A 71,912-nucleotide genomic window follows, 5' to 3' on the forward strand; every position below is an offset into this window, starting at 1 on the left:
AACACGTGTTCACAAACATTATAAATGTGTTCCTTAACAACACGTGTTCACATAAACATTATAAATGTGTTCCTTAACAACACGTGTTCACATAAACATTATAAATGTGTTCCTTAACAACACGTGTTCACAAACATTATAAATGTGTTCCATAACAACACGTGTTCACAAACATTATAAATGTGTTCCATAACAACACGTGTTCACAAACATTATAAATGTGTTCCATAACAACACGTGTTCACAAACATTATAAATGTGTTCCTTAACAACACGTGTTCACAAACATTATAAATGTGTTCCATAACAACACGTGTTCACAAACATTATAAATGTGTTCCTTAACAACACGTGTTCACATAAACATTATAAATGTGTTCCTTAACAACATGTGTTCACAAACATTATAAATGTGTTCCTTAACAACACGTGTTCACATAAACATTATAAATGTGTTCCTTAACAACACGTGTTCACATAAACATTATAAATGTGTTCCTTAACAACACGTGTTCACATAAACATTATAAATGTGTTCCATAACAACACGTGTTCACATAAACATTATAAATGTGTTCCATAACAACACGTGTTCACATAAACATTATAAATGTGTTCCATAACAACACGTGTTCACATAAACATTATAAATGTGTTCCATAACAACACGTGTTCACATAAACATTATAAATGTGTTCCATAACAACACGTGTTCACATAAACATTATAAATGTGTTCCTTAACAACACGTGTTCACATACCTTGTGTTGTCCTTTGTTCTTGGTTGCCATCTGTTCCCTCAGGGTCTTAAGACAGTATCTCACCTGAGCAACACGTGTTCACATACACTTTGTTCTTGGTTGCCACACACACACACACACACACACACACACACACACACACACACACACACACACACACACACGTGTTACTGACAGATTCACACACAGGGAGAGAAAGTGAGAGAGAGAGAATGTGTCTTACCTCCTGTATCTGGGAGACTTCATCTGACAACATCTTGAGGCTCTGCTGGTGTCTCTGCTGCTCCTGTCTACGATCCTCCAGATACACCTGCAACACATGGAACACAGACGTAATTACACACACATTACACACCCTGGTAACACACACACCCTCAAACATTAAGCTCCACCCACCTTGATGACCTCAACCTTTTCAGCCTTCTCCTCAGAGGGTTTGATTGGTTCAGGCCTATCACTGGTTGGCTGCACCAGAGCAACCGCTCGTCCGATTGGCTGAAAAATCAGGGAGGGAGGGGAGTTTAAACACTTGGAATAGTGTGAAAATATTTCCAAGCCTCCAGCATGTGTGAACATGAAGTGATTCTGAGTGTGGTGACATGAATGTGTGAGAGGAGTTACGTGCTGCAACACTAGATTAGGAAGAACACTCAGTGACGGACCAACAGGATATGACATCAAGATGTTCCATTCAGTCCCATATACAGTAGTAAGTATGATACTCAGAATAGCACTGAGAATGTCTGACACAAACTGACCGTCAGAAAATGTACTAACCAGAATGAAACAGGTTAGAAACTAATGGTGGTCCTCTAAAACAGAAGGGGAGTTGTAGAATGTATACAGCATTATAACACACATCTGTCATTTAGGTCCACCGCTTCAAGAACAAACTCTGGAAACTATTTATCTGTGTATACAGGATTTGTGTGTGTGTGTGTGTATGTGTCAACAGTGTTCCTGTGTGTGTGTGTGTATAAAGCCCCCATAATCAGTAGCCCTGATTGCTATGGTGATCACCACCATTCAATAAACTCTAAACTTCTGTGGGACTGGTCAAAGAAAGAAAGAAAGAAAGAAAGAGGGTTAGAGAGTGCGAGGGAGAAATAGAAAGCGCAAGAGAAAGCAAGAGAGAGAGACACTGTATAAGTTTAGTAAGCTTGGCAGTGGTCTGTCTCTCCTCTCCAACACTGCAGTCTTAAGAACAGTCTTAAGAACAGTCTTAAGAACAGTTGCATAAGACTCTGATGGAAACCGGATGGCAGCCATGACATTTTATGACCTGTTTGTGAGTCTGTGTGTGAACTAGCACCCTGTGTGTGTGTGTGTGCTACTCTTTTCTGATTCAACACACTATCAAAGTGTGTTAGGGACAGTGACCCCAGCCATCCCCTGGTCCACTAAAACACACTAAAACCCTCAGCCAGTTCAGAAGGGCTTAACACTATGTATGTATATTCATTTACAGTAACAGTGAAGGTTCAGAATTCTGTTCTGCCATGGACTTTTATCCACATATTACACATATGGATACAATTCCATCCATCCAGGGACAGAGTTCCATGACTTCCTTCCTGTCCCCTCTGTTGTAATTGTAGGAGTCGGCTAATGCAGACAGAATTCTAGGTTTGTGTTGAGGGTCTAGGTCTGGTTTAGAGGTTAGGGTTCTAGGTCATGGTTCTAGGTTCTTACCTTGCTCCTGGGTTGTTCTGTGATCCTCCCGACCTGGTTCTGCTGGTGGAGAGTCAGCCTCAGTCTCCTGCACCCATCCTGACGAACGAGACGAAGAAAACACGAAATGAGAAGCAGTTACAAAGAGCCCGTTATGGGATGGAGGGAGAGAGGGATGGGGGGGAAGGAGGGAACTACTGGAAATGGAGGAGGGGAAAAAGAGGGAGGAGAAACTGAGTAATACTGTGTAGGGCAGAGAGGAAGAGGGAAGGTGGGAGGGAGAGAGAGACTGACTGGAGGCCAGTACCCAGTCAACTAGTGTGTAGGGAGCCAGTGGTTAGAGAGAGAGAGAAAGAGAGGGAACAGAAGCATAAAGTTACTCAGAGACAGAATGTTCCACTTGAATGCCGTTCCATCTTGGAAAACCCAGAACTAGAGATCGATGCCAGCACCAATAGGAATCTCCATTAGAATTCTGGGAGGCAGTGGGCAGAAAAACTGTACTGAAGTGGGATGGAACATTTCCATGGTAACCAAGTCGCCCAGTAACCATAAACTAAATCTGGCTCCAAAACAATGCAACTCAGGAAGAGTGGGTGGGTCAGGGTGAAAACACACACACACACACACACACACACACACACACACACACACGAGTCACTATGAGGGCAGTGAGGTCTGGTAGTGTGTCTCGCTGGACAGGGAACCCCATATTACCAGCTGAGAGGGTTGTGTGTGTGTGTCTGGTTGTGTGTTTCGCTGGACAGGGAACCCCATATTACCAGCTGAGAGGGTTGTGTGTGTGTGTCTGGTTGTGTGTCTCGCTGGACAGGGAACCCCCATATTACCAGCTGAGAGGGTTGTGTGTGTGTGTCTAGTTGTGTGTCTCGCTGGACAGGGAACCCCCATATTACCAGCTGAGAGGGATGTGTGTGTGGTTGTGTGTCTGCATGAGGCTGAGGGAGCAGGGTTATAGAGATGATAAACCAGACTACCTGGAAACCAACAACACATCATGTTCTCTTTACTCTCCTCTGTGTACATTTCTGTGTCCTGAAGTCTAAACTCAAGTTAACTCTGAGACAAGACAGACACAGCAAATACTGTGGAGTTGTAAAGTGTTTGAACCCATGGAAACACACTGTGTGGTTAGCTACTGTTCCGTTGAATATTGACTGTGTTGTTTTGACCCATCCAGTCAGGCCAGTTAGGAGAGTTAGAGTATGTGAGGTATGTTGACGTTCTCTGTAGCTCTCTACACTGCCAGCTTTGTGTTGACGCACCAGAGTAGTGCATCACAAAGCCTCCTTTCATCAGCGCCCATTTTAAAACCATTACCCAGAAACCACCCACTAAATGTCTCATTCCTCACTACTGACTCACACTGACAGCCATCACAATGACTTAATGACACTTTGGCCAAAAACTCCTCCGGACAGATATAAGTAGCACTTCATTTCACTACACGTAGCATTCACCTGGTAATTACTCAGGAAGTATGTGTTAAGAATGGGTAGGTGGTTTTCAGTATACTTACATGAAAGTATTCAACACTTAACCAAATGGCATGTAGTAGTGCTTCTTTCAGTCAGTGAGGTAGCCATGGGCAGCGCCAGCGGACATATCTGGCACATACAGTACACACTACCTACCAGGCCTGTGTGTCTCAGTAGAAGTGAGGTAATAACAGGTATGTGTGTTGTGTAACGATGATGATTGTGTTAGAGAGAAGTGGTGTATGACAGACAGACACGGGTACCTGTTAGGACAGGACACACACTCAACAAATACACATGCAGGAAAAGGAGAGGGGATGGAGGGGATGGAGAGCGGGAGCAGGGGAGGAGAGGACAAGGGAGTGGGAAGGGAGGGAAGATAGTGTCAAAAAGGGAGAGGGTGAACCTAAATACAATATAAAGAAAGACAGAAAAAATGATGAGGGAGACAACGATCAGCAGAGAGACAGAGAGGGAGAGAAGCGAGAGAAAGAGAGCGAGAGCGAGATTGAAATTTAATTGAGAGAGAGACAGGGAGAGAGAGAAAAAGTAGAGAGAAATAAAGAGAGAGAGATCATGTTCTGTTAGATGAACAGTAATGTGTCCCTGCCAATGACTGGAACGAATTGCAAAAATCACTGAAGCCGGAGACCCATATCTCCCTAACTAACTTTAAGCACCAGCTGTCAGAGCAGCTCACAGATCACTGCACCTGTACATAGCCCATCTGTAAATAGGCCATCCAACTACCTCATCCCCATACTGTTATTTTTTTTTTTTTGCTCCTTTGCACCCCAGTATCTGTACTTGCACATTCATCTTCTGCACATCTATCACTCCAGTGTTTAATTGCTAAATTGTAATTATTTCACCACTACAGCCTATTTATTGCCTTATCTTACCTCATTTGCATACACTGTATATAGACTTTTTTTCTCTATTGTGTTATTGACTGTAAGTTTGTTTATTCCATGTGTTTGTTTATTCCATGTGTAACTCTGTGTTGTTGTTTGTGTCACACTGCTTTACTTTATCTTGGCCAGGTCGCAGTTGTAAATGAGAACTTACCTGGTTAAATAAAGGTGAAATAAATAAAATAAAATAGAGAAGACAAAGGTTCACCTAATCCACCACCACACAGACACACCTTGACCTACTACACTATCACAAACAACCAGGATCGGGTAATGGCAGCCATTCACAGGGAAAACAGCCTATGACAACACAGACCCAATCTACCGCCCAGAGACCCAGTCTACCGCCCAGAGACCAAGCCTACCGCCCAGAGGCCCAGCCTACCGCCCAGAGGCCCAGCCTACCGCCCAGAGACCCAGCCTACCGCCCAAGGGCCCAGCCTACCGCCCAGAGACCCAGCGCCCAGAGACCCAGCCTACCGCCCAGAGGCCCAGCCTACCGCCCAGAGACCCAGCCGTCCAGAGACCCAGCCTAGCGCCCAGAGACCCAGCCTAGCGCCCAGAGACCCAGCCTAAGAGACCCAGTCTAGCGCCCAGAGACCCAGCGCCCAGAGACCCAGCCTACCGCCCAGAGACCCAGCCTACCGCCCAGAGACCCAGCCTACCGCCCAGAGACCCAGCCTACCGCCCAGAGACCCAGTCTAGCGCCCAGAGACCCAGTCTAGCGCCCAGAGACCCAGTCTAGCACCCAGAGACCCAGTCTAGCGCCCAGAGACCCAGTCTAGCGCCCAGAGACCCAGTCTACCGCCCAGAGACCCAGTCTACCGCCCAGAGACCCAGCCTACCATTATAATAGAGCAGTAATGTAAAACCAGACTCAGCATGGTCTACAGCCACAAGGGATCATAGGACATTGACAAGGCAATTGTTTGTGACTGTGGCATCAGGAGAGAGGGAGAGACAGATAGAGAGTATAGAGAGAGAGTAGGGAGAGGGAGAGAGTAGAGAGAGAGAGAGTAGAGAGAGAGAGAGAGAGACAGGCAAAGCAGAACAGAGGAACAGAGGGAGAGTTGTGTGATAGAGGCTGAATGACTCTTTCCACCCCTACACTGGAAACAGCAGACTACCTGCTAACACAATTTGATAGGAGAGTGGAATAGAGACCCATATAAACAACATCAACACAGAGAAATGTCAGTAAGAGCTCAGCGTTCAGTACTGTCCCTCCTCTGTCGTAAACGGAACCTAAGAGAGCTGTAAACAGAGCTAGTGGAGCAGGTATCAGTACCACATCACCAAGTACCTATGTTCCAGTCAGTACCACATCACCTATCAGTACCACATCACCTAGCACCTATGTTCCAGTCATTACCTACGTTCCAGTCAGTACCACATCAAACATCAGTACCACATCACCTAACATCTACATTCCAGTCAGCGCCTACATTCCAGTCGGCACCACATCACCTAACATCTACGTTCCAGTCGGCACCACATCACCTAACATCTACGTTCCAGTCGGCACCACATCACCTAAGATCTACGTTCCAGTCGGCACCACATCACCTAACATCTACGTTCCAGTCGGCACCACATCACCTAACATCTACATTCCAGTCGGCACCACATCACCTAACATCTACGTTCCAGTCGGCACCACATCACCTAACATCTACGTTCCAGTCGGCACCACATCACCTAACATCTACGTTCCAGTCGGCACCATCACCTAGCACCTATGTTCCAGTCATTACCTACATTCCAGTCAGTACCACATCAAACATCAGTACCACATCACCTAACATCTACATTCCAGTCAGCGCCTACATTCCAGTCAGTACCACATCACCTAGCATCTACGTTCCAGTCAGCACCACATCACCTAACATCTACGTTCCAGTCGGCACCACATCACCTAACATCTACGTTCCAGTCGGCACCACATCACCTAACACCTATGTTCCAGTCGGCACCACATCACAGTAACATCAAACATCAGTACCACATCACCTAACATCTACGTTCCAGTCGGCACCACATCACCTAACATCTACGTTCCAGTCGGCACCACATCACCTAACATCTACATTCCAGTCGGCACCACATCACCTAACATCTACGTTCCAGTCGGCACCACATCACCTAACATCTACGTTCCAGTCGGCACCACATCACCTAACATCTACGTTCCAGTCGGCACCACATCACCTAAGATCTACGTTCCAGTCGGCACCACATCACCTAACATCTACGTTCCAGTCGGCACCACATCACCTAACATCTACGTTCCAGTCGGCACCACATCACCTAACATCTACGTTCCAGTCGGCACCACATCACCTAACATCTACGTTCCAGTCGGCACCACATCACCTAACATCTACGTTCCAGTCGGCACCACATCACCTAGCACCTATGTTCCAGTCATTACCTACGTTCCAGTCAGTACCACATCAAACATCAGTACCACATCACCTAACATCTACATTCCAGTCAGCGCCTACATTCCAGTCAGTACCACATCACCTAGCATCTACGTTCCAGTCGGCACCACATCACCTAACATCTACGTTCCAGTCGGCACCACATCACCTAACATCTACGTTCCAGTCGGCACCACATCACCTAACATCTACGTTCCAGTCGGCACCACATCACCTAACATCTACATTCCAGTCGGCACCACATCACCTAACATCTACATTCCAGTCGGCACCACATCACCTAACATCTACGTTCCAGTCGGCACCACATCACCTAACATCTACGTTCCAGTCGGCACCACATCACCTAACATCTACGTTCCAGTCGGCACCACATCACCAAACATCTACGTTCCAGTCGGCACCACATCACCTAACATCTACGTTCCAGTCGGCACCACATCACCTAACATCTACGTTCCAGTCGGCACCACATCACCTAACATCTACGTTCCAGTCGGCACCACATCACCTAACATCTACATTCCAGTCGGCACCACATCACCTAACATCTACGTTCCAGTCGGCACCACATCACCTAACATCTACGTTCCAGTCGGCACCACATCACCTAACATCTACGTTCCAGTCAGTACCACATCACCTAACATCTACGTTCCAGTCAGTACCACATCATCTAGTACCTACGTTCCAGTCAGTACCACATCATCTAGTACCTACGTTCCAGTCAGTACCACATCATCTAGTACCTATGTTCCAGTCAGTACCACATCACCTAGCACCTACGTTCCAGTCAGTACCCCATCACCTAGCACCTACGTTCCAGTCAGCACCTACGTTCCAGTCAGTACCACATCACCTAGCACCTACGTTCCAGTCAGCACCTACGTTCCAGTCAGTACCACATCATCTAGCACCTACGTTCCAGTCAGTACCACATCACCTATCAGTACCACATCACCTAGCATCTACGTTCCAGTCAGCACCTACGTTCCAGTCAGTACCACATCATCTAGCACCTACGCTCCAATTAGACTTGCACACGGGTAAATAAGACCGGCACACGGGTAAATAAGACATACACACGGGTAAATAAGATGTACACACGGGTAAATAAGACGTACACACGGGTAAATAAGACGTGCACACGGGTAAATAAGACGTGCACACGGGTAAATAAGACGTGCACACGGGTAAATAAGACGTGCACACGGGTAAATAAGACGTGCACACGGGTAAATAAGATGTGCACACGGGTAAATAAGACCTGCACACGGGTAAATAAGATGTGCACACGGGTAAATAAGACGTACACACGGGTAAATAAAAAGACGTGTTACACGGGTAAATAAGACTGTTCTTTCCTCTGGGGGTAAATAAGACGTGATAAACGGGTAAAATGATGACAGAGTAAATAAGGTCTCACTGTGGTAAATAAGATGTTCACACATGTAAATAAGACCTGCACACGGGTAAATAAGATGTGCACACGAGTAAATAAATACACACGGGTAAATAAAAAGAGTGTTATGAGCAATGTCTGTTCTTTCCTCTGGGGGTACTAGGTGATAAATCTGTACAAATGATGACAGAGTTATGGTCTCCTGTGGAATGAGTTCTAGGCATGTACCTATTCACCTTTACTGAGGGAATAGTACTTTGACCCTAGCAAAATACATACTTAGCAACAAGACCTGCATGAGTTACTGCTTCCTATAGTGTGGAAATGTAATGAGGTTGTCTTGTTTAGTGTGAGTTATTGGTTCCTAGTGTGTGGAAATGGAATGAGGTTGTCTTGTTAAGGGTGAGTTACTGGTTCGTAGTGTGTGGAAATGGAATGAGGTTGTCTTGGCTAGTGTCTGAGTTACTGGTTCCTAGTGTGGAAATGGAATGAGGTTGTCTTGGTTAGTGTCTGAGTTACTGGTTCCTAGTGTGGAAATGGAATGAGGTTGTCTTGGCTAGTGTCTGAGTTACTGGTTCCTAGTGTGGAAATGGAATGAGGTTGTCTTGGTTAGTGTCTGAGTTACTGGTTCCTAGTGTGGAAATGGAATGAGGTTGTCTTGGTTAGTGTGTGAGTTGATGCTTCTTCTACTAGTTCCTGGTGGTGGGAAGACTGTTTCTGGTTCCTCCTCATAGATGAGTCAGAAGGTCATGTCTTGCACAGTTCCAGACAGTGATGTCACATTCTCCATAGCGAGGTAATGGGGAGGGATGGCGGAGGGGTGAGTGAGCTCAGTAAACATGAGGAATCAGGGTGGATCATGAGGCATTATTTAAAAAGTAGGAATGCTGACAAAAGCCTAGTGACGGAAAAGAAGAGACTTATCAAAACTCTCTGGTGACTGGATGGATGTTATATTTGAGAATGAATGAGAGTGTGAATTAATAGATAGTCATGAAAAATGTACTGGCTGTTCTGTCAATGTTCTGCGTAATATCAATACTCACTCTCACACAAACAGAGTGTTCCTTCTATCCAGGCATAGTTCAACTACAGCTGGAGGGCGCACATACCTGCATACACACACAAACACACCCTTCACTGTTGCAACTTTGGGAACATTTATTTTCCTTATATTTCGCAGTCCTCCTCTTCTCATAACTTTTAGCCTAAATGGACTTTAAAAGGTCTTTCACAAGGCTATAGCACAGAATCAGCACATCCTCCTATATTTATTCCATGTTGCTGTATCTCCCTGGTCTTAATAACCATATTCCTCCTATATTTATCTCCCTGGTCTTAATAACCATATTCCTCCTATATTTATTCCATGTTGCTGTATCTCCCTGGTCTTAATAACCATATTCCTCCTATATTTATTCCATGTTGCTGTATCTCCCTGGTCTTAATAACCATATTCCTCCTATATTTATTCCATGTTGCTGTATCTCCTTGGTCTTAATAACCATATTCCTCCTATATTTATTCCATGTTGCTGTATCACCCTGGTCTTAATAACCATATTCCTCCTATATTTATTCCATGTTGCTGTATCTCCCTGGTCTTAATAACCATATTCCTCCTATATTTATCTCCCTGGTCTTAATAACCATATTCCTCCTATATTTATCTCCCTGGTCTTAATAACCATATTCCTCCTATATTTATCTCCCTGGTCTTAATAACCATATTCCTCCTATATTTATTCCATGTTGCTGTATCTCCCTGGTCTTAATAACCATATTCCTCCTATATTTATTCCATGTTGCTGTATCACCCTGGTCTTAATAACCATATTCCTCCTATATTTATTCCATGTTGCTGTATCTCCCTGGTCTTAATAACCTATATTTATATTCCTCCTATATTTATTCCATGTTGCTGTATCTCCCTGGTCTTAATAACCATATTCCTCCTATATTTATTCCATGTTGCTGTATCTCCCTGGTCTTAATAACCATATTCCTCCTATATTTATTCCATGCTGCTGTATCTCCCCTGGTCTTAATAACCATATTCCTCCTATATTTATTCCATGTTGCTGTATCTCCCTGGTCTTAATAACCATATTCCTCCTATATTTATTCCATGTTGCTGTATCTCCCTGGTCTTAATAACCATTTATTCCTCCTCCTATATTTATTCCATGCTGCTGTATCTCCCTGGTCTTAATAACCATATTCCTCCTATATTTATTCCATGTTGCTGTATCTCCCTGGTCTTAATAACCATATTCCTCCTATATTTATTCCATGTTGCTGTATCTCCCTGGTCTTAATAACCATATTCCTCCTATATTTATTCCATGTTGCTGTATCACCCTGGTCTTAATAACCATATTCCTCCTATATTTATTCCATGTTGCTGTATCTCCCTGGTCTTAATAACCATATTCCTCCTATATTTATTCCATGTTGCTGTATCTCCCTGGTCTTAATAACCATATTCCTCCTATATTTATCTCCCTGGTCTTAATAACCATATTCCTCCTATATTTATTATCTCCCTGGTCTTAATAACCATATTCCTCCTATATTTATTCCATGTTGCTGTATCACCCTGGTCTTAATATCACCCTGGTCATAACCATATTCCTCCTATATTTATTCCATGTTGCTGTATCTCCCTGGTCTTAATAACCATATTCCTCCATATTCCTCCTATATTTATTCCATGTTGCTGTATCTCCCTGGTCTTAATAACCATATTCCTCCTATATTTATCTCCCTGGTCTTAATAACCATATTCCTCCTATATTTATTCCATGTTGCTGTATCTCCCTGGTCTTAATAACCATATTCCTCCTATATTTATCTCCCTGGTCTTAATAACCATATTCCTCCTATATTTATTCCATGTTGCTGTATCACCCTGGTCTTAATAACCATATTCCTCCTATATTTATTCCATGTTGCTGTATCTCCCTGGTCTTAATAACCATATTCCTCCTATATTTATTCCATGTTGCTGTATCTCCCTGGTCTTAATAACCATATTCCTCCTATATTTATTCCATGTTGCTGTATCTCCCTGGTCTTAATAACCATATTCCTCCTATATTTATCTCCCTGGTCTTAATAACCATATTCCTCCTATATTTATTCCATGTTGCTGTATCTCCCTGGTCTTAATAACCATATTCCTCCTATATTTATTCCATGTTGCTGTATCACCCTGGTCTTAATAACCATATTCCTCCTATATTTATTCCATGTTGCTGTATCTCCCTGGTCTTAATAACCATATTCCTCCTATATTTATTCCATGTTGCTGTATCTCCCTGGTCTTAATAACCATATTCCTCCTATATTTATTCCATGTTGCTGTATCTCCCTGGTCTTAATAGCCATATTCCTCCTATATTTATTCCATGCTGCTGTATCACCCTGGTCTTAATAACCCTATTCCTCCTATATTTATTCCATGTTGCTGTATCTCCCTGGTCTTAATAACTATATTCCTCCTATATTTATTCCATGTTGCTGTATCACCCTGGTCTTAATAACCATATTCCTCCTATATTTATTCCATGTTGCTGTATCTCCCTGGTCTTAATAACCATATTCCTCCTATATTTATCTCCCTGGTCTTAATAACCATATTCCTCCTATATTTATCTCCCTGGTCTTAATAACCATATTCCTCCTATATTTATTCCATGTTGCTGTATCACCCTGGTCTTAATAACCATATTCCTCCTATATTTATTCCATGTTGCTGTATCACCCTGGTCTTAATAACCATATTCCTCCTATATGTATTCCATGTTGCTGTATCACCCTGGTCTTAATAACTATATTCCTCCTATATTTATTCCATGTTGCTGTATCACCCTGGTCTTAATAACCATATCAGATCAGATATGATAAGAATGTGGGTGTAGAATGTTTGTTGATCCATTGTATCTGATAAGGACAACATTGTATTAAGGGGTGATTCTAATTTGAGAGCTGCATCGTTCCCACACCCCTAGTTGTTTATGTTCAAATATAAAACAAGATAAACCTGACCAGCACGAACAAAGCATAGGTTATGTATCTAGCCGTGCGCTTCATCATTTGCCTGTGTACCTTGACCTTATAATCCAGTTTTATAGCCCTATACAATGCTGATAGGTAAGTTAAATTCTGATAGGCTGTTGCTCCTGGTAGAGGTTAGCTATAGGCACATATCTAGGATCAGTGTACCATACTTAAGTCCAAACCTTGACCAAAGGGGGTGAAAAGTTAAGGGCCAACATCATGCTAGTGCTGATAGCTGTTGTATGGCTCTGCAGGAGACATGTTGTGGGCCAATGGTCAGGCCCCAGATAGAACACAGACCATCATCAGAGACATTTGTCTAACTGGGTCAATGATTAACCTTCTCCAGCCAGACAGGAGATTAAGAGCTTCTATACCAGGGATAATGACTGGTGATGTAAACATCTAGGTGGAGCAGAGCTCAAAGGACCTTATAAGGGAACTCTAAATTGTATAAGCCTGGTTCTCAGTCTGGATGTAGTGTGCCTGCCCTGCAACCAAAGGATCACTGGTTCAATGCCCCTCACAGATGTGTTCCACCCTAAATCACTACAATTATGATACATGACGGGCATAGGGCAGGTGTGTCAAACATATGGCCTGGAGCCCGCCCACGATGGGGACCAATCCTGCCCGCTTCTGGTTTGAGGAAAAATATATATTTTTTTAATTTGGGGGGCAAACACAATATACTTAAAAATGACTAAAAGCAAATAATGGACCTACATTTATACAGTTTATTGACTGTGGACAGCTCACTAATAATCACAGAAGGAGGAGGAAGACTGAATGCGCCCCCTGGGACAGAATGAGTTCGACACACCACTGGCATAGAGAGAGGACACTGAGGAAGCTGTCTTACTGTAGTGTAGATAGGCTAGTCTTCTGGCTGACACTACTGTAAGCCCTACATGAAGATGCTCACTTGTGACAGCAGTCTGGTCCCTCTGGCCAGATCACAGATGTTATTTGGGCTAATATGGTGTGTGTGTGTGTGTGTGTGTGTGTGTGTGTGTGTGTGTGTGTGTGTGTGTGTGTGTGTGTGTGTGTGTGTGTGTGTAATACTATAATTACTAGAAAAAGCCCATTAACACCAGAGGAAGCCAGTAAGCCTGATAAGACTTCAGTCAGGAGGATCTAAGACCAATACTCAGAAGATAATTAATCTCTTCTTGTTTATTCTTACATTGGGGCACAAAATGATACCGCTAAAGTAAGGTAATGTGCTATCGGTTAAATTAAATATTGTAATTGATCTCAGATTATAATGCAAAATATATTTGCATATCCAACAGGTTGGCATGAATAATTAAAAAAAATATATTTTAAAAAGTGGGGGAAATAAAGCAGCCACATAGTGATAGCAGAACATTTGACACACGTCAGTGGCGCCCCTCGATCTGTCTGACTGCCAGACTGTCTAGCCATCCGGAACGCAGAGAGAAGGAAAGTAAAACATGTCCACTTAAATAGTTATTGTCTTACCGCTGTTCTCTCATCAGCTCTGAGGTCCTCAAATGTACACAGACTCCGCGTTACCCCGTTCATCTTCACACAGATAAGATAGATAAATAACTATATAGCTTAAATATGAAAGAGTTGTCCAACGTTGCTTATATAGTATTATTTTCTCTAAACAAACAGAGAACACGGATTTTCGTCCTCTTGTCTCACTCTCGCCCTCGCAGACTGAAGATCACGGTTTATTTTAACAAAAGTCGACGCTGCTCTTCACTACCAGTCGATAAGGTTTCATCAGGCAGTTCCCTCCACTCCCGCCCTCCCCCAGGAATGTATGCGCGTGACCTCAGTGCACAGGCAACTAAGATGTTGGATAACTAAAGATAGTTAACCATCGAACAAAAAAATGATCCGTTTCTGTCCACTTAAGGGGGTAGCTCTCTCATTGACTTCCATGAAACAGAAAAAAAATAGGGAGTGGGATGTCTCGCTGCCTCTTCTTTCTCTGTAGCCAGCTCACGCCCCCGCGCTGCGCGCTACAACTGAAAAAGTCAGAGGAGCGCGGACTACGCAGGTAAATACCTGTCAGATAGCAAAATAATAAAACTCAATTTCATACCATGCCGATCACATATTAGGAAAATTGTTAGGACAATTAAGATTTTATTTCAGTTAAGTATTGCATTCAGGTTTGAGGGACACAAATATAGTTGTTCCACAGACAAATAGGCACATGACCACAAAAACACGGAAACTGAACCAGACAAAGACAGACAGAGGACAGACCCAGACAGCTAGGGTCTCACTGACTACAGACCCAGACAGCTAGGGTCTCACTGACTACAGACCCAGACAGCCAGGGGCTCATAGTGGGGACAGACCCAGACAGCTAGGGTCTCACTGACTACAGACCCAGACAGCTAGGGTCTCACTGACTACAGACCCAGACAGCTAGGGGCTCATAGTGGGGACAGACCCAGACAGCTAGGGTCTCACTGACTACAGACCCAGACAGCCAGGGGCTCATAGTGGGGACAGACCCAGACAGCTATGGTCTCACTGACTACAGACCCAGATAGCTAGGGTCTCACTGACTACAGACCCAGACAGCTAGGGGCTCATAGTGGGGACAGACCCAGACAGCTAGGGTCTCACTGACTACAGACCCAGACAGCTAGGGGCTCATAGTGGGGACAGACCCAGACAGCTAGGGTCTCACTGACTACAGACCCAGGCAGCTAGGGGCTCATAGTGGGGACAGACCCAGACAGCTAGGGTCTCACTGACTACAGACCCAGACAGCTAGGGTCTCATAGTGGGGACAGACCCAGACAGCTAGGGTCTCAGAGTGAGGACAGACCCAGACAGCTAGGGTCTCACTGACTACAGACCCAGACAGCCAGGGGCTCATAGTGGGGACAGACCCAGACAGCTAGGGTCTCATAGTGAGGACAGACCCAGACAGCTAGGGTCTCACTGACTACAGACCCAGACAGCCAGGGGCACATAGTGGGGACAGACCCAGACAGCTAGGATCTCACTGACTACAGACCCAGACAGCCAGGGGCTCATAGTGGGGACAGACCCAGACAGCTAGGGTCTCAGAGTGAGGACAGACCCAGACAACTATGGTCTCAGAGTGAGTACCACAGAGACAAGGCAGCACAGATATGTACAGGAGTTTTAACAGTGAGACAGACTACCACTGAATATGTCACCCTGAGTCACTGTTCTCCATACATCCCCCTGTTCCTACCCAGTAGTCCTATACAGTACTGAGTCAGAGATCTCTCATCCAGACTGTCATTCAGTCCAACAGGAGACCTGCTGCTCTCAGGTATACATATTACATGATTTAGCAGAACACACTATCCATGCCATTTAACAGGGAGAAACTCAGTTAAACTTCAGTCAATTTAGAACAATAATTGACAAACCCAAATGAACCTAGAACAGTAGGATTGAAGGGCAAGTTTATGGCCCCAGATAGGGGGAAATGACAGAGAAATATAACAGGATGAATAGGCAAATCTTTCTTCTGGCAGGGTAGAATACATGCTGTGCTGAACACAGTGGGTTGACTGAGATAGGAAACAGATGATATCCACTCCTCTGCTCCTCTCTTTCACACCTACAGTAACATTATCTGATCCCAACCACTCACACATGACAGCTAGTTTACACTTCTCCCAGATTATCTGGTTATATCTTTCAAAATCCATTCCAATGTAGTGGTGGAAATATTTTCATTATGTCACATGAGAATATAGAAATGTGAATATCTGTAGTGATCTAGCAGGTACTGTACATATCACTCCCCTATGGAAAATGTTACGGCACAACATAGCCCACTTACACAACACTAACACACCCTGGGGATGATTTCTATACAAATATTGTTTGGGAAACATTGCATTCCATAACCACAGGTGGGGACAGCCCAGTGTTCCACTGTACTGTCAATATTGACTGGTTTGCCATCAGGAAAAACTGGAACACTGGCAGGACATAGCATACTGTACATACAGACTACTGGTATGGAAACACTATTGCAAAGTTCTTTGTACAAAATACTAGAGAACACAAACATATAAATTAATAATGAATTATTATTACAGAAAAAGTGTGGAAACATGAAAAATGTATCACAGATAGAACTGGGATGTAGTAGCTCAAGGTAAAGAGTTTGGAAAAGGAAATGTATTCCCAGGTACATGCAAAAACTAAACTTCCTTTCATAACGCTTGATATTCAGTCACACAAAAGATGTAGAACATCCGCGAAAACAACAAAAACATTCTTCACACAGAGAATGTCCTTGAGTCGTCTCACAATAACAGATAGTAATTGTAGCTCATTCTTGTCCTTGAAGAATACTGTGTACAGATATACAGGGAGTTCTTGTCTTATCTCTGGATATTCAATAGCAAAGTAATTATAACCATTTTTTTAATGTTTTATTGTCACATACACAGGATAGGTGCAGTGAAATGTGTTGTTTTACAGGGTCAGCCATAGTAGTACAGCACCCTTGGAGCAAATAAGGGTTAAGTGCCTTGCTCAAGGGCACATTGGCAACTTTTTCACCTTGTCGGCTTCAGTATTCTAACCCACAACCTTTCGGTTACTGGCCCAACGCTCTAACCTCTAGGTTATCTGCCACCCTACAAATCAATATGTTGTTGTGTCGTGGGATGATAAGCTATCTATGATTAAACAAGAAAACAATACCCCTCCATACTGACCCTATTTAGCTAACACTGATCAGTCTTTCCCACAACTCCAATGTAACACTGATCACTAAAACCAACTGCACGGCAGTCTTTCCCACAACTCCAATGTAACACTGATCACTAAAACCAACTGCACTGCAGTCTTTCCCACAACTCCAATGTAACACTGATCATTAAAACCAACTGCACGGCAGTCTTTCCCACAACTCCAATGTAACACTGATCATTAAAACCAACTGCACGGCAGTCTTTCCCACAACTCCAATGTAACACTGATCATTAAAACCAACTGCATGGCAGTCTTTCCCACAACTCCAGTGTAACAGGCTCTTTAAAACAAAGTTCGGCCAGCACACCACAGATACGTTTGTATCACAGCAGTAGCATAGTCCTGATCATTCTCACACAATCCAATCAGTCCTTTCTCAGTAGCTGTTGCTTCAGTAGTTGTTGGGAGTGATAGACAGAACAGAAGACATCCATCAAACCAACTAACTAACAGTAAATCCCTGTTTTCATTGCAAAGCTAGCTGAACAGAAAACAGTGGGAGTCGGGTATCTGCCCAGAAAACCACAAAAACTAAGTGTGGCAAGATTATTACAATGCTAATTCCAACTGAATACTATGAAAGGTAAAGAGAGTTGGGCGTCTGCAGTAATGCTGCCTCTATCTGCTCTATTTGCTTTTCACGCCTGTATGGCCTTATCTGCCAATCAGGGAACTGTGATGTTTTATGGAGTAAATGGAATGGTATCAAACACATGAAAACCCTGTGTTTTATACCATTCCATGCCGGCGATTATTCTGAGTCATCCTCCCCTCAGCAGCCTCCGCTGATGAACATCCTCAGGGTCTATGTATGTAACGTGTGTATGTGTATGGGCCAGTGAGCATCAGTGCTTTAGCAGAGGTGAGTGAGCGGTTCATTGTTAAAGGTTAATTGACCCGTTTCACCTCTATAAGACACGTGGATGCCACACACACGCACAAATCACATTTTATTTGTCAGATGCGCCGAATTCAACAGGTGTAGACCTTATCGTGAAATGCTTATTTACAAGCCCTTAACTTTATTTTTCTTAACTGCACTGTTGGTTAAGAAAATATTGACAAAATAAGCTAAAATAAATAGTCCAGGTGACCATATGATTAATTGTTCAGCAGGCTTATGTCTTGGGGGTAGAAGCTGTAAAAGAGCCCTTTGGACCACACACCTGATGGAAGGCCTAAATAACAGACAGCTGAGAGTACAGGTTTTAGGGAGACAGACCCACAGTCCCAGTCCCTCCCTCCCCAGACTATCTAACAGGATCAAAGCACCTCTCTGCCACAAGGGATACAAGTTCAGACATTGATAGAGAAACACACAGGACTGTACCGTGGGTTCTATAAATACATCAACAGGACTGGATCTACACGCTCTACTTCCCCACATGAAAGGCTGTTTGTAACACACAACAATAAGGGTGGCGGCTGTTTGTAACACACAACAATAAGGGTGGGGGTTGTTTGTAACACACAACAATAAGGGTGGGGGCTGTTTGTAACACACAACAATAAGGGTGGGGGCTGTTTGTAACACACAACAATAAGGGTGGGGGCTGTTTGTAACACACAACAATAAGGGTGGGGGCTGTTTGTAACACACAACAATAAGGGTGGGGGCTATTTGTAACACACAACAATAAGGGTGGGGGCTGTTTGTAACACACAACAATAAGGGTGGGGGCTGTTTGTAACACACAACAATAAGGGTGGGGGCTGTTTGTAACACACAACAATAAGGGTGGGGGCTGTTTGTAACACACAACAATAAGGGTGGGGGGGTAACACACAACAATAAGGGTGGGGGCTGTTTGTAACACACAACAATAAGGGTGGGGGCTGTTTGTAACACACAACAATAAGGGTGGGGGCTGTTTGTAACACACAACAATAAGGGTGGGGGCTGTTTGTAACACACAACAATAAGGGTGGGGGCTGTTTGTAACACACAACAATAAGGGTGGGGGCTGTTTGTAACACACAACAATAAGGGTGGGGGCTGTTTGTAATACACAACAATAAGGGTTGGGGCTGTATCTAAATAGAGAGGCAGTGAGGGGACTTGATATAGGTAGGCAGGGGTTATAGGTATCTAAATAGAGAGGCAGTGAGGGGACTTGATATAGGTAGGTGAGGGGGTATAGGTATCTAAATAGAGAGGCAGTGAGGGGACTTGATATAGGTAGGTGGGGTGAGGGGGGGGTAGAGGTATCTAAATAGAGAGGCAGTGAGGGGACTTGATATAGGTAGGTGGGGTGGGGGGGGAGGTATCTAAATAGAGAGGCAGTGAGGGGACTTGATATAGGTAGGTGGGGGGGGGGGTAGAGGTATCTAAATAGAGAGGCAGTGAGGGGCTTGATATAGGTGGGGGGTGTAGAGGTATCAAAATAGAGAGGCAGTGAGGGGACTTGAGGTGGGGGGGTAGAGGTATCAAAATAGAGAGGCAGTGAGGGGACTTGAGATAGGTGGGGGGTAGAGGTATCTAAATAGAGAGGCAGTGAGGGGACTAGAGGTAGGTGGGGGGTAGAGGTATCTAAATAGAGAGGCAGTGAGGGGACTAGAGGTAGGTGGGGGGTAGAGGTATCAAAATAGAGAGGCAGTGAGGGGACTAGAGATAGGTGGGGCGGGGGTAGAGGTATCAAAATAGAGAGGCAGTGAGGGGGCTTGAGATAGGTGGGGGGTAGAGGTATCAAAATAGAGAGGCAGTGAGGGGACTAGAGATAGGTGGGGGGTAGAGGTATCAAAATAGAGAGGCAGTGAGGGGACTAGAGATAGGTGGGGGGGGTAGAGGGGGGGTAGAGGTATCTAAATAGAGAGGCAGTGAGGGGACTAGAGATAGGTGGGGGGTAGAGGTATCAAAATAGAGAGGCAGTGAGGGGACTAGAGATAGGTGGGGGTAGGTAGAGGTATCAAAATAAAGAGGCAGTGAGGGGACTGAGAGGTAGGTGGGGGGTAGAGGTATCAAAATAGAGAGGCAGTGAGGGGGCTTGATATAGGTAGGTGGGGGGTAGAGGTATCAAAATAGAGGGCAGTGAGGGGACTGGAGATAGGTGGGGGGTAGAGGTATCAAAATAAAGAGGCAGTGGGGGCTTGATATAGGTAGGTGGGGGGGTAGAGGTATCAAAATAGAGAGGCAGTGAGGGGACTGGAGATAGGTGGAGGGGGTAGAGGTATCAAAATAAAGAGGCAGTGAGGGGGCTTGATATAGGTAGGTGGGGGGGTAGAGGTATCAAAATAGAGAGGCAGTGAGGGGACTGGAGATAGGTGGGGGGGGTAGAGGTATCAAAATAAAGAGGCAGTGGGGGCTTGAGGGGATAGGTAGGTGGGGGGTAGAGGTATCAAAATAAAGAGGCAGTGAGGGGGCTTGAGATAGGTAGGTGGGGGGGTAGAGGTATCAAAATAGAGAGGCAGTGAGGGGCTTGAGATAGGTAGGTGGGGGGGGTAGAGGTATCAAAATAAAGAGGCAGTGAGGGGGCTTAGAGATAGGTAGGTGGGGGGTAGAGGTATCAAAAGAGAGGCAGTGAGGCTTGAGATAGGTAGGTGGGGGGGTAGAGGTATCAAAATAGAGAGGCAGTGAGGGGGGAGATAGGATAGGAGGGGGTAGAGGTATCAAAATAGGAGGGTGAGGGGGGTAGAGGTATCAAAATAGAGAGGCAGTGAGGGGACTAGAGATAGGTAGGTGGGGGGGGTAGAGGTATCAAAATAGAGAGGCAGTGAGGGGCTTGAGATAGGTAGGTGGGGGGTAGAGGTATCAAAATAGAGAGGCAGTGAGGGGGCTTGAGATAGGTAGGTGGGGGGGGTAGAGGTATCAAAATAGAGAGGCAGTGAGGGGGCTTGATATAGGTGGGGGGGATCATTCAGTATCCAACCATGCCATCATTCTATTAAATATGACAGAATTGACATAGCAAACACAGGTGAATGACAAAGATAACCATAGAGAGAGGAGGAATCACTGTCAAATGTTCATTTTTTTTTACAGGATGTTGAAGACAAGAAGATTATAGACAGTCCACTAACAGAGACAGAGTAATGACCCATTGCAACAGAAGAGCCATAACAACAATGAAGTGCTTTATGAGAGTAGTAAGGTGGGGTACTTGAAAAATATATATATATATATTTGACCTTTATTTAACTAGGCAAGTCAGTTAAGAACAAATTCTTATTTTCAATGACGGCCTAGGAACAGTGGGTTAACTGCCTGTTCAGGGGCAGAACGACAGATTTGTACCTTGTCAGCTTGGGGGTTTGAACTTGCAACCTTCCGGTTACTAGTCCAACGCTCTAACCACTAGGCTACCCTGCCGTACCTAGCTAAACATAGACAGTGACGTTTTGTTTGCGAAGGCTAGACTTCCAGAGAAGGATCAACAAAAGGTGTGTGGCCAGAAAGGAATTACTGTAATTAATCAACCCCCCAATAGATACACTTTGGTTGGACACATCACTGACTAATGCTTTCCGTTTGAGCTGGCTGCTCTTCCACAGAAACAGTTTTGGAATGATTTCAGGATGAGGAAGAAAAACAGAACAGTTCTAAGTAAGGAAGATTAAAGGAGGTACTGTACATATATGGTTTATGAAGTAAATCCAGTAAAAAAAGAAATGTCCTCCCACTGTCAATTGCGTTTATTTTCAGCAAACTTAAAATGTGTAAATATTTGAACGAACATAACAAGATCAAATCAAATCAAATTTTATTTGTCACATACACATGGTTAGCAGATGTTAATGCGATAGCGAAATGCTTGTGCTTCTAGTTCCGACAATGCAGTAATAATGAGCAAGTAATCTAACTAACAATTCCAAAAAAAACTACTGTCATACACAGTGTAAGGGGATAAAGAATATGTACATAAGGATATATGAATGAGTGATGGTACAGAGCAGCATAGGCAAGATACAGTAGATGATATCGAGTACAGTATATACATATGAGATAAGTATGTAAACCAAGTGGCATAGTTAAAGTGGCTAGTGATACATGTATTACATAAGGATGCAGTCGATGATATAGAGTACAGTATCAACGTATGCATATGAGATGAACAATGTAGGGTAAGTAACATTATATAAGGTAGCATTGTTTAAAGTGGCTAGTGATATATTTACATCATTTCCCATCAATTCCCATGATTAAAGTGGCTGGAGTAGAGTCAGTGTCATTGACAGTGTGTTGGCAGTAGCCACTCAATGTTAGTGGTGGCTGTTTAACAGTCTGATGGCCTTGAGATAGAAGCTGTTTTTCAGTCTCTCGGTCCCAGCTTTGATGCACCTGTACTGACCTCGCCTTCTGGATGGCAGCGGGGTGAACAGGCAGTGGCTCGGGTGGTTGATGTCCTTGATGATCTTTATGGCCTTCCTGTAGCATCGGGTGGTGTAGGTGTCCTGGAGGGCAGGTAGTTTGCCCCCGGTGATGCGTTGTGCAGACCTCACTACCCTCTGGAGAGCCTTACGGTTGAGGGCGGTGCAGTTGCCATACCAGGCGGTGATACAGCCCGCCAGGATGCTCTCGATTGTGCATCTGTAGAAGTTTGTGAGTGCTTTTGGTGACAAGCCGAATTTCTTCAGCCTCCTGAGGTTGAAGAGGCGCTGCTGCGCCTTCCTCACGATGCTGTCTGTGTGAGTGGACCAATTCAGTTTGTCTGTGATGTGTATGCCGAGGAACTTAAAACTTGCTACCCTCTCCACTACTGTTCCATCGATGTGGATGGGGGTGTTCCCTCTGCTGTTTCCTGAAGTCCACAATCATCTCCTTAGTTTTGTTGACGTTGAGTGTGAGGTTATTTTCCTGACACCACACTGATTCAACAACTGATACATAAACTGAACACGTTCCACAGACATGTGACTAACAGAAATGGAATAATGTCTCCCTGAACAGGGGGGGGTTCAAAATCAAAAGTATCAGTCAGTATCTGGTGTGGCCACCAGCTGCATTAAGTACCAGGTTAGCCAGTTCATGCTGTGAGGTGTTACCCACTCTTCCTTCAAGGCACCTGCAAGTTCCCAGACATTTCTGGGGGGAATGGCCCTGGCTCTAGCCCTCACCTTCCGATCCAACAGGACCCAGATGTGCTCAATGGGATTGAGATCTGGTCTCTTCGCTGGCCATGGCAGAACACTGACATTCCTGTCCTGCAGGAAATCACTCACAGAACGAGCAGTGTGGCTGGTGGCATTGTCATGCTGGAGGGTCATGTCAGGATGAGCCTGCAGGAAGGGTACTACATGAGGATGTCTTCCCTGTAACACACAGCATTGAGATTGCCTGCAATGATCACAAGCTCAGTCCGATGATGCTGACACACCGCCACAGACCATGACGGACCCTCCACCTCCAAATCGATCCTGCTCGGGAGTACAGGCCTCAGTGCTATGCTCATTCCTTCGACGATAAACGTGAATCCGACCATCACCCCTGATGAGACAAAACTGCGATTCGTCAGTGAAGAGCACTTTTTGCCAGTCCTGTCTGGTCCAGCGACGGTGGGTTTGAACCCATATGCAATGTTGTTGCCGGTGATGTCTGGTGAGGACCTGCCTTACAACATGCCTACAAGCCCTCAGTCCAGCCTCTCTCAGCCTATTGAGGACAGTCTGAGCACTGATGGAGTGATTGTGCATTCCTTTGTATAACTCGGGGAGCTGCTGTTGCCATCCTGTACCTGTCCCGCAAGTGTGATGTTCGGATGTACCGATCCTGTACAGGTGTTGTTACACGTCGTCTGCCACTGTGAGGACGATCAGCTGTCTGTCCTGTCTCACCGTAGCGCTGTCTTAAATGTCTCACAGTACAGACATCGCAATTTATTGCCCTGGTCACATCTGCAGTCCTCATGCCTCCTTGCAGCATGCCTAAGGCATGTTCACGCAGATGAGCAGGGACTCTGGGCATCTTTCTTTTGTTGTTTTTCAGAGTCAGTAGAAAGGCCTCTTTAGTGTCCTAAGTTTTCATAACTGTGACCTTAATTGCCTACCGTCTGAAAGCTGTCTTAAGACTGTTCCACAGGTGCATGTTCATTAATTGTTTATGGTTCATTGAACAAGCATGGGAAACAGTGTTTAAACCCTTTACAATGAAGATCTGTGAAGTTATTTGGATTTTTACGAATTATCTCTGAAAGACAGGGTCCTGAAAAAGGCTGTTTCTTTTTTTGCTGAGTTTATTACTACGCCCATTTGCATTCCAGCTGAAGAGGACTCTCCTTCCAAAGAAAATAACACAGAGAAACAGAGTCCATTCCATTAAAGGCTGACGGTGGTGGGTTATTGGGTGTCGTTTCAACTTGTGCCAGAAAGATAAAACGACATATTGGACTTTGATTGCCACGCAATATTTAATTCAATAGAAAACAGATTGGTATTGTGAAGTACAAATTCACAGCGTAAAATGACTAATCAGTAATCATGTACCACCTTCTGTACTCAGTTACAACAAAGCCATACAGTATGGTAGTCTAGTGCTTCATATATACTAAACACTAAGTACTGTATGTGTAGGGTATAAGACACACTAGAGCACCATATTCTATACAAAATATTTCAAGCCAACTGAACAGTTGGAAGACATATGAACATTGCAGCAATTTCACTTACAGTGGTAACTACTGTATCACTGAATGAAAATACAAGCCCTCAGATCTCCCCCAAAACTAATTAAATAGAAACAAATCAATTAGAAAAATGTATCCAGAGTACACTTTTAAGGCATAGTGATTAAGATCTTCACAAGCTTCTCTGAGTATTAATTGTAAGGACTGCATAGAAGTTGTGCACAGATGCTACAAATACAATGTGTAAAGTGTGTGTGAAGAAATGGTGAGAGAGGATTGGTATCAGAGCAAACTCCATACATGCATCTGTAGTGGCAGGCAGTCAAGTAGTAGAACATACAGCAGAATAGGAATCAAACTGTCAGATATGGTTTCTAAAACAATGATAACTATGATATCACATTCAGCAGAATATTGTTGATTTCATGAATTAGAAAAACTATCATCTACATTTGTTCATCATTCTCATATCTGGCAGCATTTGGTCCAACCGTGTTTTAAAAAGTACACTTGCATATCAGATCTCCATGAAGGACTGGATGGAAGTGTTTGCTGTGCATCAGGTCTGTGTGACAGGGCACCAGTAGGATCAGATGAAACACTGTTCACCCTGTGAAAGCAGACATTAACCAGCTACAGTGTTAAATAGTCACAGTACATGTTGGTGTGGTTGCTTCTATCACTATTCAGTCAGTGTAATCATGTGACCAAACTCCTTTTCACTAAGAGTAATAGAGTATTGAAAAGAACCATAATAAGGACCGTATTAAACAGTACCACAGCGTAATTCTGTGTATTAAAGAGCACCATACTAATTACAGTATCATAGCATACCATAGAGTAATGATGAAATTGAAGACTGCAACAGTGTATTGCCGTTTAGTCCTGTAAGTGATTGTAAGTGCTTTAGACAGTGAGTCATCCTGCCTGTTCTTCTCAGAATGTGTTAGTGTTCTGTTACTGTATTCATGTTTATTGTCTTGTATTCCTCCTGGAATCCTCCTCTTCAGTACCACTAGGAGTCTACTGTCCAGCGTAGTGAGTCATCCTCCTCATCCTCTCCTTCTCCCTGAACCCGTGATCCCTCTCTCTCTACCTGAACCCGTGATCCCCCTCTCCCTCCTTTATACAGTGTTTTTATAGCAGGTCTATAGACCTGTCCCAGTGTACTGTACCTGTGTGTACAGTAGATGTCTATCTGTAGTGCTTAGAATAACTCTCTCCCTCTACTACCCTCCCTCCAACCCTGTAGTGCTTAAAATACTCCCTTTAATCCACCACCCTCCTTCCCTCCTCTATAGTGCTCAGAATAGCCCTTGTTCTCCTCCTCTTCCTACCACAACACTACCCCTCCCTCTAGCAGGAGCTGGTGTGAAGGTTGCCACTACCCCTCCCTCTAGCAGGAGCTGGTGTGAAGGTTGCTCCCAGTGAGGATGGACGTGATGCTGGAGGGGTTGTACAGGCCTTCATCATCTTCGTCAGAGCTCAGAGCCGACGAGTCCAGGGCCTGACGCTGCGCCTGCTGCACCTTCCTCCTGAAACACACCACCATCAGCTTCAGAAATGTTATCTTCATCATCTATTGTTCACTACAACAAAGGCCGTAGGTGGGTCTCAGCAAACGTGTGGGAGTAGACAGTTGACTTCTACAGTAGACAGTGTAGTTCCCTGTAGTATCTGTCAGGGAGAGAGCCCTCTGCTGGTCAGATATGGGAACTGACTGGTGTGACATACAGTACATACAGGGATGACTGCTCTGTCTGCTAGATCTGTCTCTGCCTCCCCATTCACAGCTGACCTGCACATACGTACGTACGTGTGTGTGTGTTCCCACAGCACTGTTGAGTGGGGTTTAATGAGACACCTTTACACAGCTGGGTGAGTGTGACTGTTGAAGAAGTGTGTTTGTGTGTGTTTGAATCCGACTGCTTTATTCTGTAATGACGTGTGTCTGATAGCAGCATCTCTGTTGAGGGATCAGAGAGGAGCTCAGTGATCCATAGGATGATACACAACACAAACACACATACCGCACGCTAGTTTGACTGTGGGGAGTGAACAGGCTGCCAGTAAATGTCAGCTCACTGAACTCATTACCAATGACAAGAGGAACAGAAAGAGGTCTGGAGGAGAACAGAAAGAGGTCTGGAGGAGAACAGAAAGAGGTCTGGAGGAGAACAGAGGAACAGAAAGAGGTCTGGAGGGAGTGGAAGAGAACAGAGAGAATTGGGCTGGTTCAGAAGAAGAGCCACATCTAGGAGAAAGGAGATACTTAGTAATCTAACATGTGAAACAGGTAGTGTGTCAGACTTGGAAACAACACACAGACTTACTTGAGCTCAGTCTCCAGCGCGGTGACTCTGCCCTGTAAGGCCTCCTTTAGTTCCATCTGTTCCTCCATCTCTCTCTGGGACTTCCTCCTCAATCCCTCCATCCTCTCTACCTCGGTCTCCCCCTCATCCACCTGTCTCTTCAGAGCCTTCACACGCAGAGACAGCTACAACACAGAGGAATTAGTCAGGGTGAGAGTGTGGGTGAGTGTGTGTGTGTGTGTGTGTGTGTGTGTGTGCGTACCTGGTCTCTCTGTTCTGTGTGTTGGTGTCTCTCTTCCTCCAGGGTAAAGTTGAGCTCCTTCAGTTTCTTCTCCAGGCGACGCTGAGACGACAACATGGAGTTCTTCTCCCTAAGACACACACACACGTTTAGCACAAACATGAACAAGGTGATTCTGGATACAGATGTATGACCAGTTCATAATATCATAAGCTTTACTTGTCATCAATAATGTGAATGTCAATTTAAGGTACACTTCTCTAACTAACAGTGAACTACCATACCAACCACAAAATCAGCTTTGGTTACAAAATATCATATTCTAGACTATGTGGTGCATTGTGGCATCTGTAGTTCCTGGGGTGTGGTGCATTGTGGGACGTGTAGTGTGCGGTGTACCTATCCTCGCTGTGGAGGCGTTCCTCCAACTCGTGAACTTTACTCTCCAGCTGAGCCACTCCTACAGAGGAGCGAGACTGACCCTCCATATCAGATACTCTGGTCTTCAACTCCTTCAACTGGAGAGAGAAAGAGATTTAAGCATAATCAATCATCACTCAGACCTTAAGATAATTTCAGTGGAGACACAGACTTCACGTACATGTCTTTCTAGGGCATTCTTGTCCAGCTCCAGGTCCTGTCTGGAGGATCTCTCCTGCATCAGCTCTGAACGCAGCTGCTCCATCTGCACACAGAGAGACAGAGGAGCGCCAGACAGAGGAGCGCCAGACAGAGGAGCGCCAGACAGAGGAGCGCCAGACAGAGGAGCGCCAGACAGGGTGAGGGGAGAGTTAACAAATACATTATTTTCCTAGCTTGGTCTTGGTTCTTTCAACTCTTAACCAACATACTGGTGAAAGCTGCTATACACATTTATAGTGTGTGTGTGTACCTGGTCTCTGGTCCTGGTGACTCTGTCAGTGAGTAGCTCCACAGATCCCTTCTCCTCCTCCAGCTCCAGCTCCAGTCGTTTCATCTTGTCCTCCGTGCTGCGGAGCTCCCTGCTCTTGTCTGTGAGGCTGCTCCTGCTGTTCTCCAGTTCAGCCTCTAGGTGGTGCAGGCGGTTGGTGAGCAGCTCCTTGTCCAGTTGAACATTGTCTCGCTCCTCAACCACAGAGAGCAGCTCCTTCTTCTGACGGGACGCCTGGCGCACGACACACACACATTCTGGATCAGCCTTAAAGACTAATCACCTTCACCCCTCAAACTCATCTCTGGACCTCAAAGCCAGTTCCACTGTGTTTTGTCATTGTTCCCCTCTAATCAGGGACTGATTTAGACCTCGGACACCAGGTGGGTACAATTCATTAGCAGGTAGAAGAAAAAAGCAGCAGGCTCCGGCAGGGTGAGAGTTGACTACCCCTGACCAATACCATCACCTCCTGAAGACCCTTTCCTCCTCTGTCTCCTCCCTCTTTCCCTCCTCCTCCTCTCTCACCCTGTCCATTCCTCCCTCCATCCATCTCTCACCTCCTGAAGACCCTTTCCTCCTCCTCTCTCACCTCCTCCTCCAGCATCTTGTGGGAAGTCTGGCTCCTCTCCAGTTCTACCAGTGTGTCATTGCCCTGCCTCTGGGCCTCCTGTGTCTCCCTGCGAGATCTCTCTCTCTGTTCCTCCAGCTGGGCCCTGAGAACCTGCACCTCCTCACCAGACGACTGGGACAGAGACTCAAACTACATAGACAGAGAAAGATGCAGAGTGAGAGTAGGGAGAGAGCGAGGAGTAAGAGGACAGAGAGATTTTTATTTGCACAGTGTACATTTGTACACAGAGCATCAGAAAAACCCATGTAGACACATACTCCTCACCTCCTTATTGAGTTTGTCCAGGGACCGCTCCTGCTGTCTCCTCTGTTCCTCCAGCTGTGTGTTGGTCTGTGTGAGCTGGTCCCTCTCCTTCTCCCTGTCCTCCAGACGCAGACTGAGCTGCCGGTGGTCCTGACCCAGCCGAGAGGTTTCTCTCCTGGCCTCGTCAAGATCCTGCCTCAACCCCCTCAACTCCGCCTGGAGGGACAGCTCTGCCTCCGAACTCTCTGATGCACTGGAAGCCAGCTGAGACTGGGGGACACACACAAATACATACTGTGAAACAACACACCCACTAACAAAGAGCTGTGAGAAAGAGGTAGTGTAATGTGTGTGTATGTCTCACCTCCAGGCGTGAGAGTTTCTCTCGGAGGCGTGTGTTAGCTGCCTCCTGCTCCTGCTGTGAGTCTCTGAGAGCGTTTAGTTCTGTCTGGGTTCTGGCCAGCCGCTCTGTGTTTGACTGCAGCTCCTGCTCAGTGCTGGAGAGTTTCTCTCTCAGTCGGTCTCTCTCCCCACGAGCATCAGTCAACTCTGACTGCAGGCCAGACACGACCGACGGGTCAGGGAGCTATGGAGAGAAACAAAAGAGGTGAGTGGTTGAGAGAAGGATGGAGATTGTGAATATAAGGGAGGAAAAGTGGCCATCTTTCCCAGTCACATAGCTGGTACTACACAACACACACCTGTTTGGTTCTCTCCTGGGCCTTGGCCAGATCCTCTTTGGCTCGATTTGATTGGCCCCTCAGCCTGTCCATCTCATACTTGAGCTCCGCCTCCTGCTCCTGGTTGGCCTTCTTCAGGGAGATTACCTCCATAACCTTTTTATCGAGCTCTGCCCTTTTCTTCTCTGCCTCTGATTGGGCCTGCTGCAGATCGGCACGCAAACTCTGCAGCTCCTGAAATGACAGTGGAGAACAGTGTCAGTGTGTACCTGGTTGAGTGTGTGTGTGTGTCAGAATCAGTGTGTGTGTGTACCTGGTTGAGTGTGTGTGTATGACTGGGGTCTGGTATCTGCTGTTTCATGGTGTTGACCCTCTCCTGTACTTCATTCAGTTCTTCCTCAAGCTCCTCTTTCTCCAGACGAGCCTGCAGCATCCTGCAACACACACATTTTAACCAATACAAGATCCATTTCAAAATCTAGAAATCAAGTCACAGATGAGCACTGATCAGACATCATTTAGTTTGATCACAGAAGCTACAGTTCAATCTCCAATGCTGATATCAGTCCCTCAAAGTTGATCAAACGTTTTGTTGTTAAAATGAGGTCATTCTACAGTATCACAATTTCTTCAGTCAGTCAGTCAAATAGAGAAACACAGAAGCTGGTTTAACTGGAATGTCAGCAACACGTCCATAAACCCCAGCTATTAACCGCAGCTATTAAAACCCTCTAGTCTCTAAGCCGGGGGATTCGAAAATATGGAATTGTTTTAAGATGGTAATACCACAGCTACTAACATGCATGCAGCCCATGCAAAAAAAAACATCTCTCTAGCTTAAACCGAGACATTTTGATGGGATTTTTTAAATATGTTAATTACATTTCCACAGGGGCGCGGAAATTGGGTTAGCAACGGCTACTAGCAACAGCTATAACCTATATACAGCATAGACAGCACATATATAGGCTCCCTCACAGTGGCTCAGGGGTGATGGATGGGTCTCTAGCCAATAAGACACAATGAGGAGGAGACATTAACAGTACAGAATGAGAGAACTGAGAGGACAGAGGATAGAAATGGGACATGTGGATGGTTACATAGATCTATACATGGATGGTTGAAAAACAGGAAGAGATGTGCAAGACTTTGTAAGTGAAGTGTGTGTGTACGTGTACCAGTCAAACTTCCTTTGTTACTGTTATTTATTACTTATCTATTTTACTTAACTCCTATTTTTCTCAAAACTGCATTGTTGGTTAAGGGCTTATAAGTAAGTATTTCACAGTAAGGTTGTATTCTCTGTAGGGTGCGTGTACTCACTCCTGTTTGGTGGTCCGTAGTTCATCTCTAGTATTGTGGAACTGCGTCATCCAGTGGCCACTCTCGTCCCTGCAGTCTTCCAGCTGCTGCTGTAGAGTACGCACCGACGCATTCACACGCAACCGCTCTGACTCGATACCCGCCTGAGACTGTGGAGAGCGAAGGAGGGGGGAGAGAGAAGAGAGAGTGGATATGAGAGAGTGTAGGGAGAGAGAGGTAGGGGGAAGAGAAGAGAGAGGGAGGGTGGATATGAGAGTGTGGGGAGAGGGGTAGGGGGAGAGAAGAGAGAAGGAGGATGATATGAGAGAGAGAGTGGAGAGAGGGAGGATGATATGAGAGAGAGAGTGGGGAGAGAAAGGGAGTAAGACGTGTCATTAAGAATGTGAGATCAGCTGATGTACTGCTTGTGGCTTTGTCTGTGCAGTCAAACGTAACGGTGTAATCACTTGTTGTTCCTGCTATAATGCCCCTGTGTGAAGCAAGTCCAGTGGGTCTCAATCACTTCACACTCTGCTGCTCCCTCAGTGCACGCGTGTGGGTGGGAAAGAGCTCTCAAGTAAGAATTTGACTACCGTTTTCCACCAGTTGTATCCTGTGGCCGTGGTGAATAAACGCTGAAACGTGGGTGTGTGTACCTGTGAGACCTGCTCCACTGTACTCCTCAGTCTCTCCATGTCAGTGCTGTACTGTTCTCGAAGTGTCTCCATGTCTTTGTCGTGCGTGGCCACCTCGTCCTTCAGAGCTCCCTTCAGGGCCGTCAGCTCCCTCTCTCTCTGTCTCAGAGAATCCTCCAGCTTCTGCTTCAACATGGACACCTCCAACAGAGACGCTTGACACGTCACCAGGTCCTGTAAACACACAATACACACAACACATTCTACATGACAGTTACAAAGAGTGCACAACAAAGATCTTGTGTCTCAAGAACACCCAAATGTTGTGTTACCGTCTTGTTGCCGTTCTCTGTCCTCAGCTCCTCCTGTAGCTCGCCCAGTCGGTCCTCCATCTCTCTGACTCTGGACTCAGCACTCTCTCTCTCCATACGCAACTGACTCAGCCTGACAGAGACCGTGATTTATTCATTTAACCTTTATTTCTACAGGTCATTCTCATTGAGATAAAATCTATTTTACAAGAGAGATCTGATGCTCTTTATCTCAACACTAACAAAGAACCTTTCAATAAGCCATCATTATAACCAGTTCTGATCCAGCAGCCTGGAGTCACTTTCAACCTGCCTGGTTCCTCTCAAGGTTTCCTTCTACCCAGGTCATTTGTCCTGCTCACTGTTACTCACTCAGAGTGTGTCTGGTGTAGTTCAGTCTTCTTCCTGTCCACAGTCTCCTGGAGCTGCATGTTCTCATCCAGACATGAATCCAGCTCTGCCTTTAACACAGGGTCAGAGCTGCCCACAGAGCCCTATGCACACACACAGTCCTGTACTGTAGGCTACATGACCACCACAACATCAGACAACAACAGACAGTGGGGAGGTGACAGAGTGGTGGTATTTAATTACACCATTAGAAATATTTTGGAGAACAGGCATGATTCTCTATTTAAAACATGCTGTGCGTTTATGTCTGTGTGTTCTTCAGAATAGTGTCAGACAGCCTTGCGTGTTTCCTCAGTAGAATTCACATACATGATTAAGTGATTATAGGGTGTTAGAGTTAAATACTAGTCCAACTCCCTTAAGCCAACACATAATGACTCATTATCAGATAGAATACTGTGTGTGTGTCCACCTCTAACCCAACCGGTTTAAACTGGTTTAAAATCATCTGTGGTCCATTTACTGGGCTTTTAGGGCATTCGGATTAGACTGCCACTAAAAACATCAGCTCCTCTCAGAAAACGCACACACGGTGGGCTCAGCTGTTGTGTGTACTGTTGAAACAGCTCACCGTGAGCGTCTCCTAGGTGCCAAACAAACACCATCGCTCTACTCTTTCCATCACGTCCCAAATGATCACTCCTTCCTCTTTTTCTCCTACTCTCCTCCACTCACCCTCCTCTCCTCCTGTAGAGAGGTCTGTAGCTCCATCATCTTCCTCTCCAGATCCCTCTTTTCTCTCTTCCACTCCTCACCAGAACTCTCACTGGACTGAGAGGGGGAGAGTGACTTTAGTGGATACCCCATAGAATGACAGCTAGCACCACCAATGACAAACTGATATAGCGATGTATATTAGAGTGCCGCGGCGGTGTATATTAGAGTGCCGCGGAGGTGTATATTAGAGTGCCGCGGAGGTGTATATTAGAGTGCCGCGGAGGTGTATATTAGAGTGCCGCGGAGGTGTATATTAGAGTGCCGCGGAGGTGTATATTAGAGTGCCGCGGAGGTGTATATTAGAGTACCGCGGAGGTGTATATTAGGAGGTGTATATTAGAGTGCCGCGGGAGGTGTATATTACTGCAGAGATGTATATTAGAGTACTACAGAGATGTATATTAGAGTACTACAGAGATGTATATTAGAGTACTACAGAGATGTATATTAGAGTACTACAGAGATGTATATTAGAGTACTACAGAGATGTATATTAGAGTACAATGAAGGTGTATAGAGATGTACAGTGCCAGTCAAATGTTTGGACACACCTACTCATTCAAGGGTTTTTCTTTATTTTTTACTATTTTCAACATTGTAGAATAATATACAGAGATGTCAAAGAGTGTGCAAAGCTGTCAAAGGCAAAGAGTGGCTACTTTGAAGAATCTCAAATATATTTTGATTTAACACTTTTTGGTTACTACATGATTCCATCTGTTATTTCATAGTTTGTCTTCACTGTTATTCTACAATGTATAAAATAAAGAACAACCTTGGAATGAGTAGGTGTGTCCAACATTTTGACTGGTACTGTATATTAGAGTACTACTGAGGTGTATAGAGATGTGTATTAGAGTACTACTGAGGTGTATAGAGATGTACAGAGAGCTCCAAAAGTATTGGGACAGTAACATTGTTTTATTTTTTGTTCTGTACTTTGGATTTGAAATGATACAATGACTCCGAGGTTAAAGTGCAGACTGTCAGCTTTGATTGGAGGGTATATTCATCCATATCAGGTGAACCGTTTCGAAATTACAGCACTCTTTGTAGATAGCCCATTTTAGAGGACCAGAAGTATTGGGACAAATTCACCTGTGTATTAAAAAGTAGTAAAACGTTTAGTATTTGGTGCCATATTCCTAGAAAACAATGATTACATCAAGCTTGTTGGACGCATTTGCTGTTTGTTTTGGTAGCGTTTGATCATTTTTTTGCCCAATAGAAATTAATGGTAAATAATGTGTCATTTTGGAGTTAGTTTTATTGTTAATAAGAATAGAATATATGTTTCTAAACACTTCTACATGAATAATGTGTATACTGCCATGATTATGGATAATCCTGAATAATGATGAGTGAGAACGGAAGAGGCATAAATATCTTACTCCGCAAAAAATTCTAACCTCCCTTGTTATTGTAATGGTAATAGGTTAGCATGTCTTGGGGGTATGATATAAAATTCTAACCTCCCTTGTTATTGTAATGGTAATAGGTTAGCATGTCTTGGGGGTATGATATAAAATTCTAACCTCCCTTGTTATTGTAATGGTAATAGGTTAGCATGTCTTGGGGGTATGATATAAAATTCTAACCTCCCTTGTTATTGTAATGGTAATAGGTTAGCATGTCTTGGGGGTATGATATAAAATTCTAACCTCCCTTGTTATTGTAATGGTAATAGGTTAGCATGTCTTGGGGTATGATATAAAATTCTAACCTCCCTTGTTATTGTAATGGTAATAGGTTAGCATGTCTTGGGGGTATGATATAAAATTCTAACCTCCCTTGTTATTGTAATGGTAATAGGTTAGCATGTCTTGGGGGTATGATATAAAATGCTAACCTCCCTTGTTATTGTAATGGTAAGAGGTTAGCATGTCTTGGGGGTATGATATAAAATTCTAACCTCCCTTGTTATTGTAATGGTAATAGGTTAGCATGTCTTGGGGGTATGATATAAAATGCTAACCTCCCTTGTTATTGTAATGGTAATAGGTTAGCATGTCTTGGGGGTATGATATAAAATTCTAACCTCCCTTGTTATTGTAATGGTAAGAGGTTAGCATGTCTTGGGGGTATGATATAAAATTCTAACCTCCCTTGTTATTGTAATGGTAATAGGTTAGCATGTCTTGGGGGTATGATATAAAATTCTAACCTCCCTTGTTATTGTAATGGTAATAGGTTAGCATGTCTTGGGGGTATGATATAAAATTCTAACCTCCCTTGTTATTGTAATGGTAATAGGTTAGCATGTCTTGGGGGTATGATATAAAATTCTAACCTCCCTTGTTATTGTAATGGTAAGAGGTTAGCATGTCTTGGGGGTATGATATAAAATTCTAACCTCCCTTGTTATTGTAATGGTAAGAGGTTAGCAGGGGGGGTATGATATGTGCGTCTAACTTTCTCACTATGTTTAATTTCTTACTTGAAGCTAAATTGATTTTATTGATGTATTAAGTTAAAATAAGGGTTAATTCTCACATCATTATGGGGCGGCATGTAGCCTAGTGGTTAGAGTGTTGGACTTGTAACCGAAAGGTTGCAAGAACAAATCCCTGAGCTGACGAGATAAAAATCTGTCGTTCTGCCCCTGAACAAGGCAGTTAACCCACTGTTCCTAGGCCGTCATTGAAAATAAGAATTTGTTCTTAATTGACTTTCCTAGTTAAATAAAGGTGAAATAAAAAATTATGAAATATTCATTCAGGACTATGCATCCACATGAACATATTCTATTCCTATCTGAACATCCAAAACAACCAAAAAGTGTGACACTGTCCCAATACTTTTGGAGCTCACTATAAGAGTACCTTGAGGTGTAATAGAGATGTATACTAAGAGTACTACTAAGGTGTATAGTGCATTCGGAAAGTATTCAGACCCCTCGACTTTTTCCACATTTTGTTACGTTACAGCTTTATTCTGACATGAATTAAATTGTTGTCCATCAATCTACACACAATACCCCATAATGACAAAGCAAAAACAGGTTTAGACATTTTTGCAAATGTATTAAAAATAAAAACTGATATATCACGTTGACATAAGTATTCATACCCTCTACGCAGTACTTTGTTGAAGCACCTTTGGCAGCAATTACAGCCTCTTCTTCTTGGGTATGTCCCCGAAAGAGGCTTTGTGCCTTTTGGTTGCCTGTCATGGTAATCTGTTCTAAACTGACTTGCCTAGTTAAATAAACGTTTAAATAAATAATAAAATAAAAGCTTGGCACACCTGTATTTGGAGTTTCTCACATTCTTCTCTGCAGATCCTCTCAAGCTCTGTCAGGTTGGATGGGGAGTGTCGCTGCACAACTATTTTAAGGTCTCTCCAGAGACCAGGCTCTGGCTGGGCCACTCAAGGACATTCAGAGACTTGTCCCAAAGCCACTCTGTGTTGTCTTGGCTGTGTGCTTAGGGTCGTTGTCCTATTGGAAGGTGAACTTTTGCCCCAGTCTGAGGTAGACCGATTAATTAGGGCCGATTTCAAGTTCATAACAATCGGAAATCTGTATTTTGGGCGCCAATTTTTTTGTTTTATACCTTTATTTAACTAGACAAGTCAGTTAAGAACACATTCTTATTTTCAATGACGGCCTAGGAACGGTGGGTTAACTGCCTCGTTCAGGGGCAGAACAGATTTTCACCTTGTCAGCTCGGGGGTCCGACGCAATAACGACCTGCCTCTCTCTCGTTGCACTCCACAAGGAGACTGCCTGTTACGCGAATGCAGTAAGCAAAGGTAAGTTGCTAGCTAGCATTAAACTTTTCTTATAAAAAACAATAAATCATAATCACTAGTTAACTACACATGGTTGATGATATTACTAGATATTATCTAGCGTGTCCTGCGTTGCATATAATCTGACTGAGCATACAAGTATCTAAGTATCTGACTGAGCGGTGGTAGGCAGAAGCAGGCGCGTAAACATTCATTCAAACAGCACTTTTGTGCGTTTTGCCAGCAGCTCTTCGTTGTGCGTCAAGCATTGCGCTGTTTATGACTTCAAGCCTATCAACTCCCGAGATGAGGCTGATGTAACCGAAGTGAAATGGCTAGCTAGTTAGCGCGCTAATAGCGTTTCAAACGTCACTCGCTCTGAGACTTGCAGTAGTTGTTTCCCTTGCTCTGCATGGGTAACGCTGCTTCGAGGGTGGCTGTTGTCGTTGTGTTCCTGGTTCGAGCCCAGGGAGGAGCGAGGAGAGGGACGGAAGCTATACTGTTACACTGGCAATACTAAAGTGCCTATAAGAACATCCAATAGTCAAAGGTTAATGAAATACAAATGGTATAGAGGGAAATAGTCCTAAAATTCCTATAATAACTACAACCTAAAACTTCTTACCTGGGAATATTGAAGACTCATGTTAAAAAGGAACCACCAGCTTTCATATGTTCTCATGTTCTGAGTAAGGAACTTAAAGGTTAGCTGTCTTACATAGCACATATTGCACTTTTACTTTCTTCTCCAACACTTTGTTTTTGCATTATTTAAACCAAATTGAACATGTTTCATTTCTTACTTGAAGCTAAATTGATTTTATTGATGTATTATATTAAGTTAAAATAAGTGTTCATTCAGTATTGTTGTAATTGTCCGGACTAGTCTCCCAGTCACTGCAGCTGAAAAACATCCCCACAGAATGATGCTGCCACCACCACGCTTCACCGTAGGGATGGTGTCAGGTTTCCTCAAGACGTGAAGCTTGGCATTCAAGCCAAACAGGTTAATCTTGCTTTCATCAGACCAGAGAATCTTGTTTCTCATGTTCTGAGAGTCTTTAGGTGCCTTTTGGCAAACTCCAAGCAGGCCGTCGAGGAGTAGCTTCCGTCTGGCCACTCGACGCGATCCTGTCTTGGAGCTCTACGAACAATTCCTTTGACCTAACGGCTTGGTTTTTGCTCTGACATGCACTGTCAGCTGTGGGACCTAATATAGACAGGTGTGTGCCTTTCCAAATCATGTCCAATCAATTTAATTTACCACAGGTGGCCTCAAATCAAAGGATCTGTATACTTATGTAAAAACAAAAATTCTAACAACCTGTTTTTCTTTGTAATTATGGGGTATTGTGTGTAGATTGCTGAGGAAAATGTTTTATTTAATCCATTTTAGAATAAGGCTGTAACATAACAAAAACTTGGAAAAAGTCAAGGGGTCTGAATACTTTCCGAAAGCACTGTATATTAAAGTACCTTGAGTCCCTGGATCTTCTGGAAGATCACCCTGACTTTGTGTCTGATGACTGAGTCACTCTCACTGGTCCTGTGGGGTGAACAACAGGTCAAACACACATGGTCAGAAGGATGTTGATAACGGGCCTGAATTAATGTTGAATGACACCGTAAGATAAATGCTGTACCCTTCTCTGAGGACACTGTAGATGGTCTGCATGACCTGCTCCTCCTCACTGGTGACCTCTGAACTCTGAAGCAGAAGGTCAGGGGTCACCTTTAGACAGAGCTCAGTGTTAGTATGTTTTTAAACTTTAATGGAGGTATTGATAATGTACTAGCTAAGTATACTAGTTAGTAACCGCTCTCCGCTCCCGTCCAGTCTCTTACCAGCGAGTCTGTCTGATTGGCTGACGGCATCTCCACAGCGACAAACCTCCCCGGCAGAGCCCGCTGATTGACTGGGTGGGGCGTTGTCTTGCTAACGGAGCCTTGGCCCCACCCCAGGCTGCTGTGAGTGGAGGAGGGAGGGGAGGAGTAGGGGTTGGGGGTGAGAGAGGGTGAAGGAGAGGAGTAGGGGTTGGGGGTGAGAGATGGTGAAGAGGAGGAGTAGGGGTTGGGGGCATGGGAAGAGTTGATGGTGTCTCTAGGGTCCTCTGCTACAGGAGAGCGCCCCCTCTGTTGTTCTCTGGTACTGCTGCTGCCGTCAAACCTGCTGATCAGTCTGTTGACGGGGGTCTGGGGGTGGGGCTGTGCTGGGTAAGGAAGGCTCTGAGGGTGGGGGTGTGTTGGGTAAGGAAGGCTCTGGGGGTTGGGGTGTGCCATGGTCAGGGGGGCTGATCTGTTTGGGAAGGATGGAGGTCAGGGGCATACTGACTCCCCCCTCCCCTCCCCAGTGACCCATTGAGCCCGGACTGATACGACCCACACATTATATTCCTCCCCATACCCCCCTCCCTCACCCCTCCTCTATACGTTCTCTCTTCCGCGACCCCAATCCCTCCATCCAGGTTCCCATAGCTACCAGACCTCCCATCCCCTGGTGGTCTCCCAAATCCTCCTCCCCCCTCACTCTCCAGTAATGAACCATGTGACTGTGCCCTGCGTAACTCCCCTCCCTGCCCTCCTCCTCCCTCTCCCCCTCCCTCCTCTCGGTCTCTCCTGCGGTGCAGACTGCCGTAACCTGGGGGGTAGTGGGTACGGAGCTGCACCCCATACGAATCTCCCTTTGGGCCCCCGTCCTTCATAACCACATAGGGTTGTCCAGCGATGCCCTGGACCCTGACAGCCACCCCGTACTTAGAGGTGGAGGGGGGCTTGGATCTCAGCTGGGTCGAGGGGAGCCCCCCTCCTGAGTCGTTGATGAAGCGGATCTGAACCCCGTAGTCCACGGGGCTCTTCCGACCTGACGGAGTACTCATACTGGGGAGGGAGAGAGCGAGAGGGGAAAGACAGGGAAAGGGGAGAGAAAGTAGAGAGGGGGAAAGACAATATTAATACAGCTATTTTTAATACAGTTTATTGTTTACTCCATGTGTGACTGTGTTGTTGTCTGTTCACACTGCTATGCTTTATCTTGGCCAGGTCGCAGTTGTAAATGAGAACTTGTTCTCAACTAGCCTACCTGGTTAAATAAATAAATAAATAAAATTCCAAGTGTTATACTTTAAAGAAGTGAATGTGACAGCAGTAATTTGTTTTCTTTCCCGGGAAAGTGCGTCAACTGAATATCTGACTGGTATGAATGTCATGCAGACACACAGAAAGAGGGTGGACTGTGTGTGTTTCTATTGGGTTTGCAAGTTACAAAGGTGTGTGAGAGAATGAGTCTCAGTGGAGTTGCTTTAGAATGGACTTTGTTCATAGTGACCTTCATTATTCATTAACCTGGAAACAGACACACCCTACCTCCCACTCTCTGGCTCCCCTTACGTGTACTCTCTTGCTCTCTCTCTTGACTTCCAGTTGGTTTAGTTTTTCCCTCTTATTTAGAAATCTCTGCCTAGGCCAGGCCAGCCCTGCCCAACCAGCACAGCAAAGGTGAGACTCCTTCCTCAATCTAGGATCTTTATTAGATCAATCAACTGTAATCACACATGATCCATAGCCAGCCCTTGTGAAGGATCCTCCCTCTGTTTCCCTCAGTAAGTCAACTCAGTCTCCCTCCCTCTACATGTCCCTTTGTCACTCGTCTTCATCTGATGTTTTTAACTGTAGACGTCTGACTGTATCATGTCCATGTGTTGAAATGTCTCAGGAGTTCCCACCTCCCTCTCTATGGTGACCTGTGCCACATCAGCTCTCATCACTAGGTCATTACACTGCATGCCTCATTAACATGGTCAGCTCTCATCACTAGGTCATTACACCGCAAGTCTCATTAGCATGTCTCCTTTGCACTCATAACCAACCAACTACAACACCAGGCACTAACCCAGTTACCACCCTTCTCTCATTTTCTCCCTCTTTCACACACAGACAAACTTTCTTTCTCCAGCTGCCTCCCTCACTGACACACAAAAACAGAGAGTACAGAGTTTTTCCTCTCTTATCAGTGTGTGTCATGGTGGTGATAACACCAATGTCAAGCTCTTGTTCCTGTGGATAGGAAGCCCTGCCTCCACACATGCCTGCACTCCTCATACACACTCTGGAATGAACTGTGTACAAGCAGACCCACACGCTCACAGGTGATCAGTGGTGTTGTAAAGAGTGTCAGTGAAGACCTTGGTGCAGTTTATACATGGTGTCCAGTATAAATCAAAGCCCTCGCTATCAGGATGAGAGAGGAGACACAAACACCCATCCCCTAGTCAGATTAACCTGAACCTCTTAGTAATTTTGTCATAGTCATATAACATCTGTCTGTACTGTAATGATGATATGAGCATCCCCACCCCCAAACTACTTCCTATGGCTATGCTCATATCATTACAGTACAGACAGATACATGAGTATGACAAAATGAATAAGAGGTTGAGGTTAATATGTCAAACTGACTAGGGGATGGGTGTGTGTTAGGCTTGGCAGAATTATCGTATAATGTTGTAACTGACAATTAAAGGACAATCTTGAACTAAAATAATCGCTATAATAAATACAATTTTAGTAGAAAGGGGATTCAACTTTATATTCAAGAAGATAGAAAAACGTATATTGCGTAAACTATTTTTAAATGAAGTGGGAAAGATTCTAATTATTTTACAAACAGAAAGGCACAGTCGGAAGGAGCAGGTTCATTCGTCTCATTCATTTTGGAGACAGGGGTGTCACCAAGCTGTGTGGTATTCTGTTACGGTTTTCTTCCGTTGAAGGAGAGTCGGGCCAAAATGCAGCGTGGTTAATATGATACATCTTTAATACGATGAAAACACGAACAATACAAAACAACAAACGGACCGTGAAAACCTATACAGCCAATCTGGTGAATACAAAAACACTGAGACAGGAACAATCACCCACGAAACACTCAAAGAATATGGCTGCCTAAATATGGTTCCCAATCAGAGACAACGAGAATCACCTGCCTCTGATTGAGAACCGCCTCAGGCAACCATAGACTTTGCTAGAACACCCCACTAAGCCACAATCCCATCCTGACCAAATAAATATAGAAAACACAAAATACTAAGACCAGGGCGTGACATATTCATTAGGTATGTCCTAACTAGAGGGCGTCCGATCAGAATGGCCAATTAATTAGGGCCGATTTCAAGTTTTCATAACAATTGGTAATCAGCATTTTTGGACACCGATCATGGCCGATTACATTGCACTCCACGAGGAGACTGGGTGGCAGTCTGACTACCTGTTATGCGAGTGCAGCAAAGAGCCAAAGTAAGGTGCTAGCTAGCATTAAACCTATCTTAACATAATCACTAGTTAACTACACATGGTTGATGATATTACTAGTTTATCCAGCTTGTCCTGCGTTGCATATAATCGATGCGGTGCCTGTTAATTTATCATTGAATCACAGCCTACTTCGCCAAACGGGTGATTTAACAAGCGCATTCGCGGTAAAAAAAGCATCGTCGTTGCTCCAATGTGTAACAAACCATAAACAGCAACGCTTTTCTTAAAATCAATACACAAGTATATCTTTTTAAACCTCCAGCATATTTTGTTAATATTGCCTGCTAACATGAATGTTTTTAACTAGAGAAATTGTGTCACTTCTCTTGCGTTCTGTGCAATGGAGTCAGGGTATATGCAGCAGTTTGGGCCGCCTGGCTCGTTGCAAACTGTAAAGACTATTTCTTCCTAACAAAGAAGTCCCAACTAATTTTTACAGATTTTTTAATTTATTTTAATTTTACCTGTATTTTACTAGGCAAGTCAGTTAAGAACACATTCTTATTTTCAATGACGGCCTAGGAACAGTGGGTTAACTGCCTGTTCAGGGGCAGAACGACAGATTTGTACCTTGTCAGCTCGGGGATTCGAACTTGCAACCTTTCGGTTACTAGTCCAATGCTCTAACCACAAGGCTACCCTGCATTATAAGCTCAAAACATTTTGCAACAAAAATTACAATAGCCGTTGCATTTGCATGACAATGAATCATAACCCAAAATGCCTTTGTCATTACAACTCCAGTGTGTGTACAGTTCAGATCGTCACTTAGCACATCCCTCGCCCTAAAACAGACACCCAAAGCATGCCATTGAAAAAGCCCCCCGTCACTGTACATTAGTGCAGACGACCGTAACACGCGCACACAGTCACACACACACCTCCTAATGGCCAAGTAGTGGTGAAGAGGTCCCAAAGCCAGCTACAAGTCAGGTCTTTCAGACAGAGGACAACAGAAAGCCTAGGATATTTATTTCAGATATACAGTGGGGCAAAAAAGTATTTAGTCAGCCACCAATTGTGCAAGTTCTGCCACTTAAAAAGATGAGGCCTGTAATTTATCATCATATGTACACTTCAACTATGGCAGACAAAAGGAGAAAAAAAATTCCAGAAAATCACATTGTAGGATTTTTAATGAATTTATTTGCAAATTATGGTGGAAAATAAGTATTTGGTCACCTACAAACAAGCAAGATTTCTGGCTCTCACAGACCTGTAACTTCTTCTATAAGAGGCTCCTCTGTCCTCCACTCGTTACCTGTATTAATGGCACCTGTTTGAACTTGTTATCAGTATAAAAGACACCTGTCCACAACCTCAAACAGTCACACTCCAAACTCCACTATGGCCAAGACCAAAGAGCTGTCAAAGGACACCAGAAACAAAATTGTAGACCTGCACCAGGCTGGGAAGACTGAATCTGCAATAGGTAAGCAGCTTGGTTTGAAGAAATCAACTGTGGGAGCAATTATTAGGAAATGGAAGACATACAAGACCACTGATAACCTCCCTCGATCTGGGGCTCCACGCAAGATTTCACCCCGTGGGGTCAAAATGATCACAAGAACAGTGAGCAAAAATCCCAGAACCACACGGGGGGGATGTAGTGAATGACCTGCAGAGAGCTGAGACCAAAGTAACAAAGCCTACCATCAGTAACACACTACGCCGCCAGGGACTCAAATCCCGCAGTGCCAGACGTGTCCCCCTGCTTAAGCCAGTACATGTCCAGGCCTGAGTTGCATCCAAAGAACACCATTACCTACTGTGAAGCATGGGGGTGGAAACATCATGCTTTGGGGCTGTTTTTCTGCAAAGGGACCAGGACAACTGATCCGTGTAAAGGAAAGAATGAATGGGGCCATGTATCGTGAGATTTTGAGTGACAACCTCCTTCCATCAGCAAGGGCATTGAAGATGAAACGTGGCTGGGTCTTTCAGCATGACAATGATCCGAAACACACCGCCCGGGCAACGAAGGAGTGGCTTCGTAAGAAGCATTTCAAGGTCCTGGAGTGGCCTAGCCAGTCTCCAGATCTCAACCCCATAGAAAATCTTTGGAGGGAGTTGAAAGTCCGTGTTGCCCAGCAACAGCCCCAAAACATCACTGCTCTAGAGGAGATCTGCATGGAGGAATGGGCCAAAATACCAGCAACAGTGTGTGAAAACCTTGTGAAGACTTACAGAAAACGCTTGACCTCTGTCATTGCCAACAAAGGGTATATAACAAAGTATTGAGATAAACTTTTGTTATTGACCAAGTACTTATTTTCCACCATAATTTGCAAATAAATTCATTAAAAATCCTACAATGTGATTTTCTGGATTTTTTTTCTAATTTTGTCTGTCATAGTTGAAGTGTACCTATGATGAAAATTACAGGCCTCTCATCTTTTTAAGTGGGAGAACTTGCACAATTGGTGGCTGACTAAATACTTTTTTGCCCCACTGTTGGTCAACAGATACAAAGGATCTTCAACATTAACCCTTCTTTCTGCATGCAGAGACTAATCATCCATAATCAGTTGTAGAAGGCTGAGTTTAAAGCAGTGTTTCTCAATCCCTGGTCCCTGGGAGTATGTTGCTGACCTCCTGACATTGATTTATTCCATTCTACAGTTTAATCTAGGCACGTGGCTATTCTAAGGAGGGAGGAGCATTGCTTGCCTGTCCCTGGTACTGAAACATATTGGGAAACACTGCTAGCTTGTGCCTGTGTGAGACAGATGCTCAGTCTCAGCAGGGAGAACTGACAGTGAATAGGACCAAACATAATAGGAACACAGGAGTGGACCCCAGTCATCTCCCTCTCCCTTTCTCTCCCCCCATCTTTCTGTGTCAGTGTGTCAAGCCACTTCCAACAGGCCAGTTCAGCTGCTAAGCAGTGAAAGGGGACAGTGGAGAGGAGATGGTAAGGGGAGACAGTCAGGGGACAGAGGGTGAGCCCATCCTATTGTCCAAACGATGTGGAGCAGAAAATGAGGGCAGAAACGCTGGGAACGCAACACTCTTCTCCCCCTGGCCCTCTCCAGCTCTCCCTCAGTCTGTCTGTCTGCCTCACTTATATCACTGTTCTGCACCTGACCCTCCCTCAATCTCTTTAACTTGTCTATCACTCTAACCTGTCTAACCTCCCTTCTTCCCTCCATCCCATCCTAACCTCTCTCTATCCTTCGATCTTCCTAACCTCTATCCCTCTAACCTGTCGCTATAACCTCCCTTCTTCCCTCCCTCCCCCTAACCTCTATCCCTCCCTCCCATCCTAACCTCTATCCTTCGATCCATCTTCCTAACCTCTATCCCTCCCTCCCTCACCTCTATCCCTCCCTCACCTCTATCCCTCCCTCATCCTAACCTCTATCCCTCGCTCCCTCACCTCTATCCCTCCCTCATCCTAACCTCTATCCCTCGCTCCCTCACCTCTATCCCTCCCTCATCCATCTTCCTAACCTCTATCTCTTCAGACTTCCCTCCATCCCGCTAAGCTCTCTCTATCCCGCCATCTCTCTCTCTAACCCTCCCCTGGGTTCTAAATCTCTGTCTCTCTCTCTGGAGAGAAGCACATGAGGCAGCTGACCGGACCTGCAACAGAGATTGACTGTGGATACTTGTCTTAGGTTAAGACCAACAGGCTTCTGTTTAGCCAGTGCTTCACACTACGTACTTTAGAGAGAATAGGTAAAGGACGGTGCCCTGCAGCATAACTACAGTGTGACCAGGTGAAGGTGTCCTCACTCAGACTCTAGAGTCCTCAGATTACGGACTCCCTTAAGGCGTCAGCATGCTTCAGTTCAACTGGCGCCTAGCTGAGACCTTTGCTTGAAAAACAAGGGGGGTAAAAAACAGTAATAGTACTGTTTGTCCATTTTGAGATGTCGTAGCCAGTATACACTTCTTCAAAATAGTCTGAATGAATAACTCAAGTAATGTCATTAATTTTGACATTTTTGCAGAGGAGATCTTAGAGGAAATAAAAATCAAATCTACATGTAAGATGTTTGGTGCAGTTGTCATTCATCTCTCGTTGAATGACAACAAAAACTGTTGAAGAATCCCTACTGTTGACCAATCCTTGACGAAGGGGCGTAGACTTCAGATAGCCTCAAGAGAAAATGTGTGCCCGAACAGCTAAAACGAACAAAAGTTTAAAAAAAAAAATATATATATATATATATATATATTTTTTTTTTAAATTAAGTCAAAATGTTGTCGTAATATATGCATAAACTTTCCAAACCGTTTCAGCTGGGATGCATGCAGGCGCCTTTAGTGTCTCCTAACCCACCGGCTCTGCTCTCAAATTTAATTCTCCCGCACTGAATTGAATTAAGGCCACCTCCATCTCTGGGGAGGGATGGGAGAATTAGGAGAGAGAGTGTGGAAATAGACCACTGCAGTATGGAGTCATGGCTGTGGCTGTCTTTGATTCATTAAATAGTGAGAGTAAAGAGCATAGTCAGTATGCTAGAAATCTTTGTTCCTACTTAGCCTCCTCTAAGCTTCATCATGATACTGGACTGTATTCTACAACCAAGGCCTTGTCCCTGCATATAGGGCAGTGCTTCAGTGAAAGCACCTGAAAGAGGATGGCCTTACATGTGTGTGACTGTCTCCTTCTGTGGTGACACAAATAGATTACATATCATGACTGATGTTGGGCCCTATAAAATCTGATTTTGTTTTTCTAAGTTTCCATTTTTTCAAAGTTTATTCAGGTTCACTCAAAATCACACTTTAATAGAAAAACAAAAAACATTGTTCAAATATTGTTGAATTCCATTTTAGTGTCTAGATTCTGTGTTCCATCCACAACACAGATTTTATAGGGCCCTACTGATGACTGTCAGTCATTTTTATTTATTTTATTACCTTTATTTAACTAGGCAAGTCAAATTCTTATTTTCAATGACGGCCTAGGAGCAGTGGGTTTAAATGCCTGTTCAGGGGCAGAACGACAGATTAGTAAGTACCTTGTCAGCTCGGGGATTTGAACTTGCAACCTTTTGGTTACTAGTCCAACTCTCTAGGCTACCCTCATGAGTGGCTGATGGCTGAAATACCAAAGACTTTCCACATTAATGCTGCTATCATTAGAAAATGTAAATAACACACCAACTTGGGTCCCCCAAGACAGTCCTTCAGTTAAGACCGTTTCCTTGGTGATTGGCAATTCATCCCATTCTTGACTTAAACCAGACCCCTTTCCACTCCTCTCACACTCAAACAACCAGCCATTTCTTCCTCTCTGAGTCTAATGGCACTCATTGGCATAACAAAGAAGACTTCAGTGTTGCCAAATAGAACACAATCACCAAATAGAAGCACCTAATACACCCTTCCAGTCACCGATATTCCACACTGATGCTCAGTAAACATCCCCCTTAAACACACCTACCTGCACACTTCAGGGTCTCGGTCTAAGAGCATTCAATCTGTAAACAGTCTTATCGCGCTCTGTCACTCTCCCTGTCAGTCTCTCTCTCACTCTGTGCCTGTGGCAACAGTAAATCATGTCCCTCAGGCTGAGCTTTCTCCCATCGGTCATCAATACACTGCTGTGTTAAATTCTACATACTAACAGCCAAAAGAATGCATAGACATCTTGCATCAGATATGAGACAACACCCTGGCCACTTGGTACTTTCTGTAGGCCTCATGTCCATGAGTAATCACTGAATGTTGGCCAATAAAATGACAGAGAATGGTAAAGCGCTTAGATAACTTACGTTGGGTCTCTTTTGAACAGAGTTCGCTGGCTACATTGAATTCCTCAGTGTATGCGTCATAGTATCATCTAGCGTTAGCGAAACTTGGGAGAAGAGAGGCAGTGAGCACAGTTGTTGAAGATGAGCTCCGAGAAAGCGTCAAATAACTGACATGTAAAAAGAGAATGTGTGACATTGACAGATGGGTACACTGACTGTACACATGGTTTAAAATGAGAATACCACTACGGGAGAGATCTAGACGAGGCAATGCAAAGATACACCTGCTCCGTGGCCTTTGAATTCTGAGTGACGTTACCCAGCACCGTTTCGCCACCATTAAAAGTTAACTTCGGGTAAGACACCAACAAGAGAGCAAGTTATTAAAGACGGAGCGGACAAATGTATTAGCTAGCTATGTGTCTGTATTGCGCAAGCCAACCAGCTAGAGCTAGCAAGCTAACCCCAAGCTACTGTCATAACTAGCTAGTTAATTTAGCTGTCTGGGTTAGTTCGCTAGCTAGCTTGCTAACTAGAGCGAACTAAACAACATCCAGAAACATACCTGCTATTTGGTCAAAGTAGTACAATTTATCTATTTATTTCCGACGTTCGAGTCCTCTTCTGTTGTTTTACTTGGTGTTAATACAGAAAATGTTTAAATCTGACAGAAAATACTTCTGAAAGAGCAGAGCATATTCATAATTCGAGACAGACAGATAAATTCGTTAAATGCAGCTCCAACCTGTTACCTTTGTGACCGAAGCCAGACGAGCCGCCTAGCCCCGCTAGAGGGAGTACAGGTATTGGTTGAGCACTTAGCAGTAGGCGGTGCTCTAGACAGCGCCCGCTTTGAATATTGGTGAGTCTGTCTGTCAATCTGTGATAAATTGACTCAGGGGAGAGGTCTTTCAGTGGTCTACATAAATAGAAATAAAAAACTTTGTGAATGAAAATGCCTAGTGCTGTGTTTGTTATAATAAAATGTTTTAACTGCTAAGAAAGAGGTACGCTAATGCAGAAACAAACGAAACGCATCACAACTTGTGGTATTAATCCGTTTGCGCTCCTCAAATTCCAACAGTCCCATACCAAACCGACCAGTGTCTCGGCAGGGGAATGGGTAACCGTTCCACTTGATCTACCAGATCCCCTGCAGAGGGCGCCCTTAGCACACATTATTACAGATTATTGGCAATTAGGACAGAGGCCTAGGGGACAGTTTATTCTACTAATTTGAATCAACCACTGAAATAGCCATTCGACTCTTTTCCCTATTGAAAATTCTCAACACAAATTACATATTTTCTTATTTTGAAAACATATTTGTTCTCACTCATTGTGGTGCCAAAACCTGTGAATTCAAGCAGTGTTCATATTTTTGGATGACATTTTTAATTGCAGCCTATTGTGTTGCACACACCAATTTCAAACAATGTAGGTTAATATTGACTATGTTGATTAATAAATATTGACTATGTTGTAATACGGCTGTGATGACAACTTTTTTTAATCATCAATTGAGAAATGCGTTGCCAAAGCTGCCCTGTCTCCTCCCTGTTAGTGAATAATAGCCTACTATAGGCGTTCTTTGACCATTCTGTTGTAGGCTAGTCCACCACCACACCCATTTCCCAACTCCACCAAACTCTTTCTCTCACACACGCACTTATCTCTCCAGCACTCAGCTTTGACAGCCCGCTCCATACACCAGTAGCTCCGGGAATGGGATCATCATTAGTGAGTGCGAAGAAAAACTTCCAGTTCTTCCGATTCTACGCTCTCCAAAGACTACTCTTCAAACTGCGGGGATAGCTTCGAGATAAAGCGATAGCGACTGGCAGAAATAGATATTACAGGCGTTACAAGTTGATGAAAGGAGAGGTAACTTTACGCACTGTGGAACGACAAAGCGAAGTGGGTCAAGCGACAAATGGGGTGAAGTTTGGACTTTAAATTATATGAGAACATTTACTACTGAATTTATGGGGTAGAAATAATTTGTAATAATTTTTTGAAATACATTAACATCACAAAGGGGGTAATTCGGATAACATATCAGGCGTGCGGCGCGTAAACGTAGGCCTATGTGTTTGTGGATGAATGTGCTTGGAAAGTTTTATGTAGGCAACCAACTATTCTCTGTGACTCGATTGCGGATGATTAATAAACATTAAGACTAAGTAGGCCTAAGTGAGTGTGTTTTGAGCCAAAGCTAGAAACCAAAAAACTGCCACGGATCGTAATCAGCAATGGCAAAGTGGTTTAGTTCCGCCATCAATCTGAAGAACGGGACCGAACGGGTCCGCTCTGCCTCGGAGTCCGGCACTCAACCCCGAACCAGACATGGGTTAACACCGGGGACCAGTCTGAAGGGGAACCGGGTCAAGGAAAGTGCTGGAGGGATGGGCTCTATACTGACCGGAAGAAACCGGAAAAACTCGGCCATCGAACTTGGTCGGAACGGCTCGGGTACTGCCGGGAACTCGTTTAAGGACGGTAAGATCTGGGACAGTCTCATCCCTGGGAAGAGTAGGAAGAATTCCAAGCTCGAGGTGGGGCCTTCAGAGGAGCATCGTCCCACCAGGACATCCAGTTTGGCGCATGCGTGCATCAGCAGGATGATCAAAGTGGACAAACAGGACAAGGGTCCCAAACATAGCGGTACAGGTGAACAGGTGGGATCCGAAAACGAGAGGGGGAAGTTGGACATCAAAACAACGATGGTGAGTGGCGCAGATTTGGTACTGACATCTTTGTCAACAGTCTTAGATTGAACAAACAAAAATGAAAAAGGCATTTAGTAGTAACAATATATGCTATAATGCTATAATTAGCCCTACAGTGTTATTAGGCTTACTGTAATTTACATTTGATCTTGTTGTTTATTGTCATATGTGTATGGAAGCATATGGAAGCTCGTTCCCGCTAACGAAGTTATGAGATAGTAAGTCATAATTACGTAATAGCATGTGGTGTATGGCCAATATACCATGGTGAACTGTAGTATGGTCTGATATACTACGGTTTTCAGCCAATCAGCATTCGGGACTCGAACCAACAGGTTTATAAAAGGAAATAATGCACGCCCTAGAATGCCCTTCAAGCCAATCAGAAACATGTTTTCGACAAAGCCATGGTATAACTCATGTTTGACGATGTTTGAGCTGCTTCTGAAAGCAAAAGTCGTATTGAAAACATTATTGGCATTGTTGATTTAGATTTTCATAATGGCTATGATGGGAATGGTATCAATTTAGTAAACTTGCTAGCTTCTTCAGTGGTTGTTGGACACATTTCTAGCAGTAAATGTATTCAATTATAGCCATGGTATGAAATGGATAATCAACTCGGGGCTCAATACATTCTCTGGAAAATAATGTAACTCCGTTGTGGAACGCTAGTGCGTCGTGGAACACACTTTCCACGTTGTTCATTATTTTCCATACAACGCATAGCCACACGTCGATTATCCCTTACATATGTAACATAAGTCATAATTATGAGATAGTGCATCCGAATAATGAGATACTACGTCATAATTATGAGGTAGTCATTCATTATTATGAGATATGTAAGTTATAATTATGAGATAATAAGTCTGGATCATGGACATTGAATAGTCCTGCAGGTAACGACCCCTTTTAAAAGGAAAATCTGTGATTCAAACAATAACAAAGTGTACTCCCCGCCACTTAATTGGTAAACAGCTGAGGAATGGGGCAGGAGACATGTAACCACTCTTAAATACATAGACGCAAGGACTCTCACACACAGATGTAGGATCTTCATTTGATCCTGTATGCTACAGCAGGAATAGAATCCTGCAGCAACAGGAAATGGGAATTATTATGTGGATTATAATTCATGGCCATTTTTTGTAGGGGTTGATACATTTTTCATTATGGCAAATCAAGTCTGTTATTTTAAAGCGGAAATTACAAACTGTAGAAGCCTTTTTAATCCTCAAATAGACTACAAGTTTGCCATTCCTGCTGTGCAGGAAAATTCAAAGCAACAAAATTGACCAAATTAAGATCCTACATCTGTATGGATGCAAGAACTGACCATCTGTGTTGTGAACCTGTACAGTGTTTGTTTACAATTACATTGTTTACAAACAATGGAGTAACACAAGTTTATATTTTTGGTTCTAATGGGGTAAGACCATTGCTCATGAGGAATTTCTAAGTTACATTCTTCAAGAATCAATGGCTATATATTAGTAATTCATTAATTTAATTAAACAGGCACCAACTCACAACAACAAAACTCTTCAGTAAATTATTTTGGAACAATATCACCACAAACTCACTCTCTCTCTCTCTCTCTCTCTCTCTCTCTCTCTCTCTCTCTCTCTCTCTCTCTCTCTCTCACACACACACACACAGACACACACACACACAAAGTCTGTGATTCACGTAATACAGATCGCCTAAATGTATCTCCTAATAATGACTTACTATCTCAGAATTCTGACTTAGTATCTCCTAATAATGACTTACTATCTCAGAATTCTGACTTAGTATTGCAATATTATTACTTACTATCTCATGATTATGACATACTGTCTCATAATAACGACTTACTATCTCATAATTATGACTTAGTATCACATTCTAATGACTTACTAACTCATAGTCAGATTTTTTTGTAAATTGGGTGGCGGGAACGAGCTTCCATACATATATGTGTGCACTGATATAAAGAAAGAACTGTAGCTCGGAGAGTTGTGATCAGTCTCTCTCTCCCACCTCAGCCTTTGTCTCTACTTCTCCCTCCCCCTCCTGTCTCTCTTTCCTCACCACACAATGCACTGTGTTTATAACCCGCTGCATTCATACCACAGCGCTCGGGACCAGCCTTACAGAAAACACACAATGAGACCTAACCTCTTTCCCCAGTCTGTCTTCCTGTGTCCCTTCCCCTCCTGTTCCCTAACTGCTGTCACCCTCACATACAGACACAGACACACACACACCACACACACACACACACACACACACACACACACATACAGACACACACACACACACACACACACACACACACACACACACACACACACACACAGACACACACACACACACACACACACACACACACACACACACACACACACACACACACACACACACACACACACACACACACACACACGATACCTCTTTCTCCTCCTATATTTCTTCCTCTAGTGAAGGCTATGTTTGAGGCATCACCTAACACTGTGGTGACTGTAGCTCTCCCACAAGCAGCTCAGATCACTGTGGCGCCGCTTTGATGAAGATCATACAGGCAGTCAGACAGACACGTAAACACTCAACACACAGAGCCATGGGAGGGAAGATACACACAGAGCACAGAGCAGGGGAGATTCCCCAAGAAACATTCCCAGTTCGTCAAGGGGACGTCTCCATACCAACTAGACTGTTACAGGTTAATTACATAGGTTATTGCAGTTACTCTGGCAGAAGGCCTACAGTATAGTACTGTGAAGGTTAGGTAGAGCATTTAACAACTTCTCTCCCGCTGTGTAGCTGATTATTCTGGAGGACTATGCTGACCCGTTTGATGCAGAGAAAACGAGGGAGCAGAGGGAGGCGGAGAGGGAGGGAGAGAACGATGGATACATGGAGCCCTATGACGCCCAGGTTATCATCACAGGTCAGTAAGGTCAGGGGTCAGATCTTGTCCTGGAGAGCTACAGGGAGTCCAAGCTTTTGTTCCAGCACAGCACTGATACACACTGGCTTAGTTAATCAACGAATCAGGGCTGGAGTTAGTGCTGGGCTGGAACAAAAGCCTGCACTCCCTGCAGCTCTCCAGAATCAAGGTTGTAGACTGCTGCTGTTAAAAGGTTTTTAAAGGATCGGACTAGAACGAGACCCTCCGCTCTTTCTCCCCTGACTTCCTCCCTACTGGCGGTTGCTATGGGAATGGTGTTGTGCTGCGACAGTGGGTGCAGCTTCCTCTTGGATTTCCTGTCTCCTGCCTCTGTTTCCTTTACCCCATTCTCTGGAAAGGAAGTTACCTCCAGTTTCTTCCCCCCCACCCCTTCCATTTGACTTTACTTTTGTGTGAAAAGAACCAAAAGACCCCCACCTCCCATCCCCCTCCTCCTGGTCTCACCCAATCACTTCCCAGAATTCAGGAAGAGGTCTGTTCTGTCATCCATTCAGGCTCTGTGTTGACCTTTCTTCCCGTAGCTCCATTGTTTAGTCACACAATAGCCCAGACACACAGGCTACCTGACGGCCTCCACAGACATGTCTGACCACATCACAAGCTACTAAGCTATGTGTTATACTCTTAGAAATAGGGGTTCCAAAAGGTTTCTTCGGCTGTCCCCATAGGCTGTCTCCATTGGTTCCAGGTAGAACCTTTCTTGATCCAGGCAGTACTATTTTGGGTTCCATGTAGAACCCTCTTTGTAAAATGTTCTACCTGGAACCAAAAAGGGTTCTTCTAATGGTTTTCCTATGGGGACACCCGAATAACCCTTTTAGGTTCTAGATGGCATAGTTTTTTCTAACAGTCTACAACTGAACAATGGATCACAATCATGTCACATTAGCAGTAATGTTGGAATGGCAGAGTTGAGGGTTTGATATCCACATGGGTCAAACAGGCTTACCAAATAATGACCATGTTATTGTTCTAATGACTTTGTAGGTATTCGTAGGCGGGGCTCCAAGGACCTGCTGAAGGTGTGTGTGCTGCTTCCCAAGGGAGATGGAGAAGGGGGCAAGCCCGCACCCCCCCACATCTACGACACTCCCTACGAGGGGCTGCTGGAGACAGATGGGGAGGCAGGAGGGGTGTGGATCCCTGTGACACGGCCGGAGTCAGACCCTCGCCCCCCTGGAGAGTATGAACTACCCTGGGAGTGGAGGAAGGAGGACATCGTCAGAGCACTGACAGGTAGATATATGTTTTCCAGAGGGAGGGAGGTAAAGGGAGGGAAGGAGGGAGGTAAAGGGTGGGAAGGAGGGAGGTAAAGGGAGGGAAGGAGGGAGATAGAGGGAGGGAAGGAGAGGGAATATATTGGATACAACAACGATACACAAACATACACAGTTCTCTCTCTCTCTGTCTCTGTCTCTCTCTGTCTCTCTCTCTCTCTCTCTCGCTCTCTCTCCAGCCCAGTTTAAGAAGGGAATGAGCAGTTTGCCCCCTAAAGAGGAACCTCTTCCACCCATCAGACAGCAGACTCTCAGTCATCAGCAGACCCTCAGACAGAAGACCTGGAACAAGAAAGTCCTCGTCCCCTCTCCCTCCTCCCCTACTTCCCCCATTCTCAAACTCTCTCCTCCCTCACCACTCTCTCATTCCTCTCCCCCCTCTCCCACCTCTCACTCTTTTCCCACTCCCAAACTTTCCCCATCCTCTTCTCCTCCCTCCACCACATCCACACCCAACGCAGAGACAGCCAAAGTGGACCCCACCCTGCCCCTGGAGAAACAGAGGTACGGGAAGAGGAGAGAGAGAAGGGAGAGGCTGGATGGGGGGGAATGAGATACACTATATATACAGCAGTATGTGGACACCCATTTAAATGAGTGGATTCGGCTATTTCAGCCACACCTGTTGCTGTCAGCTGTATACATTTGAGCACAAAGCCATGCAATCTCCAAATAGACAAACATTGGCAGTAGAATGGCTTACTCAGTTACTTTCAATGTGGCACTGTCATCAAATCAAATGTTATTGGTCACATACACATATTTAGCAGATGTTATTGCAGGTGTAGTGAAATGCTTGTGTTCCTAGCTCCAATAGTGCAGTAGTATCGAACAATTCACAACAATACACACAAATCTAAAAGTATAGAATGGAATTAATAAATATATAAATATTGTGGACATCAGAGTGGCATTGACTAAAATACAATAGAATACAGTATATACATAAGTGATGAGTAAAGCAGTATGTCAACATTATTAAAGTGACCAGTGATTCCATGTCTACAGTATGTACATAGGGCAGCAGCCTCTAGGGAGCAGGGTTGAGTAACCAGGTGGTAACCGGCTAGTCATAGGATGCCACCTTTCCAACAAGTCAGTTCGTCAAATTTCTACCCTGCTACAGCTGCCCTGGTCAACTGTAAGTGCTGTTATTATGAAGTGGAAACGTCTAGGAGCAAAAATGGCTCAGCCGTGAAGTGGTAGTCCATACAAGCTGAAGTGATGTAGTGCGTAACGCCTAAAATCGCCTGTCCTCGGTTGCAACACTCACTACTGAGTTCCAAACTGCCTGTGGAAGCAACATCAGCACAAGAACTGGAGCAGTGGAAACGTGTTCTCTGTAGTAATGAATCACGCTTCACCATCTGTCAGTCCAACGGACAAATCTTGGTTTGGCGGATGCCAGGAGAACGCTACCTGCCCGAATGCATAGTGCCAACTATAAAGTTTGGTGTTGGAGGAATTATGTTCTGGGACTGTTTTTCATGGTTACGGCTAGGCCCCTTTAGTTCCAGTGAAGGGAAAGCTTAACACTACAGCATACAATGACATTCTAGACAATTCTGTGCTTCCAACTTTGTGGCAACAGTTTGGGGAAGGCCCTTTCCTGTTTCAGCATGACAATGCCCCTGTGCACAATGCGAAGTCCATGCAGAAATGGTTTGTCGAGATCTGTGTGGAAGAACTCGACTGGCCTGCACAGAGCCCTGACCCCAACCCCATCTAACACCTTTGGGATGAATTAGAACGGCAACTGCAAGCCAGGCCTAATTGCCCAACATCAGTGCCCGACCTCACTAATGGCCTTGTGTCTGAATGGAAGCAAGTCCCCGCAGCAATGTCCCAACATCTAGTGGAAAGCCTTCCCAGAAGAGTAAAGGCTGTTAAAGCAGCAAAGGGGGGACCAACTCCATATTAATGCCCATGATTTTGGAATGAGATGTTTGATGAGCAGGTTTACAATATGACATTCATCCCCATCCATTCTACTGCTCTGAAGTCTAAACATTGTATGTATGTTTATTTCTCCCTCTCTTCTCCCCTCTCCCCCTCCTCTAGCTGGTACCATGGCAGTGTGAGTCGCCAGCAGGCAGAGGCTCAGCTCCAGCGCTGCAGGGATGCCAGCTTCCTGGTTAGAGACAGCGAATCAGGGACCAGCAAATACTCTATCGCGCTCAAGTTAGTGTGTTTCTGTGTTACACTTCTCACTCTTCAGTGAGCACTCATTAACCACTTTACACACCACAGACATGGAGGGTGAGCAGCATGTGTTGGAATAACTAATCCCCTAACCCTTTGCTACAGTACAGACATCCAGACTGTATCCTCTAGTTATGTAGCTATAGCTCCACATCTTCCCCTGTTACTGAAGTAATATGGTCTCTCTCTCTCTCTCTCTCTCTCTCTCTCTCTCTCAGGACCAGTCAGTGTTGTGTCCATATCATCGTGGCCCAGACTAAAGGCAGTAAGGGTCTGGGTTATACTCTGGACCAGAGTAGCTGTGTGTTCAACAGTATACCAGAGGTGGTGCATCACTACTGTACACACAGACTGCCCTTCACTGGAGCTGAACACATGACCCTGCAACACCCTGTCCCCAGGCCACACTGAACACACACTGAACACACACACACACCACTGCAAAGGAGTAGCAGGTCTCACCCAAACAGCCTGAGAGGTACAGTATCATCTTCAGTTTCTCCAATGCACAGCCTAGTGGTCAAACCCTCACACTGCGTAGCACAGAGAATGTTTCAGGAGGGAATAATGTTCTGTACTATGTTTTATGTCATGTCTCATATGGGCCACAGAAAGAGTGGCTGATGCTTTTGCAGCGGCTAATGGGGAGCCTGATAAATACCAAATGCCAAATGTTCAGCTAGTTAGCCTAAGTACCTGTATGTGTAGTGTGCTCTGGGTAATATTAGGCCTCATTGATTTGATAGCTGTCTGTATTATCATCAGACACATACAGTATGGTGCCTATTAGACAGAAGTATGATCTGTTTTTGATGTGAATGTATTTGCACATGTGATGGTTTCTGCAATGACCCAGGCTTGTTACTGTAATATCACAGCCTTGTTACTGTAATATCCCAGGCTTGTTACTGTAATATCCAAGGCTTGTTACTGTAATAGCCCAGGCTTGTTACTGTAATATCCCAGGCTTGTTACTGAAATAACCCAGGCTTGTTACTGTAATAACCCAGGATCTTTACTGTAATAACCCAGTCTTGTTACTGTAATAACCCAGGCTTGTTACTGTAATATCCCAGGCTTGTTACGGAAATAACCCAGGCTTGTTACTGTAATAACCCAGTCTTGTTACTGTAATAACCTGGGCTTGTTACTGTAATAACCCAGGCTTGTTACTGTAATAACCCAGGATATTTACTGTAATAACCCAGTCTTGTTACTGTAATAACCCAGGCTTGTTACTGTAATGACCCAGTCTTGTTACTGTAATAACCCGGGCTTGTTACTGTAATAACCCAGGCTTGTTACTGAAATAACCCAGGCTTGTTACTGTAATAACCCAGGATCTTTACTGCAATAACCCAGTCTTGTTACTGTAATGACCCAGTCTTGTTACTGTAATAACCCGGGCTTGTTACTGTAATAACCCAGTCTTGTTACTGTAATAACCTGGGCTTGTTACTGTAATAACCCAGGCTTGTTACTGAAATAACCCAGGCTTGTTACTGTAATAACCCAGGATCTTTACTGCAATAACCCAGTCTTGTTACTGTAATAACCCAGGCTTGTTACTGTAATAACCAAGGGTGTTACTGTAATAACCCAGACTTGTTGTATAATTCATGAAATACTGTAATGTTGCCTGGAATAAAGTGAATGTGCATTTAGTTTCTTCTGTTTTTTAGATAAAGGCAATTTAATAATTATGACACAGACACACAAACTTGAAAATAAAAGAGAGCCGCACACTCTAGGAGCTCAGATGCAAACAGACACACACACAAACACACACATGCACACACGCGCACACACACACACACGCACACACACACACACAAGCACAATGACGTGCGCGCACACACAGATCAGAAACACATATGACTTGGGTGATGATTGCCCCGTGATGAGAGTGAGAAGCTAACTACAGGATGTGTGAGCTGAGCTCCTCTTTAACCGCAGAGCCATTGACCTGGGTAGTAAATCAATTAGAGTTAGACACTACATAGGAACATACACAGAGAGAGAGAGAGAGAGAGAGAGAGAGAGAGAGAGAGAGAGAGAGAGAGAGAAACACACACTTACAAATGCACAGGCACACCTCACATTTACACCATGCACACATAAGTTGAGTACACACAAAACCATTCACATGGTAGGCTTTTTAAAAAGCCACAAACAACAATCTTTTTTTGAAAATAATAAGCTTCATCACACATGTGGCCACCAGACGAGCTAAAGGACTTCTATTGTGCTTCGAGGCAAGCAACACTGAAGCATGCATGAGAGCACCAGCTGTTCCGTACAACAGTGTGATCATGATCTCCTTAGCCGATGTGAGTAAGACCTTTAACAGGTCCACATTCGCAGGGCCAGACGGATTACCAGGACGTGCTCACAGCTCAGAGTTCAACACCATAGTGCCCTCAAAGCTCATCACTAAGCTAAGGACCCTGGGACTAAACACCTCCCTCTGCAACTGGATCCTGGACTTCCTGACGGGCTGCCCCCAGGTGGTAAGGGTAGGCAACAACACATCTGCCACGCTGATCCTCAACACAGGGGCCTCTCAGGGGTGCATGCTTAGTCCCCTCCTGGACCACTATTGTTTTCACTATATATAATACCTCTTGGTGATGTCATTCGGAAACATAATGTTAACTTTCACTGCTATGCAGATGATACACAGCAGTACATTTTGAAAAATGTATGCAGACGATACACAGCAGTACATTTTGATGAAACATGGTGAAGCCCCAAAATTGCCCCCCAAGGAAGCCTGTGTTGCAGACATAAGGAACTCAGACAAAACAGAGATGCTAATGTTAGGTCTCAAGAAACAAAGAGATCTTCTGTTAGATCTGACAATTAATCTTGATGGTTGTATAGTCGTCTCAAATAAAACTGTGTGTCACACCCTGATCAGATTTCACCTGTCCTTATTATTCCCTCCAACCCCTCCAGGTGTCACTTGGTACAGTATCCCTGGTGTATTTATCCCTGTGTTTCCTGTCTCTCTGTGCCAGTTCGTCTTGTATGTTCCAAGTCAACCAGTGTGTTTTTCCCGTGCTCCTGCCTTTTCTATTCTCTTTTACTAGTCCTCCCGGTTTTGACCCTTGCCTGTTTTTTGGACTCTGTACCAGTCTGCCTGACCATTCTGCCTGCTCTGACCTTGAGTCTGCCAGCCACACTGTACCTCCTGGACTCGACGTCACGACCAAGGGTTCAAGGCTATCATGGAGCGAATCAGTGAGTTAGGTCATAGGCAGCCTGCCACCTCCGAGACCACCCAACCATCCAGTAATCTGTCTATTATCAGTCGTGGGTTTGTACAGCCTACCGCGGCTCCTCCGGAGCGATATCCTGGGGATCCTGGAACCTGCCAGGGTTTCTTAATGCTCCCTTATTTTTGAGCTGCAGCCATCTTCGTTCTCTTCGGACCGGTCAAAGATAGTGTATATTATTACGCTAATGTCAGGAAGGGCGCTCTCCTGGGCTACGGCAGTTCGGGAGCAACAATCCACCATTTGTTGTCATCTGGAGGATTTCATGCAGAGGTGAGGAAGGTATTCGATTCTCCGGTATCCGGGAGAGAGGCGGCCAGTAAACTTCTTGAATTACGTCAAAACTCCCGTAGTGTGGCAGACTACAAGGTTGATTTTTGCACATTGGCTGCCGAGAGTGCCTGGAATCTGGAGTCTCTTTTCGATACCGTTCTTCACGGATTATCTGAGGTGGTAAAACCTCGACGCCCTCATCGCCCTCACCATTAGAATTGATGGACGCCTAAGGGAAAACAGGAGTGAGAGGAGGTCTGGTCTCGGGCACACTCGTTCATCTGCTATGGCTCGCTCACCTTTGAAAATCATCAACGATCATCAACGATCAGTTCACCTTCGTGAATCATCAACGACGGGTGAATTGGATACTCCTGGGCCTACGCAATTGGGACGAGCTAGGTTATCGGTTGGGGAACGCTCACATAGGCTGAGTTCAAACTGTTGTCTGTACTGTGGAGGGGCAGGACATTACATAGCTACCTGCCCTGTTAGGTAACCCTTGTCTTTGTTGGGTACAAGTACTCTGGTGAGCCAGACTGGGAGTTCACTAATTCGCATTACTCGCACACCTATTTTTGTGCTTTTGCTGTGGGGAGACCCATCTAAGTCTCTCCGAAGTGCTCATTGACTCTGGGGCTGATGAAAGTTTTATGGATGCTACTAATGTTTCTGAGCTTGGTATTCCCATTCAACCTCTCTCGGTTCCCATGGATGCTAGGGCACTGGACGGCTGCTCAATAGGTAGAGTCACCCATAGTACTGTGCCCGTTCATATACAGGTTTGAGGTAACCACAGTGAGACCATACAGTTCCTCCTCATTGCATCTCCATGTTCCGGTTGTCTTGGGATTTTCATGGATCCAAAAACACAACCCTTTTATTGACTGGACCTGTCTTCACTGTCTTCGAGCTGCACAGCCTTCCCCGAGACGTCTTCCTCAGGACGTTAGCAAGGCTTTGGATGTTTCTGCCATTCCCACTGAATACCATGACCTCCTTGAAGTTTTCAGTAAGGCACATGCTGCTTCCCTTCCCCTGCACCGTCCTTATGATTGTGCCATTGATCTTCTCCCAGGCACCACACCACCTCGGGGTCGGCTATATTCTCTATCCGGGCCGGAGATCAAGTCTCTGGCTACTGGGGCCATCCGTCCGTCTGCATCTCCTGCCGTTTCAGGGTTTTTCTTTGTGGAGAAGAAGGTCCGTGCATTGACTACCGGGGACTTAATGACATTATGGTTAAAAATCGGGGGGGGGGGGACACACCATTTTTTCCAAGTTGGACCTTCGGAATGCCTACCAGCTGGTTCGGATACGTGAAGGGGAAAACAGACTGCAACACAGCCAGCGGACTCCAGCTCCCCGCTACCACATTGGGCAGAGGGTATGACTGTCCACATAGGACCTTCCCCTTCGGGTAGAGTCCTGAAAACTATCCCCCCATTTCACTGGTCCGTTTCCCATCTCTAGAGTCCTTAGTTCCACTGCTGTCCATCTCTTGTTACCCCGTACCCTATGTATTCACCCAATGTTCCAAGTGTCTAGGATTAAGCCAGTGTCTCACTGTCCTTTGTCTTCTGTTCCCAGGCCCCCCATCCCTCCCCTGTGTCATTGATGGCCATCCGGCATACACGGTGAGACGTCTCCTGAGTCTTTGACCAAGTGGCAGGGGTTTCCAGTACCTGGTTGACTGGGAGGATTACGGCCCGGAGGAGAGGTGCTGAGTTTCCGATAGAGACATCCTGGATCCAGCCCTCATCACCGACTTCTACCGCCGACACCAGGTTAACCAGGTATGCGCCCTAGAGAGGGGGGTGGGGGTACTGTCACACCCTGATCAGTTTCACCTGTCCTTGTTATTGTCTCCACGCCCGCCAGGTGTCTGTAACGATCTTCGTCTTCATCGGATGAGGAGTAGGAAGGATCGGACCAAAACGCAGCGTGGTAAGTGTCCATGATATTTATTATCACAGAACACAAAAATACAAAATAACAAAGTGAATACAAGAAATGAAAATCGAAACAGTCCTGAAAGGTGAAAACACAAAACAGGAAACAACAACCCACAAACACCAGGTGGGAAAAGGCTACCAAAGTAGGGTTCTCAATCAGAGACAACGATAGACAGCTGCCTCTGATTGGGAACCATACCAGGCCAAACACATAGAAAAGAAAACATAGAAAAAAAACATAGAATGCCCACCCCAACTCACGCCCCGACCAAACCAAAATAGAGATAAAAAAGGAACTAAGGTCAGGGCTTGACAGTACCCCCCCAAAGGTGCGGACTCCAGCCGCAAAACCTAAACCCATAGGGGAGGGTCTGGGTGGGCATCTATCCGCGGTGGCGGCTCTGGCGCGGGACGTGGACCCCACTCCACCTTAGTCTTGGCCCACTTAGGTGGCGCCTCTGGAGCGGCGACCCTCGCCGCCGGCCCCAGACTGGAGACCCTTGCAGCGGGCCCCGAATATGAGGGTGACTCTGGCAGCGCTGGACAGGCGGGAGACTCTGGTAGAGCCGGACTGGCGGGCGGCTCTGGCGGCTCCGGACTGGCGCGCGGTTCTGGCGGCTCCGGACTGGCGGGTGACTCTGGAGGGTCCGGACTTTCCTCCCGGTTTTGACCCTTGCCTGTTTTCTGGACTCTGTACCTGTCTGCCTGACCATTCTGCCTGTCTTAACCTCGAGCCTGCCTGCCACACTGTACCTCCTGGAGTCTGAACTGGTTTTGACTTTTTGCCTGTCCACGACCATTCTCTTGCCTACCCTTTTGGATATAATAAATATCAAAGACTCAAATAATTTGCCTTCCGTGTCTGCATCTTGGTCTCGCCTTGTGCCCTTATACTGTGAAGGACCTCTGCGTTATTCTGGACCCTGATCTCTGTTTTGATGAACATATCAATACTATTTCAAGGACAGCTTTTTTTGCATCTACGTAACATTGTAAAAATCAGAACCTTTTTGTCCAAAAATGATGCAGAAAAGTTCATCCATGCTTTTGTCAATTCTAGATTAGACTATCGCAATGCTCTACATTCCGGCTACGCAGATAAAGCACTAAATAAACTTCCGTTAATGCTAAACACGGCTGCTAGAACTTGACTAGAACCAAAAAATGTGATCATATTGCTCAAGTGCTAGCCTCTCTACACTGGCTTCCTGTTAAGGCTAGGGCTGATTTCAAGGTTTTACTGCTAATTTACAAAGCATTACATGGGCGTGCTCCTACCTATCTCTCCGATTTGGTCCGATACCTACACGTACGATACGGTCACAAAACGCAGGCCTCCTTATTGTCCGTAGAATTTCTAAGCGAACAGCTGGAGGCAGGACTTTCTCCTACAGAGCTCCATTTTTATTGAATGGTCTGTCTATCCATGTGAGAGACGCAGACTCGGTCTCGACCTTTAAGTCTTTATTGAAGACTCATCTCTTCACTAGGTCCTATGATTGAGTCCAGTCTGACCCAGGGGTGTGAAGGTGAACGGAAAGGCTCTGGAGCAACAAACCGCCCATGCTGTCTCTGCCTGGCCGGTTCCCCTCTTTCCATGGGGATTCTCTGCCTCTAACCCTATTACAGGGGCTGAGTCACTGGCTTACTGGTGCTCTTCCATGCCGTCCATAGGAGGGGTGCGTCGACTCACTGACGTGATCTTCCTGTCCGGGTTGGCGCCCCCCTTGGGTTCATGCCGTGGGGAGATCTTCGTGGGCCTTGTCTCAGGGTAGTAAGTTGGTGTTTTGAAGATATCCCTCTAGTGGTGTGGGGACTGTGCTTTGGCAAAGTGGGTGGGGTTATATCCTGCCTGGTTGGCCCTGTCTGGGGGTATTGTCAGACGGGGCCACAGTGTCTCCTACCCCTCCTGCCTCAGCCTCCAGTATTTATGCTGCAATAGTTTATGTGTCGGGGGGCTAGGGTCAGTCTGTTATATCTGGAGTGTTTCTCCTGTCTTATTCTGTGTCTTGTGTGAATTTAAGTATGCTCCCTCTAATTTCTCTCTCTCCCGCCCTGGGACCATGCCTCAGGACTACCTGACCTGATGACTCCTTGCTGTCCCCAGTCCACCTGTTCGTGCTGCTGCTCCAGTTTCAACTGTTCTGCCTGCAGCTATGGAACCCTGACCTGTTCACCGAATGTGCTACCTTGTCCCGGACCTGCTGTTTTTCGATTCTCTCTCTCTACTACACCTGCTGTCTCTAACTCTGAATGATCAGCTATGAAAAGCCAACTGCCATTTACTCCTGAGATGCTGACCTGTTGCACCCTCTACAACCACTGTGATTATTATTTGACCCTGCTGGTCATCTATGAACGTTTGACCATCTTGGCCACTCCTCAGAGCTAGGTTTCTTTCTAGGCTCCTGCCTTTCTAGGGAGTTTTTCCTAGCCACTGTGCTTCTACATCTGCATAGCTTGCTGTTTTGGGGTTTTAGGCTGGGATCCTGGATAGCACTTTGTGACATCGGCTGATGTAAAAAGGGCTTTATAAATACATTTGAGTGATTGTTCACCCACGACTGTGTGGCCAAGCATGACTCCAATACCATCATTAAGTTTGCAGACAACACAATGGTAGATCTGATTAATGACAATGAAGAGACAGCCTATAGGGAGGGGGTCAGAGACCTGGCAGTGTGGTGCCAGGACAACAACCTCTCCCTCAATGTGATCAAGACAAAGGAGCTGATCGTGGACTACAGGCAAAGGAGGCCGAGCACACCCCCATTCGCACCCCCATTCACGTCGAGAGCTTCAAGTTTCTTGGTGTCCACATCACCAACAAACTATCATGGTCCAAACACACCAAGACAGTAGTGAAGAGGGCACAACAAAGTCTATTCCCCCTCAGGAGACTGAAAACATTTGGCAGGGGTCCTCAGCCTCGTTATTGTTATTTTATTGTTACTCATTTATTTTTTTAACTTTAGTTTATTTAGTAAATATTTTCTTAACTCTTATTTTTCTGAAAACTGCCTTGTTGGGTAAGGGATTGTAAGTAAGCATTTCACAAATACCTTTTGTATTCGGGGCATGTGGCAAATAACATTTGATTAGATTTTATGTTAATATGATTATTGTGTGTGTTCTGTGTGTGTATGGGAGGATATGGCTGGCTTCCTCACTTCAGTGTGTGACACTGCGTATGTGTTTGTGTGTCATTGTGTGTGTATATGTCACTGAGTGTGTCAGAATTCTGCTATATAAGGTATTACCAGGTTGCCATGGTGATTAGTGAGTGAGATAAGGCCATCTCTATTGGGGGGAGAAAGAAGAGGGGGAGAGAGGGAGACAGAGAGAGGGAGGGAAGAGAGATGGAGACAGAGAGGGAGAGACAGAGGCAGATTGAGGGAGGGAAGAGAGAGACAGAGAGAGATAGTGAGGAAGGGAGGGGACTGGAGGGAGAGAGAGAGACTGCAACATAAAAAGAGCTATGAATAACGGTGAATAAGCGTGGCCGTACGCATAGCTCCCTGTTTGTGAATGAAGAGCAGTGAGATGGAAGTCAGAGGAGAAACAGAAATAAACTAATTTACTGAACCTCTGATCCTCCTGCCGAAACTACACTCCCCAAAACACTTCCTGTGACAGACCCGTGCTAAACAACCAACACCATCCAGCCATTTACCTCTTTTCTTCCCTACCTTTCTCTCTCTCCCTCCATCTGTCTCCCTCCGTTGTTCCTCAATGGTCTATATATAGGTCACAGTGAGCTAGAGGCAGAGGAGATGGACGTACAATCGCCGCTGGGTCAGTCTGTCGTACACTCACCCACGCATCCATCCACCCTTCCATAACTCAATCCACCCGTCCATCTTTCGCACTGAGTCCATTGGTTTGTCTGTATGTCTAGCTGATGGTGATAGAGTTTGCTGGCTGTGTTAACACATCCACATGTTCTATACATCCAGCACTGCATACATTAACCCTAGCGCAGTCAGTCAGTCCCTACACTGCCACAATATCTGAACCTGTTGAGTTGATAGTGCAGCAGTCAGATCTGAATATGTGACAGTCAAGCAGTGTCACTCACACAACATAATAGAGCAGGCAATGTCTGCAGTCAAAGGAGAGAGGATGACAGAGAGGGAGGGAGGGACTAAGTGACAGAGACAAGGAGGGAGAGTAAGGGAGTGTGAGGGGAAGACAAGTACTCATGGGGGTCCCAGCTTCTAAATAATTCAGAGAGAGACTAAGCACTCAGTACAGAGGAGGAGCACTGTCAGGTCAGCTCATTCAGAGCAGAGAGAGAGCGAGAGAGGAGGGGGGAGAGAGACAGGTGGGGGAGAGAGGGAGAGAGGAGAGAGAGAGGGATGAGGGTGAGAAAGAGATGGAGGAGAGGGTGGAGGGGGAGAGAGAGATTGGGGAGAGATGAGAGGGGGAGAAGTCGGGAGAGAGTGGGAGTGGGGAGAGAGAGGTGGGGAAGAGATGAGAGGGGGAGAAGTCGGGAGAGAGTGGGAGTGGGGAGAGAGAGGTGGGGAAGAGATGAGAGGGGGAGAGGTGGGGGAAAGAGAGAAGCGGTAGAGAGGAGAGAAAGAGTGGGGGGAGAGGAAGAGAGAGAGCACAGAGGGAGTACATAGCGAGTACAGAGAGAGTACAGAGGGAGTACATAGCAAGTACAGAGAGAGTACAGAGTACAGAGAGAGTACAGAGAGAGAATACAGAGTACAGAAAATACAGAGAGAGTACAGAGAGAATACATAGAGAGTACAGAGAGAGTACATAGAGAATACATAGAGAGTACAGAGAGAATACATAGAGAGTACAGAGAGAGTACATAGAGAATACATAGAGAGTACATAGAGAATACATAGAGAGTACAGAGAGAATACATAGAGAGTACAGAGAGAGTACAGAGAGAATACAGAGAGAGTACGTGGAGAGTACAGAGAGAGAATACAGAGTACAGAGAGAGAATACAGAGTACAGAGAGAGTACATAGAGACACAGAGAGAATACAGAGAGAGAGTACAGAGTACAGAGAGAATACAGAGAGTACAGAGAGAATACAGAGAGAGTACAGAGTACAGAGAGAATACAGAGAGAATTGTTGTGGAAATTTCCTGTATTACCAAATCATGAGAGAGCAAACCACACACAAGTCAGAGTTATCATAAAGTCCATCTTTAATTATATGAGCTCCATCACAACCCTGTGACTCTCAGATCAATTCAGTGTCCATAAATGAATTCTCTGAGAGTGTCAACATAATGGCAACTGAGATCCTTTATAGCAAAGATCCACCCTCTGGTCGACATGACAAACCACAGGTCTTTAGGAGCATTACACAAAGAAAGACTTTACTCCAGAGAGGAGTATCCCATCGTCAGATAGCATTGGCTATAAATTATCGTTCAGTTTGGTCTCCTAAACGAAGCTCCTATCTCGTTCTTGGTACCACTTAGGACCCAGACATTACCTCATCCAATGGTATATATCAAGTGTCAATTTCTAGATACTCCCATAAAAAATACAACCCCTCCTGGACAAGCTTACAGAGAGGAGTGACTGGCACACAGACATGTGTCACGTTCTGACCTTTATTTCCTTTGTTTTGTATTTATTTAGTATGGTCAGGGCGTGAGTTGGGTGGGCAGTCTATGTTTGTTTTTCTATAATTTGGGTATTTCTATGTTTCGGCCTAGTATGGTTCTCAATCAGAGGCAGGTGTCATTAGTTGTCTCTGATTGAGAATCAGAATCCTTTAGGTAACATTTATAAATAAGATGTTTTATTAATTTTCATAAGCATGCTTATGTGGGAAATGTTGCTTGGGCCCAGAGAGGGGAGAGGTCGGGTTAGTCCTATCTGTGAATGTGTCTGTAACTATTCCTACACCATGTGAAGGAATAGTTTAGGGTTTCACACGTTTCTTGTTTTTTGTAATCAGTTGTTCATGTGTACGTTTACATATTAAAAGAACCATGGACACTTACCACGCCGCATATTGGTCCTCTGATCCGTTTCGCCTCTCCTCTTCGGAAGAAGAGGAGGAAATCCTTGACAACATGGTGGAGCCACCTAACTGGTTCCCCATTAATCACATCATCCCTTCAGATGGTGTAGGAATAGTTACAGACACATTCACAGATAAGACTAACCCGACCTCTCCCCTCTCTGGGCCCAAGCAACATTTCCCACATAAGCATGCTTATGAAAATTAATAAAACATCTTATTTATAAATGTTACCTAAAGGATTCTGATTCTGCCACGACAGAATACAGAGATAGTACAGAGAGAATACAGAGTACAGAGAGAATACAGAGAGAGTACATAGAGAGTACAGAGAGAATACAGAGAGAGTACAGAGTACAGAGAGAATACATAGAGAGTACAGAGAGAATACAGAGAGAGTACAGAGTACAGAGAGAATACATAGAGAGTACAGAGAGAATACAGAGAGAATACAGAGTACAGAGAGAATACAGAGGGAGTACATAGAGAGTACATAGAGAGTACAGAGAGAATACAGAGTACAGAGAGAATACAGAGGGAGTACATAGAGAGTACAGAGAGAATACAGAGGGAGTACATAGAGAGTACAGAGAGAGAGAGTACAGAGAGAGTACATTGAGAGTACAGAGAGACTATAGAGAGAGTACAGAGTACAGAGAGAGAGTACAGAGTACAGAGACAATACAGAGAGTGTGTATAGATTGTACAGAGAGAGTACAGAGAGAATACAGAGAGAGTACATAGAGAGTACATAGATAGTGTGGAGAGAGTACAGAGAGAGAGAGAGAGAGTACAGAGAGAGTACAGAGAGAGAGTACAGAGAGAGAGAGTACAGAGAGAGAGTACAGAGAGAGAGTACAGAGAGAGAGAGTACAGAGAGAGAGTACAGAGAGAGTACAGAGAGAGTACAGAGAGAGTACATAGATAGTGTGGAGAGAGTACAGAGAGAGAGAGAGAGAGTACAGAGAGAGTACAGAGAGAGAGTACAGAGAGAGAGAGTACAGAGAGAGAGTACAGAGAGAGTACAGAGAGAGAGAGTACAGAGAGAGAGTACAGAGAGAGTACAGAGAGAGACAATACAGAGAGAGTACAGAGAGAGTACAGAGAGAGTACAGAGAGAGTACAGAGAGAGAGTACAGAGAGAGAATACAGCGAGTACATAGAGAGAGGACAGAGAGAGTACATAGAGAGTAGATAGAGAGAGTACAGAGAGAGAGAGAGAGAGTACAGAGAGAGTACAGAGAGAGTACAGAGAGAGAGAGTACAGAGAGAGTACAGAGAGAGTACAGAGAGAGAGAGTACAGAGAGAGTACAGAGAGAGTACATAGAGAGAGTACAGAGAGAGTACAGAGAGAGAGTACATAGAGAGTACAGAGAGAGTACAGAGAGAGTACATAGAGAGAGTACAGAGAGAGTACAGAGAGAGAGAGTACAGAGAGAGTACAGAGAGAGAGAGTACAGAGAGAGTACAGAGAGAGTACAGAGAGAGAGAGTAAAGAGAGAGAGAGTACAGAGAGAGTACAGAGAGAATACATAGAGAGAGTACAGAGAGAGTACAGAGAGAGAGTACAGAGAGAGTACATAGAGAGAGAGTACAGAGAGAATACAGAGAGTACATAGAGAGAGGACAGAGAGAGTACATAGAGAGTACATAGAGAGAGTACAGAGAGAGAGAGAGAGTACAGAGAGTACAGAGAGAGTACAGAGAGAGAGAATACAGAGAGAGAACATAGAGAGAGTACAGAGAGAGAGAGAGAGTACAGAGAGAGTACATAGAGAGAGAGTACAGAGAGAGAGAGTACAGAGAGAGTACAGAGAGAGTACAGAGAGAGTACAGAGAGAGTACATAGAGAGAGTACAGAGAGAGTACAGAGAGAGAGTACAGAGAGAGTACATAGAGAGAGAGTACAGAGAGAGAATACAGCGAGTACATAGAGAGAGGACAGAGAGAGTACAGAGAGAGTACAGAGAGAGTACAGAGTAGAGAGAGAGTAAAGACAGAGAGAGTACATAGAGAGTACAGAGAGAGTACAGAGTACAGAGAGTACAGAGAGAGAGTACAGAGAGAGTACAGAGAGAGTACAGAGAGAGTACATAGAGAGAGTACAGAGAGAGTACAGAGAGAGAGAGTACAGAGAGAGTACAGAGAGAGAGAGTACAGAGAGAGTACAGAGAGAGTACAGAGAGAGTACAGAGAGAGTACATAGAGAGAGTACAGAGAGAGTACAGAGAGAGAGTACAGAGAGAGTACATAGAGAGAGAGTACAGAGAGAGAATACAGCGAGTACATAGAGAGAGGACAGAGAGAGTACATAGAGAGTACATAGAGAGAGTACAGAGAGAGAGAGAGAGAGAGAGAGAGTACAGAGAGTACAGAGAGAGAGTACAGAGAGAGAGAATACAGAGAGATAACATAGAGAGAGTACAGAGAGAGAGAGAGTACAGAGAGAGTACATAGAGAGAGAGTACAGAGAGAGAGAGTACAGAGAGAGTACAGAGAGAGTACAGAGAGAGTACAGAGAGAGTACATAGAGAGAGTACAGAGAGAGTACAGAGAGAGAGTACAGAGAGAGTACATAGAGAGAGAGTACAGAGAGAGAATACAGCGAGTACATAGAGAGAGGACAGAGAGAGTACATAGAGAGTACATAGAGAGAGTACAGAGAGAGAGAGAGAGAGAGTACAGAGAGTACAGAGAGAGAGTACAGAGAGAGAGAATACAGAGAGAGAACATAGAGAGAGTACAGAGAGAGAGAGAGTACAGAGAGAGTACATAGAGAGAGAGTACAGAGAGAGAGAGAGAGTACAGAGAGAGTACAGAGAGAGTACAGAGAGAGTACAGAGAGAGTACAGAGAGAGTACAGAGAGAGAGAGAGTACAGAGAGAGTACATAGAGAGAGAGTACAGAGAGAGAGAGAGAGTACAGAGAGAGTACAGAGAGAGTACAGAGAGAGAGTACAGAGAGAGAGAGAGTACAGAGAGAGTACAGAGAGAGAGAATACAGAGAGAGTACAGAGAGAGAGAGTACAGAGAGAGAGAGTACAGAG

General features: G+C 44.8%; 3 protein-coding genes and 1 long non-coding RNA gene across 9 annotated transcripts in view; 1 reads left to right on the forward strand and 3 right to left on the reverse strand.

The window, feature by feature from the left end:
• The window catches only part of tuft1a (tuftelin 1a), a 23,281-nt gene extending 8,767 nt beyond the window's left edge, over window positions 1–14,514 (reverse strand). For both annotated transcript variants that reach the window (XR_006083065.1, XM_042319321.1), the window contains exons 1-5: window positions 14,235–14,514; window positions 2,454–2,531; window positions 1,158–1,256; window positions 985–1,071; window positions 762–824 (exon numbers count right to left, since the gene is read on the reverse strand). Coding sequence is in view for 1 of the 2 variants with exons in the window: in XM_042319321.1 (XP_042175255.1) it covers window positions 762–824; window positions 985–1,071; window positions 1,158–1,256; window positions 2,454–2,531; window positions 14,235–14,297 (390 nt within the window). In the remaining variant the exon portion in view is untranslated. The remainder of the gene's footprint in view (window positions 1–761; window positions 825–984; window positions 1,072–1,157; window positions 1,257–2,453; window positions 2,532–14,234) is intronic.
• LOC121846142 lies at window positions 6,462–8,593 on the reverse strand. Of its 2 annotated transcripts, none has more exons than XR_006083067.1 (3): window positions 6,853–8,593; window positions 6,572–6,790; window positions 6,462–6,540 (listed from the first exon to the last, which is right to left on the reverse strand). It is a non-coding gene; the product is annotated as an uncharacterized LOC121846142 (long non-coding RNA). The 2 variants fall into 2 exon arrangements; XR_006083068.1 differs by having other exon boundaries at window positions 6,725–6,790; window positions 6,853–8,592.
• A 10,293-nt stretch (window positions 14,515–24,807) lies between the features above and the next one.
• LOC112238151 (cingulin) lies at window positions 24,808–48,992 on the reverse strand. Of its 4 annotated transcripts, none has more exons than XM_042319363.1 (20): window positions 48,947–48,992; window positions 39,022–40,053; window positions 38,820–38,908; window positions 38,653–38,722; window positions 33,403–33,498; window positions 32,689–32,810; window positions 32,338–32,449; window positions 32,027–32,239; window positions 31,392–31,540; window positions 30,382–30,502; window positions 30,090–30,302; window positions 29,753–29,974; window positions 29,410–29,658; window positions 29,104–29,274; window positions 28,494–28,745; window positions 28,203–28,286; window positions 28,001–28,119; window positions 27,623–27,731; window positions 27,382–27,545; window positions 24,808–26,583 (listed from the first exon to the last, which is right to left on the reverse strand). In XM_042319363.1, exons 2-20 carry the CDS (start codon window positions 39,454–39,456, stop codon window positions 26,445–26,447), a joined length of 3,129 nt encoding a protein of 1,042 aa, XP_042175297.1. In that variant the 5' UTR covers window positions 39,457–40,053; window positions 48,947–48,992; the 3' UTR covers window positions 24,808–26,444. The 4 variants fall into 4 exon arrangements, with proteins under 4 accessions (XP_042175297.1, XP_042175298.1, XP_042175295.1 ...); XM_042319364.1 differs by lacking the exon at window positions 48,947–48,992 and adding an exon at window positions 48,760–48,940 and having other exon boundaries at window positions 38,820–38,884; XM_042319361.1 differs by lacking the exon at window positions 48,947–48,992 and adding an exon at window positions 48,760–48,940.
• An 801-nt stretch (window positions 48,993–49,793) lies between these two features.
• Window positions 49,794–59,022, forward strand: LOC112238149 (SH2 domain-containing adapter protein E-like). The gene is made up of 6 exons (XM_042319365.1): window positions 49,794–50,920; window positions 53,732–53,858; window positions 54,867–55,115; window positions 55,336–55,660; window positions 57,218–57,337; window positions 57,577–59,022. The coding sequence occupies exons 1-6, from the start codon at window positions 50,447–50,449 to the stop codon at window positions 57,767–57,769; spliced, it is 1,488 nt and encodes a 495-aa protein (XP_042175299.1). The 5' UTR covers window positions 49,794–50,446; the 3' UTR covers window positions 57,770–59,022.
• Window positions 59,023–71,912: the final 12,890 nt, after the last annotated feature.

Source organism: Oncorhynchus tshawytscha, unplaced genomic scaffold, assembly GCF_018296145.1.
Source record: "Oncorhynchus tshawytscha isolate Ot180627B unplaced genomic scaffold, Otsh_v2.0 Un_scaffold_17_pilon_pilon, whole genome shotgun sequence".
Classification (NCBI taxonomy): Eukaryota; Metazoa; Chordata; class Actinopteri; order Salmoniformes; family Salmonidae; genus Oncorhynchus; species Oncorhynchus tshawytscha.

Bases quoted from the DNA above. Each gene is read 5' to 3' on its own strand.
- LOC112238149 (XM_042319365.1), top strand. From the start codon at position 50,447: ATGGCAAAGTGGTTTAGTTCCGCCATCAATCTGAAGAACGGGACCGAA. The intron at 53,859-54,866 runs GTCAGTAAGGTC...ATGACTTTGTAG, and splicing joins CGCCCAGGTTATCATCACAG to GTATTCGTAGGCGGGGCTCC. The intron at 55,661-57,217 runs GTACGGGAAGAG...CCCCTCCTCTAG, and splicing joins CTGCCCCTGGAGAAACAGAG to CTGGTACCATGGCAGTGTGA.
- LOC112238151 (XM_042319363.1), bottom strand. From the start codon at position 39,456: ATGGCACACCCCAACCCCCAGAGCCTTCCTTACCCAACACACCCCCAC. The intron at 30,303-30,381 runs GTACACACACAC...CTGTCATTTCAG, and splicing joins ATACACACACACTCAACCAG to GAGCTGCAGAGTTTGCGTGC. The intron at 28,287-28,493 runs GTACACACACAC...CTCTGTGTGCAG, and splicing joins TCACCAGGACCAGAGACCAG to ATGGAGCAGCTGCGTTCAGA.